This window comes from Oncorhynchus mykiss, chromosome 8 (assembly GCF_013265735.2).
Source record: "Oncorhynchus mykiss isolate Arlee chromosome 8, USDA_OmykA_1.1, whole genome shotgun sequence".
NCBI lineage: Eukaryota > Metazoa > Chordata > Actinopteri > Salmoniformes > Salmonidae > Oncorhynchus > Oncorhynchus mykiss.
The window spans coordinates 28850255-28922343 of NC_048572.1; the positions used below are offsets into that span (position 1 = coordinate 28850255).

The window sequence follows — 72089 nt, forward strand, 5'->3', positions numbered from 1 at the left end:
TATTTTTTAATCCCATCCACAGGAGGCCTTTTGGTAGGCCATTGTTTTGGTAGTCCAGTGTTTTCCACCACCATCGACAGAACATCAATTTATAAAATTTCTCATAGAAGAACGTTGTCGCATCCCTCCAATAGAGTTCCAGACACTTGTAGAATCTAGGCATTGAAGCTGTTCTGGCTCGTGGCGGCCCAACACCCTATTAAGACACTTTATGTTGGAGTTTCCTTTATTTTGTCAGTTACTTGTATAGCCAGTGGGATAATATATCCCCATCCATCCGTCTCGATCTTGTACGATCGTATTCAAAGGAGTCTTCTGGATGTGTTAGCTGAACTATATTATTGATGCCAAAACCTTTTGTAATTATATGTACATGTATCCCTTGCTGTCCATTTTTCATGTGTAATGCAAATTGTTTGACGTCTTAATTGTGTTAAAATATGCATGCTTTTTATTTATTCAGACTAATATCACTAAGATTCAGGCTTGAGCAACCGTGTTTCCATACAATTTTTTTCAGAGAAACATCACCGGACAGGGTAGCCATCGAGCAACAGTATTAACAAGCATTCTTTTAATCATTTGTCTTGCAGTTAGTAGTCATTAAACCCCCAAAACATAACTCAGTAAAAATGTAATTTATTTCAGCATGACACACTTCAAATGTGCAGAATTGGAGATTGCTAATAGTTAATTCCAAATATACTGTCGATCGAGTAATTGTTTCTACATCTCATTTTGCCTATAGACTCAGTAAAGTAAGCACAGACATCAAAGAAAGCCTTGAACCAATGACCCTTACACGGACTGCCAGTCTTCCAAGTGGAAAAGGCACCGTTTGTCTACGCACGATGTAGGGCTGGTGCTACAAGAGACTGCACTAAAGAGTATTCATCCACATTAAATAATCAGGTTCTTTTTTTTTTTTTTACATTATTCAGTAGAGTCGGGCCCCGAATCCAAAAGTCTGTTTGATGGCTTCAAAGTAGTGTCTCTTCCAACCCTCCTTTGTCCGATCCTCCTCTACCGTCGGGACTCCTTTAAATTCTACCTTCAGCTCAGTCTCATTGCCTCGATCCTTCATGTTCAGGGTAATAGTTGCATAGTGCTCTGGAAAAGGGAAATCAGAGCCAGTTTTAGAATCACTTGTTGCTAAAACAATAATATATCCGAGCCAGTTATGTTACTATCCAAGGTTTCTCAAGTCCAGTTGTGGGCACCCAACAGGGTATGCACGGTTTTGTTCCTGCCAAGTAGCAACACACTGGATCCAACTAATCATCATGCCTGTAATTAGTTGAGTCAGGTGTGTTCATTGTAGGATGGACCAAATCCTATATACCCTGAGGGTGCCCAGGAGCAGAGTGGAGAAAGCAGTTAAGAATTATAGAAATTACCCGTATAAAAAAAAAAAAATACGTAAGTAGAGAAATGTTGCCAAGGAACACACACAAATCAAGGGCCCCACTGGGCAAGGTGGGGAAACCTACCACATGGCCAGGTCTTGAACCTCCATTTCATAACTATCTTTTCATCTGGGACCTAAGAAGTAGAAACCAAAACCAGTTAGATTTGGTATTTCTCCACCAATGGGTCATGATCAACAGAACATGAGCTCAAGCAGATGCATGTCCTCACCAGCTCCAGAAACTCTCCATTGACGCTTCCCTCTAGCAGCTGAAACTTCCCTCCTTTGTCTCCGTCGACCACTGCTGCAGTATGGGTGAACGCCTGGACCATCTGCATTACGAGAGAGGAGACCATAGATTAGTCAAATAAGCACTGATTCTTATGCCCTCAGCCAATTGTAGTCATGATTCAAAAGAGTTAGGGGACAACAATTTAAAAAGTAGGTAGGCGTTATATTATAATAGGCAACATTTTTAAAGCGGAAGTAATCCACTGAGTTAAAGTCTAGTCTATTGAGGTTGGTCTTCAATCCCTATTAAAATCAACAGATGCAGTAAAATCCAACATAAGGGTATTGGAGTGAATAAAAAACATTTGCACTGAAATTATTTGCACTAGTGAAGTACAGGAGAAAAACGATAGCAAATCAATTATATCAAAACCTTGGTAGAATAATTTCCATTGAAGGCAAACAAACACATGCACTCAAATATATACTTACTGGTTTTCTGTGCAAATTGTATTTATGAAAATTGTGTCAATTCAGCTTTGTTGCTATTGATACTTTAATGTCAAATTTGTGAATTAAACCATTCTCTACTGACTAGGGAAAGTACTGGGGTGTATTCATTAGTGCACACCGTAGGAAAACTTTTCGCAACGGGAATGTTTTGCAATGAAAACCAAATTAAGAGTTTATTTCCAAAATGCTTTTAAACTTGTGTTTTTCAACAGAAATGATTGCCTATGGGTACCTTCATCTGTGTTAAATATTACACATCTCATTTATAGATTTTAGATATGAATTAAACAATTGTTTTTGCAAAACGCTGTATTATGGTTAGCTGGAATGGAATGTTTGTATCCTGTATATTTGACTCTGTGGTTGTCTCACCTAGCGATCGTTAGATGAATGGACTAAGCTAAGTCGCTCTGGATAAAAGCATCTGCTAAATGACAAATGTGAAATGTAAATGTTTTAAATACAGATCTCATATGACAGTTTTTCATTATGTTTTATGTCACAAATGTATCATTTGTACAGCTGTATTTGTTATGTTTGACTGTGTAAAACCTGAGGCGGATATACAGCGGCTTGCTAAAAATCCTGATTTGTCTCTCTGAAATGAAAACATTAAGTGGTAGATTTTAAACAAATAGATGTCTGTCATTACACAACCCAATGCCATGATTAGATTGTGAAAAAAAATCATACATTCTTGAAACAATGAATGTTAATTTACCAACATTTCTGAAAATGGATATAGCTTTTTGAATAAACTCTTCCAAGTGTTTATTGGACAAGTTCAGGTTAGTCCCTCCAGTTTCTGCCCTTACGCATTTGTTTGGTTCCAAGTGAATTCATCCCTGAATTGGTTTCCAAGCATATTACTTCAGCCTGTCATATCTGGCCCAATCAGTGATGTTGGAGGAAAGGACAAGGAAGGGAAGCTAGTATTTGACTACTTTACTACTCACGTCCTGGTTGATGAAGGTTCTGTACAGCTCGTCAGGTGAGGTGAGGAAGGTCTCCTGGAGACTAAACTTGCAGGTGGGGATCTTGACCCCTGTGCTAGGAGAGGGGGCTGATACGGAGGAGCCAATCTGGGGACATAGACAAGTGTGATCATCCTGTTATTCCTAAATTCTGATTATGAATACTTAAAATCCAGAACGTGGGAAGTTCAGTAGATGGATTACGTATTGGATTCATTATGTGGCGCTTTACATCAATAAGGGGGATGGGGAAATCACTTAATTCACTACCTATGTTGGAATTCTACTTGAATGGACACTGAATTCTTGTCAATAAAAAAAGCATTCTTCAACATACAACATGTATGGAACATTTCCTACACGGTTTGTTATTGCTAGTAGGGTTTTAACCATGCTCATTAGCCCCTTGATACAGGGGTTCTTTGATTGTCTCTCAATTCTTCCCCCTTCTCCTTGTGTGTATGGGATTGAAGTAAATATTAGCTGGAGAGTTTCCACCATTGTTAAAACCATGACAGATGTGAAATAGAAAGGAGAAAGGTAGATAATGGGGACGTAAGGTGAGAAGGCAACTGCCACCCACCTGGGTTTTGTCCACTTTGACCTTTGTCTGCGTTGGCTGTGGCTTGCTCGCCACTCCATTCGCCGTTGGGAGGATCATGCCCTGAGTGAACTCTGCAGTCATTGGAAAAGTTCAATTTCAATCAGTATCAAGCTGAACTATTAATTATCTGTATAAACAGGCACAAGGGTTAAATTGACTTTAATAAATAAAGGCCTCACCGGATTTGAGGTGGTCCACATAGCTCCCCAGGGCAGCACGCACTTTCTTCGCTCCCTCCTTCTTCATGAGTTCAGTGAGGGTTGTGTTGGGTTCATCTTTGCAAAGTGACACACTGATCTGTGCCCAGGGAGGGGGCAAAGATAATACCCAATGTCATGTTAGGTGTGGTTTAATTATTTTTACCATTACAAAAGTAACGCAAAGAAATAACATTACAACCAATAGCCATCAGCGGTCGATGTGCAAATTAGCATTCTGCCATAACCTACATCTAGGTCGTCCATGTCATTTTCATCAGAGAGGTTGGGAACTTCGATGTTCCCTTTGTACTTGATTCCGGTTTTTGATGTTCCTGGGACAGAGCGAGAGAGAAAGAGATGTCATGAAGCCTACATTGGAGACACTATGACAACCCACCCACTTCTCACTGAACCCCAAGGGCTTTGTGTGCAGGAGAATATAATTACAGTCTCATTGCCATGGAAACAAGGGCTATGCTGCTCTTTAGTAGGCAAAACCCTCTGCTTCAAGCAAAATGTAGGATACATTTGGTAGAAAATACGCTGGCAGAAAACCTATGTTCAACATGAGTTCCATATAGAGTGATGTGTATGTCTGCTAGTGGTCACGAGGCCAAGTATCATGATACCACGGTAGGAGAAAAATAGCCTAGCCGCCCCCTTTGCCCTGTCCCCCGGATGCTTGTTCCTGTTTTCTTAATCTTCTGAGCATGTGCTACGCAAAAACCTGTCAATTAAATTCACACTTCCACTCAATACAATTCACACTTCTACTTGTATAGAATCCAGCATGGATCGGCTGATTTGCTCATATTTGCAAAGGCCTACCTTTGGCTGCAGGAATATACGGGCGTGAGCTGCATGTCATTGTGGCAGGCTTCAGTTAACACACCTCCCTCGTTCACACGGTCTCCCTCAAACACACCTCTCTCTCCCACAAACACTGCTCCCAACTTTCAAAACACTAAGCACCAAACAGAACTTAAGGAGCACCAGAAAGAGATCAGTTTTTGATATATTTTAGGCTTCATTAGGCCTATATGAATCACATCTCATGAGTAGCAGACCCTTTTCCTTTCTTCCTGTGCCAATCAAATTTGCCTAAACCAACTTAAGGTTGTTAGCTAGCTAGGTTACATGACTGAACACTGTTATCAAACCAATAATTAGCGCCCCGGGATTAGTTTAAAACGGCCCGCGACATGGTTTGTGAAACGATATAAAATGCACGCGAATACCGATTGAAAGAATAAAAGGCATCTCTGGTAATAGGGTCTTATTTTAACCGTTTAGGCTAGAGACAAGGCGTTTTCTTTGCTGCAAAGCTGCATGCATGCTTGTCAATTTCCCCTCTCTGGCACTCACGAGGCTGCGTGATAGCGAACTTGCAGTCTACTCAGACTGGCCTGTGCTTATGGCTTGTAACAGCCGACTAAATGAAACAATGTATCAAATCTTGCACGCTGCTCCAATCTAACAAATCTACAACCATAACAGAAGACTCATCAGGGTCTGTGCACCCCCACCACGTCTGAATTATATATTTTTTTAACTGATGGAGGAATAGATGTGCATGAAGAGTGGACGGAGAGAAGCGGTGAGTGAGGGCTGGAAGAGGATGTGGTTGGCTGATTACAGCTACCACAAGTGATATGTGCATACAAGTGAAGTGGATATTATTGAACCGGAGCTTACTTGTGGCCGTTGCTTAAATTCCACTGAATTTATTAACAAACTAGGCGCCAGCAGGTTCATTTGATCGGTAAGGCCAAAATATTCAGTAGTATTATATGAAACGGTACTACGGTATTCTAAAAAGTTGGCATCAGTATCATGACGTTTTAGTGCCGTTATACCGTTCAACACTAGTATCTGCTGCACTCACCAGTCCATGTCGCCTTGACGTTCCACTCGTAGAAGTAGATGAGCTTCCCCTTGCGGTTGTTGATGGATGCCTCACCGTCCAGATTGGGGATGTCAGTGACCTCGCAGCTCCCCTCTGGGCCCTCCACGCGCAGTCCCAATAGAAGCTCCTTCAGCTTGTCTGTTGACCAGCCGGTCACATCTCGTTCGGTCCTGTAGGGACACACAATGAACATATTCAACTGGGTCGCGTTCATTGGGAAACCGTCACTGTAACAAAGCATTCTGTAACAGAATCAAGCATTTGTTATTGGAGGATTTCCCCGTTTCAAGGGCTTTTTCTAGAGGGACTCAAAAGTCAAGCTCCTTTAATAACATTCATACGCAAGTGAATTGTTTCCTGTAAAAATAGTTCAGTTGTAGTTAAGGGGATTCGTTGACAGCGTTTACTTAGCTCGCACCATGATCACAGTGAGGCAGACCATAATGTAATTTCCCCTGAATAAAAGTAATGATCAGGTAGAGAAAACATTTCACTCTCACACTCGTAGCTCTTTTCGGTTCAGAGGGTTGTGATCATTGCTACCGTTTGGTGTCAAGTGTTATAAATATCCCCCATCTGCACCACAGTTGTACCCTGTCCCCGGTGCTCCAGAAATAGCTTTTCTTAAAACCCTTCAGTCAGTGCCACCAACTAGAACATTCCAGAGGCTTCTCGACAGACCATAGGGGAAGAAAAACAAAAAACTTGGGAGCCTAACACTCAAAACGTTTTGATAACCGTGTGGATCTCTCCGACAAGTTGACTTATCAATATAGCGTGCTCTATTTACTCAGATTTGAAAATGACAATTACCGTCAAAGTAGCTTTCATGCAAGACTGCAAGTTCCTGCACATCATCTCTAGCTGACACCGTCGCTGTCAACTTGCTAGCTACCGTGATCCAAAATGAAAATAGATTTTTTTTAAAAGTGTATTTACTGTTCTATATCTTACTGAACTAATATTAGTTTATGCATTGGTTTTGTATAGAACACTATCCTAGTAGCAGTCTAGTATTTATAACATGCCCATGAATACTAAGATTCTCTGCAAAAAGAACTAGCTATCTAGTTGATATTAGCCTAATAACCTTACTTCAGCTAACCAGATCCTCTTCTCCTTCAGCCAGTGTCAGTCTTTCCTTAACTATAAGAAATCTATTTCAATTCATGGTGTAAGAATGCACTGCTGTATTAAAAGAAATTCAGAACTAACTTGACATGTTATGTTGCAGATTCAAACCCAGATTAACTCATTGCAGAATGTATTCATTATGAATAAGTGTATTTGACAATGCACCTAGTCACCCATCAAATACCCAAACTCCAACAATTACATTGTTTAAGAAATAAAAATAGGAAACAATGCATACATATGCATAACATATAAACCTCTGAATTTAAGCCAACATTAAAAGGATTTAGTCATCAATGTCACAAACCTGGAACGTCAAAGAGCACCATATGAACTATTATCATCATCATCATCATCCGAGAGCGCAGATTCTGCTTTTCCATTTTAGGAATTAGACCAGCACAAATAACAGTGTAAAACAGAATATTGTGATTTTGGTAAGCAAGTTACAAATTGAAATAGTATTTTTTTTATCAAACCTAGCCAACTCCAGGAGAATGAGAAGCACACACTCAAAACAAGGAAGCAATGCCTAATCGCAGCTATATCAACACACTTCTTGTCAATTTAACAGGTCCATGTTGCTGCTGTCAATTGTGAGCAGATTATTTACCACTGCATTCAGTCTGAACCCCAGAATAAACAGCAGGAGGACAACATTACACAGATGAAAAAAAGGTAGCAAGGTGGCAAGACTCAGGCACACCCACTGGTTCTGGAATAGAGAAGGTGCAAATAAGGTTTGCAATTTGGCATCAATAACATGACAGTAATTATACCTCAAATAAACATGCGAGTACCGATTACTTTAAAACCCACCATAGTAGGAAGGACTAAATAAGGTTACATAACATTGCATACTAGCTATACTAAATGATCTGTCCAGACGATAACAGCAAACAATGTTGTTTTCCCCACAGTAAATTAAGCACACTGTTGACTCAAGAGGATGCTAATCAGTCCATCTCTGAAACCTCCCAAAAAGCAAGACTAAAATAATACAGCTAGCCAGGGTAACTAAGTCAAGTAGGCTACCCACCCCTCACCCACAAACACACAAAGAATGCCTAGCCCTAGCTTCACCATCTAAGTTAAGTAGCAAGCTAGACTTGGTTTATAAAGCCAAAGACAACTAAACTTGTTTTAATTAATGTATCATGAATTTAAATGGCTAGAGAAACAAACGGTTAATATAGCCACCTAGCCAGGCTTATGTTGCTAACTAGATAACAGGCTATTTAAATTTAAAAACTTGCCCAAGACAGTTGTCAATTTCTGATTGACTAAATGAGGCTAACATTAGATAGCTAATCCAGAGATTCTTACCTTTGCCTCAATTTGGCAGTATCGTCCAGATCTTCAAGGCCCTGGTGAGTGTCGTTAAGCTTGAGACAGGCATTTGTAGTTCTAGATGATATCCGCATTGGCAGCTAATTAGCATAGTTATCAAAAACGTACCGGCAGGGTAAACCTACATGAAAACACAGCCCTTAATTGAAGCGTTTCTAAAATCCACAATGGCTCAAACGAACGGTGGAAAAACGATTGGAACCATTTCTGTGTTTGTCCGCTAAGTTTTATGTATTACGACTAATACTGACGTAGACTATAGGTAAATGGGTCGTCCACCAAATTCACACAGAAATATGAGTTACAGATCTTTCACTCTCATTGAAAGAAAGTCTAAGAAGCAGTAGATATGTTCTATGTGCAGTATTTCTATTGCTTCCATTCCTTAGATTTCGTTTTTGTATCTTTTACTTTTGGTAACGTTATTGTTCACCAGCTTCAAACAGCTGAAAATACAATATTTTTGGTCATGGGAAATATTTCATAGCGGTTTAGAAAGTACAATGATTCTCTACACTATACTTGCTTGTTTTGTCAGATTAACTGAAATGAGGTTAAATTTGAGAATTTTAGCAACCAAGAAATGGCGGAGCTGTTTCTGCATAGTGCATCTTTAAAACGCAGAAAGAGTCTAGGGTAGAGATAGCTACGGAACGCTCAACTCCGATCTCATAAAAAAAACGTAGTTGAACGTTTCGTTCTCATAAGAGAACGTAGGTGAGCGTTCCTCGGCTTAGGGACAGTGCAGCTCAGATGCTGCTGTAGCCTCTCTCAACCCCTCACTTGATAACGACCTGCCGATAAGCATCCTCACAAGAACAGAAACGGAGGTGCAGGTTATGCAATGTATACAACAGCATAATCGAATCCCACAAAACATGCGATATTTGAAAAAGGCCTTTTGCCGAGGTCTTCTCAACTGGATCTGAGTCAGCCTATCTAGCTTAAGAAAGCACACTAACGTTACTCACCAATGCCAGTTATTGACGTTTGTTGCATCGGCTCTCTCCTCCACGATCCAGCGTGGATCCCCTTCTCCCCATTTCGCCATGATGACAGCGGTGTCTAGTTAATGGGTTAGCTACAGTAGCTAATGTTATTTGCTAGCTACTACCAAACAAAAAACTGTTCAAAATGATTTCCTAAAGCTGGCTAACGTCAGCTAACTAGCTAGTTAAATGAATTACAAATGCCTATAACCAAAAAGGATGAAACGTGACGAAAAGCTACGTTAGCTACACAGCTAGCCACAGGCTAACGTTGGTAATATCAACCTAGATGGCAAAGTGTAGCTACTATGTATGTATTTTTAACTGACAAATTCAATTAATCGCTAACCAAAACATTAACTTCAGCTAAACCGACTGTAAATCCTTTGTATTTCATCTATCTAAAACTGCGTTATGGCCGTAGAAATGTACCTGAGCGCCGGTGTGCTTGGTTTTAGGACCCTGGTTTTTCTCGAAAACTCGTTTTGAAATGCAAGGAGCTTGCGCACTCGCCGTAGAAATTACTAGAAGCGGACTAGAAATGACTGGAAGGGGAAAGAAGCGGATGTAGCTACATGCGGAAGTTCCTGTCAAAAGGAAATGGTCGTCACTAGTTCCCAAAGCCACACACCTCGCCTATTTCTACCATTTCTCTTCTTTAACATTATGCCTTACCTTCAAGTAAGACAAAATAAATCATAACTTTTTTATTTTTATTCATTATTACGATATAACGTCTTTGTGGCAACTAGTGGAAACCAAATAAAAGCCCCGATATTTATTTTTACATTTAAAACAAATACAGCCTATGTTACAGTACTAACAGACACGTCTTAATACTAAACATATTGCTTTGTCTGGAAAATTTTGTGACAGGAAAGTGATTCCCGTCAGTCTCTCTCCGATCCATTGGTGCCACAATAGGATTTTATTAAGAAATCATAACAATAACATTGTCCCTATTTGGACGTTTTAATTAAACTTAGTTATTGTGAATTATTAAAATGACAATATCAGGTTGGCAGTAAAAACAATATTACTCGTGAATAAAAACAACCAATTTAGGGGACACGGAAGTAAAATAATTGAGGATACATGAAGATATTACGTTTGTAGTCTTTTTGTGGCTGTCCTTAATTCTTTGACGCATATGGTAAATCACAAGCGCACTACATTTCCCATCAAAGGGTAGGGCAGATTGACCAAGAGACGTATACTGCTACCGACCAGCTGTATAGCTACATTTCTGAAGGTAATTATTCGTTTATGATCTTTTAGATCCATAATTTACTAATTATCCTTCACTCTTCCACAGCCCTGAAATATGTCGATATTTCTAGAGATGGTGATGTCATGACAGAACATTTTCCTTTCACTCTCTGCCTCCCTCAAAAATACCTGCCATCAATTACCATAATCATAGCCTAGCTACAGGCTCACAAGAAGAATACTTACTTGTTGTCTAGCAATCGAAAACCCTACTCTCTAGGGTTTTTAGCGGTTAGCTTCAACACAGCTGGCCATGTGAACTACAATTCTAAACCGACGCTGTGTTACAAAAATCAATAATACTCGCTTGTGAAACTGTTTTTAGAAACATATGGCCTCTGTCTTCCATATTAGCGAGAAATAATCTCTTTTTTTTAAACGACACACTTACTATAACTAGTGTGCCTCCAGTTGACAAACTACATTTCATCCCCAGTTAAGTTTACAGGAAACATACACAGGTGTTCGACGCAAGCTAGATAGCTAATTAGAACAGGTCTTCCGTAAACAAACACTGAGACATGGCTGTGTGGGAACACTAACCCTAAAAAGGTGTGTAGTAATTTAGCTTTAGTTTTTGTTTTTATTATTTCTAGCTGAGATGAAAGATAAGTTCATTATTTCCAAAACCAAACCGCAAACAACGCGTTTTAACGTTTAGAACAAGCTTCGGGACTGGTAACAAATCCTCCTGGCCAGAATATACTATCATCAATAGACGCAGTCTATGATTGGGCTATCTGTTGTCAGAATTGCTTGCAATATATATATATATATATTTTACCATGTTTGTCATGTGTGCAAATCTAACAATAATGTCAGAAGCAAAAGTAGCAGGGGAAAATATATCCCAATATATTAGACCTCTGATTATTTAATGAATTGATAAGACAAGGTCTAAGGGAATTCCATAGCGACTGCGTTCGAGATAACTAATAGTCCAATGACTGTACCTGGTAGCAGCATGTGTCCAAAGCTACATACATAATCTATAGATGGTTATGATTGTTTTTAGATGTACCCCGATAAGATTAGCATTCCTGCAGCATTATTTTTTAGACATTTTAATTTGATCTCTGAGAAATTAAGCTAAATGTTTACTAATTTTATATATACATACTGTATTCTCAACATACAGTTGCTCATCCTATATAACTACTGCTGGGCATACCTTTTCCTACTTATACAGTGCATTTGGAAAGTATTCAGAACCCTTGACTTTTTCCATGTTTTGTTAAGTTACTGCCTTATTCTAAAATATAAAAAATCCTCAGCAATCTACACACTACCACATAATGACAATTGAAAACAGATTTTTAGAAATGTTTGTACTTATGGAAAAACCAAGCCATGAGCTTGAAGAAATTGTCCGTATAGCTCCGAGACAGGATTGTGTCGAGGCACAGATCTGAGGAAGGGTACCAAAACATTTCTGCAGCGTTGAAGGACCCCAAGAACACAGTAGCCGCCATAATTTTTTAAATGGAAGAAGTTTGGAACCACGAAGACTCTTCCTAGAGCTGGCTGCCCGGCCACACTGGGCAATCGGGGGAGAAGGGCCTTGGTCAGGGAGGTGACCAAGAACACGATGATCACTCTGACAGAGCTCCAGAGTTCCTCTGTGGATATGGGAGAACCGTCCTGAAGGACAACCATCTCTGCAGTACTCCACCAATTAGGCCTTTATGGTAGAGTGGGCAGACGGAAACCACTCCTCAGTAAAAGGCACATGACAGCCTGCTTGGAGTTTGCCAAAAGGCACCTAAAGACTCTCAGACCATGAGATACAAGATTCTCTTGTCTGATGAAACCAAGAGTGAACTCTTTGGCCTGAATGCCAAGAGTCACATCTGGAGGAAACCAGGCACCATCCCTACGGTGAAGCATGGTGGTGGCAGCATCATGCTGTGGAGATGCTTTTCAGTGGCAGGGACTGGGAGACTAGTCAGGATCGAGGCAAAGATGAACGGAGCAAAGTACAGCGAGATCCTTGATGAAAACCTGCTCCTTCCACCTCACCTTCCAATAGGACAACGACCTTAAGCACACAGCCAAGACAACACAGGAGTGACTTCGGGACAAGTCTCTGAATGTCCTTGAGTGGCCCAGCCAGAGCCTGGTCTTGAACCCTATCGAACATCTCTGGAGAGACTTAAAAATAGCTGTGCAGCGATGCTCCCTATCCAACCTGACAAAGTTTGAGAGGATCTGCAGAGAAGAATGGGAGAAACTCCTCAAATACAGGTGTGCCAAGCTTGTAACATCATACCCAAGAAGACTCAAGGCTGTAATTGCTGCCAAAGGTGCTTCAATAAAGTACTAAGTAAAGGGTCTGAATACTTATGTTAATGTGATATTTCAGTTTTTTTTTAATTAGACACCTATTGCACTGCTGAAGCTTGAAACATAAGCATTTCGCTGCACCTGCTTTAACGTCTGCTAATCTGTGTAATGCGACAAATGAACTTTGATTTGATAGCCATTAGGCTATGCCAAGAAGTCTCAACTTTCTGATAACATTCCTGGTGTTGTAAAAGCACGCCTCTATGTTTAACTACCTCATGGATCCAAAGGATGTTTCCACTGATGTCACTGTAGCACCATCCCACTTCTGAGACTAATGTAGCAAATTCTGGAGGACTCAAACCTGCAGCCTTATGTCTGAAACCGCTTGATGATGTTGCTGTTGTTGTACAAAGGACGCTGCCGCAATGGTTGTATAAACAATAGAGATATGATATATCCTTCTGTGGTATAAACCATGTGCAGTAAATTTAACTAACTCTGTTCCAGATGATGAGGGGTAAACCAGATGAGGATGACTACTGGAACAGTTCGAAGTTCAAAGCTTTCACATTTGATGATGAAGATGATGACTTTACCAGGGTAAATAACTTGAAAGTCTTAGGGGTGTCCCAAATGGCACCCTATTCCATATATAATGCCCTACAAGGTTTTTATAGTAAACTGAAACTAAAACCCATGAAATACAATAATTCACAAACCGGTTTGAACTTTTAAGGTAGCTGACTTGATTTTTTTTTACATACTAAAGTTAACAATCGACCACAGCGGGGCCAATGTGTACAGCTGTCCCGATGCTCTGTCTAACTCTTAATAATCACTGTGTGCAATACAGTTATGGAACCTCCGAAATTCTACTTTTATATCACCCCAAATAGATTTTACAACTACAAAAGATACATGTACTCTGTGGAAATCTCTGGTAAAACCGCTAACAGTAAGTGTATCTTTTGTATTTGTCAAGTCATTTTTGTATGATAATTAAGTTGTGTTCAGGGTTTCCAATGGCAATCAAAGATCAATTGTTTCTAGATAGTGTTTCACACTTTACCAAATCACCTCAGCTAATCAAAAGGGATGTGGAATTAGTCATGAGAAGGGCTTTCCTAACCTATGACCTGACCCACTGTTAAGGCACCATGAATTGATGAGGAATTGGAAAACTGTATGGTTGAAAGAGATGGGGCAAAAGGAGTGCCTAAAAAGTCTGACTGCACATCTGACTGGCTGACCTACTTCAAATTGAGAAGTGATGTGACTAAACTCAACAAAAATGAGAAACTATATTATGAATCCAAGATCTATGATATAAAGAACTTTGAAGTACTTTAAATGAAATTATGGGCAGAAAGACAAATTCAACTCCCATCTTTCATCGAATAAAATTGTATTTGTCACATGCGCCGAATACTACAGGTGAAATGCTTACTTACAAGCCCCTAACCAACAATGCAGTTGAAAATATACAAATAAAAGTAACAAGTAATTAAAGAGCAGCAGTAAAATAACAATAGCGAGATTATATACAAGGGGTACCGGTACAGAGTCAATGTGCGGGGGCACTGGTTAGTCGAGGTAATATGTACATGTAGGTAGAGTTATTAAAGTGACTATGCATAGATAATAACAGAGAGTAGTAGAGGCGTAAAAGGGGGGATGCAAATAGTCTGGGTAGCCATTTGATTAGATGTTCAGGAGTCTTATGGCTTGGGGGTAGAAGCTGTCTTGGTGTGCTTGGACCATGTTAGTTTGTTGGTGATGTGGACACCAAGGAACTTGAAGCTCTCAACCTGCTCCACTACAGCCCCGTCAATGAGAATTGGGGTGTGCTCGATGCTCCTTTTCCTGTAGTCTACAATCATATCCTTTGTTTTGATCACGTTGAAGGAGAGGTTGTTGTCCTGGCACCACGCAGCCAGGTCTTTAACCTCCTTCCTATAGGCTGTCTTGATGTTGTCGGTGATTAGGCCTACCACTGCTGTGTCATTGGCAAACTTAATGATGGTGTTGAAGTCGTGCCTGGCCGTGCAGTCATGAGTTAACAGGGAGTACAGGAGGGGACTGAGCATGCACCGCTGAGGGGCCCTGTGTTGAGAATCAGCGTGGCGGATGTGTTGTTACCTACCCTTACCTCCTGGGGGCGGCCCGTCAGGAAGTCCAGGATCCAGTCGCAGAGGGAGGTGTTTAGTCCCAGGGTCCTTCGCTTATTGATGAGCTTTGAGGGCACTATGGTGTTGAACACTGAGCTGTAGTCAATGAATAGCATTCTCACATAGGTGTTCCTTTTGTCCAGGTGGGAAAGGGCAGTGTGGAGTGCAATAGAGAGCGCATCATCTGTGGATCTGTTAGGGCGGTATGCAAATTGAAGTGGGCCTATGGTTTCTGGGATAATGGTGAGTCATGACCAGCCTTTCAAAGCACTTCATGGCTACAGACATGAGTGCTATGGGTCGGTAGTCATTTAGGCGGGTTACCTTCGCGTTCTTGGGCACAGGGACTGCTTGAAACATGTTGGTATTACAGACTCGGACAGGGAGAGGTTGAAATTGTCAGTGAAGACACTTTCCAGTTGGTCAGTGCCTGCTCTGAGTACACTTCCTGGTAATCCGTCTGGCCCTGAATGTTGATCTGTTTAAAGGTCTTACGCTCTCTGCAGCCGATGTGAGTGATCACATAGTCGTTCGGAACAGCTGGTGCTCTCATGCATGTTTCAGTGTTATTTGCTTCAAAGTGAGCATAGAAGTAGTTTAGCTCATCTGGTAGGCTTGTGTCACTGGGCAGCTCTCGGCTGTGCTTCCCTTTGTAGTCTGTAATAGTTTGCAAGCCCTGCCACATCCGATGAGTGTCAGAGCCGGTGTAGAACGATTCGATCTTAGTCCTGTATTGATGCTTTGCCTGTTTGATGGTTTGAAGGGCATAGCGGTATTTCTTATGAGCTTCTGGGTTAGACTCCCACTCCTTGAAAACGGGAGCTCCGCCTTGATCTCAGTGTGGATGTTGCCTGTAATCCATGGCTTCTGGTTGGGGTATGTACGTATGGTCACTGTGGGGACAACATCATTGATGCACTTGTTGATGAAGCCAATGACTGATGTGGTGTACTCTTTAATGCCATCGGAATAACCCCTGAACATATTTCAGTCTGTGATAGCAAAACAGTCCTGTAGCTTAGCATCTGCTTCATCTGACCACTTTTATATTGACCGAGTCACTGGTGCATTCTACTTACATTTTTTTGCTTGTAAGCAGGAATCAGGAGGATAGAATTATGGTCAGATTTGCCAAATGGAGGGCAAGGGAGAGCTTTGCACACATCTCTGTGTGGAGTAAAGGTGTTCTAGACTCCCCCCCCCCCCTCTGGTTGCACATTTAACATGCTTATAGAAATGTGGTAAAACGGATTAAAGCATTAAAGTCCCCGGCCACTAGGAGTGGCGCCTCTGGGTGAGCGTTTTCCTGTTTGCTTATGGCGGAATACAGCTCATTGAGTGCGGTCTTAGTGCCAGCCTCAGTCTGTGGTGTTTTGTAGACAGCTACGAAGAATATAGATGAGAACTTTCTAGGTAGATGGTGTGGTCCACAGCTTATCATGAGATACTCTACCTCAAGCGAGCAAAACATAGAGACTTCCTTAGACATCGTGCACCAGCTGTTGTTTGCAAATATAGATAGTCCACCACCCCTTGTCTTACCAGATGCCGCTGTTCTATCCTGCCGGTACAGTGTATAACCAGTGTATGTTGATGTTCAGCCACGACTCCGTGAAGCATGGGATATTACTGTTTTTAATGTCCCGTTGGTAGTTTAATCTTCCTCGTAGGTCATCGATTTTATTTTCCAATGATTGCAAGTTAGCTAGTAGATCGGAAGGCAGTGGGGGTTTATTCGATCGCCTACATATTCTCAGAAGGCAGCCCAGCATCCGCCCTATTTATCTCCATCTTTTTTTCACACGAATGACGGGGATTTGGGCCTGTTCCCGAGAAAGCAGTATGTCCTTCATGTCGGACTCATTAAAGGAAAATAAATCTTCTACCAGTTCGTGCTGAGTAATCGCTGTTCTGATGTCCAGAAGTTACAAACAACGCCAAAAAAAAAAAAACAGTTGGTTAGGAGCGTCTTCTCGGGCACCATGCTATATCATCACAAAACCATTTGATGTTACCAATTATTTTAATGATTACTTCATTGGCAAAGTGGGCAAACTTAGGCAGGAAATGCCAACAATGAACAGTGAGCCATCGTACTCTGCATGAAAAAAACAAATAATGAAAGAAAAGCATTGTCATAAGTTTGAATTTTGTCAAGTTAGGAGAGGTGAAAAAATAATTGTTATAGATCAATAATGACAAACCTCCAAGTATTGACAACTTAGATGGAAAGCTACTGAGGATGGTAGCTGACTATAACCACTCCTATCTGTCATATCTTTAATCTGAGCCTAGAGGAAAGTATTTGTCCTCAGGCCTGGAGGGAAGCCAAAGTCATTCCGCAACCCAAGATTAGCAAAGCAGCCTTTACTAGTTCTAACAGCAGACCTATCAGACCTATCAGCTCTTAGCAAACTGTTGGAAGAAATGTATTGACCAAATACAATGCTATTTCTCTGTAAACAAATGAATAACAGACTTTCAGTATGCTTCTAGAGAAGGGCACTCAGAGCTATCTATCAAATAGAACTCTGAGGGTTTTCTTTAATGGAAGCTTCTCTGATGTAAAGTGTGGTGTGCCGCAGGGCAGTTTTACATTTTTACCATGACTTGCCACTGGCATTAAACAAAGCATGTGTGTCCATGTATGCTGATGATTAAACCATATAGACATCAGCTAATGTAGTCACTGAAACCCTAACAAAGATTTGCAGTCAGTTTTGGAAGGGGTGACCTGTAATAAACTGATTCTGAACATCTCTAAATCGAAAAGCATTGTATTTGGTACAAGTTCTAGACCTCAGCTGAATCTGGTAATGAATGGTGTGGCTGTAGAACAAGTTGAGGAGACTAAATTACTTGGTGTTACCTTAGATTGTAAACTGTCATGGTCAAAACATATAGATTCAATGGTTGAAAAGATGGGGCTATATTAATACTATGCATGTCAGTCTCTCTTGGCGAATAGTTGAGAAAAGACTGACTGCGTCACTAGCTTTTATTATAAACATTGTGTTGACATTCCAAATGGTTTGCATAGTCAACTTACACACAGCACTGACACACACACACTTACCTCAACAGACATGCCACCAGGGGTCTTTTCACAGTCCCCAGGTCCAGGAAAAATGTATGGAAACGTACAGTATTACACAGAGACATGATTGCGATGGAACTCCCTTCCATGTTATATAGCGCAAGTGAACAGCAAATCAGGTTTTACAAAATCGAATAAAGCAACACCTCACGGCACAAGGCCTCTCCCCCATGTGACCTACTCCACCATGTGACATTTGTACTGACATGTATGTGTAACTCTCTCACACACACACTACATGTTAATGTTTCTAAATGTATGTCAATTGTGAAGTCTTTTGTCAGTAATGCCTTTTAGGTTTTGTGTCGGACCCCAGTAAGACTAGCTTTCTCCATTGGCATCGGCTAATGGGGATCCTAATAAATCAAAACCATTAACTTATGCATTACTGGCCCCCAGTTGCAAGAACTGACATCCCTAAAAACCAAACTATATAACCCAAATGGCTCCTTGCCTCCCACGCACGCTTTAATACTATAATAAAATATATAAATAATATAACTACATAAAAAAACAGGTTTGAAAACTAACTGAATTGCATATTGTTTGTGTGGAAAAACTCATAGAAATAAAAATATAGAAATAAAACACAAAACCATATAAACCTTGATGCACTACTTTTTACCAGGGCCCATAGGGGTGGTACTATGTAGGGCAGTGTTGCCCATCTCCGGTCCTCGAGTATCTCCAACAGTACATATTTATTTTAGTGGCCCCAGGCCGACAACAAAAATATGGGCTGTTGGGAGTACTCGAGGGCCTGATTTGGGAAACACTGATGTAGGGAAGGGCTCTCCAAACCTGTTTCTGGAGAGCTAACCTGTAGGATTTCGCTCCAACCCTAGTTGTAACTAACCTGATTCAGCTGATCAACCAGCTAATTATTAGAATCGGGTGCACTAGATTAGGGTTGGAGTGAACCTACAAGAACTTAGCTCTCCAGGAACAGGGTTGGAGGGCCCGATGTAGGGAATACGATGCCATTTGGGACGCAATACTTTTATGCCAGGCGGTTGGCCAATCCTCTTCCTGTTAAACTACTGAGTATGCAGGCTTTTGCTCCAGCACACTTGATTATATTAATATTAATCAGCTGCACATCAAACCGGTGTGTTTGAGCAGGGCTTGAGCAGAAGCTTCCATACCCTAAATATCTTCAAGAGGAGGGTTGGCCACCTCTTATGTATGTTACATTTGGATACTTTTAACTAGCTTACCCTATCACACAAGGGTAGGACACCAAAGAAAGACAATGGTGGAAACGTTTAGCAAATGTCAACATGGCCAGCGGCTGGGTATGTGGCATCTGAAGTTTGGAAACATACTTGCTCACATTGGACTGTCAAGGTACAGAAATGTAGCGTGAACATAAACATGTTTTTTTCCATTTCGAATGTATTTAAGCTAAAGGAATCCAAGCGGGCTGTGAACAGTATCCGCAGCCTGGTAGAGGAAGAGGATGAAGAAGATGATGTGGAGAAGGTCAGCTGGAGTGGAGAGCCTGTTGGAAGTAAGTGAACTGTCCATCATATGATGCAAAAAGCATCATCATCTGTTTTTCTCTGTACTGAAAGTGCACTATAATGAAAACTTGACTACTGAGTGACATACATTTTGGGGGATTGTATTAACCGTAGACTAATGAACAAAATATTAAAAGCTTTTTAAGTGAACTATTCTTTTAAAAAGGTGCAGTCTGTATGTTCTCTTTCCTGTAAAAAAAAAAAAAAAGTTGTGTGCTGACAATGAATGGGTCTTTGCAAGTGCCAAGATGAGAAGATGATGTTGGTGCAGTCATTGGTGTAAACCGAACAATGAAAAGTGCTACAATAGAAATATACATTGAGTGTATACAAAACATTATGAACACCTGCTCTTTCCATTATATAGACTGACCTGGTGAATCCAGGTGAAAGCTATGATCCATTATTAATGCACTTCAATCAGTGGCAATGAAGGGGAGGAGACACGTTAAATAAGGATGTTTAAGCCTTGAGACAATTGAGACATGGATTGTGTATGCAACTCAATGTTTTGAAGGCGTTCTTAATGTTTTGAACGTAATGTATTTTCCTAAATGAAGCCACAGACACTATGTGTGTTTATAATTTAGGTTGATTATTTATCATTTGGATCGTTGCCACAAGGGAAACAGAAAACGTATGGACTGTGCCTTTTTAAGTTTTGTGATAAGTTCACTTAGGACCAGTACGTTTGCTAGTAACTTGAATGGTTCTGGGCCTAAATGTTGTAAGTTGTGGCCCTAAATGTTGGTGTTCCCTCAGGCATCTCGTGGTCGGTCAAGGAGACAGAATCCAGCATTCGCTCCACAGGAGAGGTGCGGGACCAGAGCTTCCCCAAAATCCACACTGCCCCTTCGTTGCCCAAGAATAGTTCTGGCTACTCCTTAAGCTCCTTATTCAAAGGTACAACTCAGTCCACCTCTTGACAGGTTTTTAAGGCCATTTTCGTTGGGTGTATTTAGATTGGAAGTTTTGTGTTGTGGGCCGATTTGGGTATAACCGATCTTGTGACCTTTGCATTCGACCCAATCAAAATGGGTTCGCTTCATTCTGTCAAACAAATTTGCCCTCGGTACAGTTTTGAAGAAACACCAATGAGCTCTAGCTATACACTAACCAATGTCCGTAGTTTTTCACATTCTCAATGCGAATACTAATGTCAACACAAGTATTTCCTTATCAATTAACACACACTCTCTCATTTTTTTAGGAAAGGCCAAAACTGGGAGCTTCCAGTCCTTCTCTGAGTGTGGGTAACATTTTAGTTAGAGATGTTACTCCATTTTTGCCATATGTGTGTGAAAATTGCTATTTTGAAAAGTGCGGTTCTCAACTTCTCTACTATTTTATAGCTTTTGGTGATCCATCCATCCGAAATTATGCCCCGGAGCTTCGGAAACCGAAATCTGAATACAAGGTAAGATATGTTTTATGTTACACATAATCAGTATATTTCAGAGCACTCTGAAAAGTTATTAACATCACTAATAGTTTATTTACTGGACTGTCGTTGGTCTGTTCATGATGACGTCATCTTGTTGTGGCAGGACTACGTCAGTGACTGGACCCCTGAGGAGACTGTGAAGAGGATGCAGCAGGGAAAGGTAGGATCAATGGTGTAAAATCAACATTTTATTTGTCTTCAAACTGACTGTAAATTGCAAGCTGACTGTTGTTATGCCTACTGTTAGTCACTTTGGATAAAAGTGTCTGCTAAATGGCATACCGTTTATTAGGTGTTATTATCATCTGTTTTCTAATGCTCCAGCAAATACTCTGCTTTATGTATTTTACAATTCAATGGACTGTGATGTAATATTAATATTGTATTATTCTAACTCTGTCCATGATTGTATTTTCTCATAGGTCTACTCTTTGGAGAAGTTCCGCTCCTTACAGGACAAACTGCTGCTATTGGACGAGGCTGTGAATGCACATGATGGAAACGTCATCACTGCGGTACAATTTGATTTGACTCTAGTTGAAGGAAAACCATTTTTATCACAATGAACAAAAATATAAACGCAACATGCAACAATTTCAAAGATTTTACCGACTTACAGTTCATTTAAGGAAATCAGTCAATAGAAATACATTCATTAAGCCCTAATCTATGGATGTCACATGACTGGGAACACAGATATGCATCTGTTGGTCACAGATACTTTAAAAAAAAAAGTTATGGGTGTTGATCAGAAAACCAGTCCGTATCTGGAGTGACCACCTTTTGCCTCATGCAGCGCGACACATCTCCTTTGCATAGAGTTGATCAGGCTGTTGATTGTGGACTGTGAAATGTTGTCCCACTCCTCTTCAATGGCTGTGTGAAGTTGCTGGATATTGGCGGGAACTGGAACACACTGTTGTACACGTCGATCCAGAGCATCCCAAACATGCTCAATGGGTGACATGTCTGGTGAGTATGTAGGCCATGGAAGAACTGGGACATTTTCAGCTTCAAGGAATTGTGTACAAATCCTTTCGACATGGGGCAGTGCATTATCATGCTGAAACATGAGGTGATGGCGGCAGATGAATTGCACGACAATGGGCCTCAGGATCTTTTCACGTTATCTCCGTGCATTCAAATTGCCATTGATAAAATGCAATTGGGTTTGTTGTCCGTATGCCTGCCCATACCATAACCCCACCACCACCATGGGGCACTCTGATCACAACGTTGACATCAGCAAACTGCTCTCCCACGGACAGTTGTGAGGCCAGTTGGACGTACTGCCATATTCTCTAAAATGATGTTGGAAATGGCTTATGGTAGAGGAATGAATATTCAATTCTCTGGCAACAGTTCTGATTGACATTCCTGCAGTCAGCATGCCAATTGCAAGCCCCCTCAACTTGAGACATATGTGGCATTGTGTTGTGTGATAAAACTGCACATTTTAGAGTAGCCTTTTATTGTACCCAGCACAAGGTGCACCTGTGTAATGATCATGCTGTTTAATCAGCTTCTCGATATGCCACACCTGTCAGGTGGATTGATTATTTTGGCAAAAGAGAAATGTTCACTATCAGGGATGTAAATAAATTGGTGCACCACATTTTAGAGAAATAAGCTTTTTGTGCGCGTGGAACATTTCTGGGATCTTTTATTTCAGCTCATGAAACATGGGACCAACACTTTACATGTTGCGCTTATATTTTTGTTCAGTATACTTATACTGTTATGTAACCTCTCATTGCAGGTTTTAATATATTTAAAGAAGTCATTAAGTAAAGGTAAGGTTTTTAATCCGTTTTTTTTTTTGTCCATTAGATTGAAGTTTTTTTTTTAACCTTTATTCTATTCTGGTTGAGTTACCAGGAATTTACACCAGTGCAAATGTTGCACCTTTTATTTTTCTATTTTCTTCGTCTTCTACATTTAGTTCTACCCTTTTCATTTATTATTCCCAGGTGTTGAAAATGTATGTATGCATGCTGACAAAAGCATCTGCTAAATGGCATATATTATTCCTTTAGAACAATAACAGTTGCAAACTTTGGATGTTGCAAAAGTTAAGTGCACATGGCAAATATTCTGCAAATAATGACAGTTCACTGTGTTTCTGTGCAGAGATTCTCTTCCGGGAGTTGATAACAAGAGAAATAGCTCTCAGGCATTATATCCACTACCTGAAGGAAATAGGAGAACAGAAGCTTTTGGTGGAGCTTTTCAAGTGAGTAACAATTCACTAAAATACAGTGCATTCGGGAAGTCTTCAGACCCCTTGACTTTTTCCACATTTTGTTACGTTACAGCCTTATTCTAAAATGAATTCATTAATTTTTTCTCATCAATCTACACACAATACCCCACAATGAGAAAGTAATAATAATATACATTTTTGCAAATGTATTAAAAGCAAAAACAGATATATTGAGACAGGATTGTGTCGAGGCACAGATCTGGGGAAGAGTACCAAAAAATGTCTCCAACATTGAAGGTCCCCAAGAATACAGTGGCCACCGTCATTCTTAAATGGAAGAAGTTTGGAACCACCAAGACTCTTCCTAGAGCTGGCCACCCGGCCATAGTGAGCAATTGGGGGAGAAGGGCCTTGGTCAGGGAGGTGACCAAGAACCTGATGGTCAGTCTGACAGAGCTCTAGAGTCCTTTCTGGTAGAGTGGTCAGACGGAAGCCACTCCTCAGTAAAAGGCACATGACAGCCCGCTTGGTGTTTGCCAAAAGGCACCTAAAGACTTTCAGACCATGAGAAACAAGATTCTCTAGTCTGATGAAACCAAGATTGATCTCTTTGGCCTGAATGCCAAGCGTCACATCTAGAGGAAACCTGACACCATCCCTACGGTGAAGCATGGGGGTGGCAGCATCATGCTGTGGGGATGTATTTCAGCGGCAGGGACTGGGAGACTAGTCAGGATCAAGGCAAAGATGAACGTAGCAAAGTATAGAGAGATCCTTGATGAAAACCTCCTCCAGAGCGCCCCAAACTGTGGTAAAGGCCAAGACAACGCAGGAGTGGCTTCGGGACAAGTCTCTGAATGTCCTTGAGTGGCCCATTCAAAGCCCGGATTGGAACCCGATCGAACATCTTTGGAGAGAACTGAAAATAGCTGTGCAGTGACGCTCCTCATCCAACCTGACGGAGCTTGGGAGGATCTACAGAGAAAAATGGGAGAAACTCCCCAAATACAGTTGTGCCAAGTTTGTAGCGTCATACCCACGACTCAAGGCTGTAATCGCTGCCAAAGGTGCTTTAACAAAGTACTAAGTAAAGGGTCTGAATAGTTATGTAAATGTGTTATTGAAAATATATAAATTATATATACATTTGCAAACATTTCTAAAAACCAAAATGCAGTTTTTGCTTTGTTATTATGGGGTATTGTGTGTAGATTCATGAGTGGAAAAAAATCTATTTGAATCAATTTTAGAATAAGGCTGTAATGGTAACAAAATGTGGAAAAAGTCAATGGGTGTGAATACTTTCCGAATGCACTGTATCCTTTAAGCCATAAGATTGTATCAATGGAGTTGTCATGTAATCTTGTTGGACTGGTTTTCACCGCTCCTGTTCAAGTGTAGCATCTGAGTTGTGTTTATAAGGCACCAAAGGAAATAAAACAGACTGAAACAGGGAGGGACTGTCAGGATTTGTCCATTTTAAGAATTATTTTGTAAAAGATTTTAAATGTTTTCCATGGCGTACCCAAATGATGGTACTGTCTGGTCAACTTGCTACTTGTATGCAGGCATCCTGATCAGTCCTCTTTTCTCTCGTGTCATCAAGGTCCATGGACAGAACAGAAGACATGGCGGTATGTACTTCCTATGAACTGCCAAGCCATTCTGGGGGGGACAGTTACATCAAAAGTCTAATTCAGTTACATTTCAGTCCATCCTAAAATGTGTCAAACAAGTGCAGGGGCAGCACTTTTGAGTTGAAATAACCTAATGTAGCAGGTGTAAAATAAATGCATGAGCAGGGTCTCCACATCTGGTTTTCAGGGGAAAAGGAAGCTCGGTTGAAGATACTGTATCCCTGAAAACTGTCTGTGACACCGCTGACGGTGGAGTTGAAATGAACATTACAGATTGTGCCTTTAATGCTCTGCACTCATTGGTTGTTGATGGTTTTAAATATCAATGCACCTTCCTCTGTTTCCATGTCCATATTCAGCTCATGCAGTACAGAGATCACCTCAATGTCAGAGACGAGAACAAGAGGAGGGACTTTCTGAAGAACTGCCTCAGGTAAAGATCCACTCCACATTACCTCACGTCTCAGGGTCGTGTTCATTAGGCACAAAACGGAAGAAATCGTACAGACACAGGAAGGCACCACATGAACGCGTCCAAAAAGAAGTGCTGATTTCCGTTTTCTGTTGCAAAATGTTTTCCGTTGCGTACCCTAAGGAACAGAACCAAGGTAAAGAATCCTAAGTTTTCTCTCGTGAACAGCATCTTTTTATTTTCCCATTTTCCTGCCACATTTTGATATTGTTGACTGAGGTGTTTTTAAATCCTACAAGGTCGTACAAACCTTTTCCTGAAGTAAGGTCATTTAACACATTTGAATGTTACCTACTCCCGGAGTCAGAGATACTACACAGCACTATTAGCTTTGGAGAACAGCGTTACTAACTAGCACCATGGACTTTGTTGCAGTTTCCCCTTCTCACCAGACGATGCCACTCACGTTCAAGACCACTACACACTCCTGGAAAGGCAGATTATCATCGAGGTGAGAAACCGCTGCTATTTTTGAAACATTGGCTGAATCCAATGGCTGAATCTCGCTCATGGTACAGTAGTAACATTTTATTTTGCGCTTTAAATAAAATCTTGTTTGAAATCTGTTAAAAAGCATGGCGCACTAACATGGTCTCCATAAGGTTTCGATGTGTAATTTGGGAGAACAGTTTTGCCAAAGATACCTACGCTATGACATATTTTGTCATAAGCTCGATCATTGCATAATATGTCAAATCCTATGTCATGTTTGACATGTTCATGTAGGCTTTAAAACCAAACATTCCAAACCTTCCCTTCTCTGGTTCTTCAGGCTGACCCTATGTCATATCAAGCCATAAGTCATGCTTATGACAGCCTTAAGTAGGTTGTAAAACCATAAAATTCCATCCCCCGTTCAGGCGAACGACAAACAGGTGGAGAGTAGCGGCCAGGCGGACATCTTTAAGAAATACCCGCGGAAAGCCTCCATCCTCAACATGCCCATCATCACTACTCTCTACTACTCCTGCTTCTACCATTATGGGGAGTCTGATGTGAGTTCTGGAACTGAAGTGGCCCTCAAACCTGGTCCTGGAGAACCACAGGGTGCCCAGGCTTTTGTTCCAGTACGAGCAAGTGCTCCAGATTTGGCATGATGATAAGTTGATCAGGTGAAGGTGGTGTTAGTCCTGTTAAGGCTGGACTGGAGCCAGAGCCGGCACACCCTGTAGCTCTCAGGTTTGATGACCACTGTGCTACGGAGAGTTTTTTTTCTAACTGTAATTCACTATTGCAACCACAAGATGGAGACAGAGATTGTCAGTTACCTGGCTGTTGTAGGGAACCTAGTGTTAATCAGTGTGATGTAAAAATGCATTAATCTGTGCATTAATCTATCAATCTTTTATATTATAAATACTGCCATTATATCCAAACATTTAATAATTTGTCTTGTTGTTAATTGAAATAACATTATGGTTGGAGTTGATTACGGTCTGTTTGTGCGTGTTTGCCTGTATGTGTGTGTATCTGTATCTGTAACTGTGTGCACAACATCAACTAACTAGCCCAGTCTCTCCCACAGGGCACGTTCAGCAGTCCAGCCAACATACGGAAGACCTTCAGGGTAAGAGAGAGAAGCTTGGACTACACATGAGTATTTGTTTGTCCATTTTGTTATTGAATTAACTGGGCCTTGTCTTTATTACTAGGTAAATGTGTCTGGCTTGAGTCACTGTTGTGAATCTTTTCGTTCAACAATATTCTGGCTCCGTTTGCAATGAGACCATATGTATATTTTCGTTATTCATGCCAATCCATCTGTCCAACTATTTTAAAAGCTTGAGTTGAAGTTGTCAGAAAGACATCGATTTGCCTTCAACCCTATTTCCCAACAGAGTTAAGGAAAAATGTGTGTTTCCAGGTTAAACAACATTCAATGATTGTAATAACTCCCAAGTTTTGTCATCATCCAGATTTCAGATAAACAGTTTCTCCTCACATGTCTGGGTGCGAGGGCGAAGCTGAAAGCCTGGTTCGATGTGGATGCTCTGTTCACCACCAAGAACTGGCTGGGCTACACCAAGAAGAGGTCTCCCATTGGCTTTCATAGAATAGTGGACATCCTTCAGAAAAACAACGCACCAGTACAGGTAGGTAGGACAACTCCAGCTGCATTTCCCCAGTCTGAACACCAGGTGGTACTGTGTTTTTAAAATCACCTGAGTGCTGGTCTCTCTATTCCCATTGTTTTCAGGATTCTGCAGATGTATTGGGTGTGGCACATTACATGCAATGCAGTTGAATTGGACAATTCAAAATTCCATAAGCATAATAGCTCAAATTAAACCATAAAATGGCACTAAATAGAATTTTATTTCATAGTTAGATGCTGTGTGTTTTCATTTTTAGGGATTACACTGACTTGTTATGCCACATCATGCAGATGTTGCCACATTTATTTTAGTCGCTCATCCCTCTCTTTCTGTCCCTCTTCTCCTTTCTACTCCTAGGTGTTGCAGGATTACGTCAACCTGGTTGAAGACGTGGAGCAGAAGATCAGTTTGGCGCAGAAGTATAAGTGTCACGACGTCATCATCAATGTGAGACATCTGACAGACACACATGTTATAGCTCAATGTAGGAGTCACCCCTAACCACAGATCTTGGATTAGATTATGCAATCCCAAATCCTAACCTTAACCCTTAGAGGCATAGAAAAATGGTCTGACCCTGGATCAGTGGTTAGAGGTAACTTCTACCAACTTCCATGTTTTAAAGCACTATAATGAGTATTGATTATCTATTTAATTTTTATTTCAACCATTTTTTTAACCAGGCAAGTCAAATTCTTATGTAGAACTACATCTTATGTCTCTAGCACTACTGTTACAGTATTTTTACATAACTTACATTGGTAACAGTACTGCAGTTTAATACTATGCCTACAATGCCTAGTGCGCAAGAACTCGAACAATTGTGGCAAATGATATCATTGACAGTACAGATAACATTTAATCTCTTATCCTGGCATCACATGCGATTTATCATTATGTGGCATGACGATTGATTGGCGGTTCTTTTGCCCAATCAGACGTACAGGGACCTGAAGGACCGGCAGCAGTTGATTGTGTACCGGGGGAAGGTGGAGAAAGGCTCATCCGAGTACAGGAAGATCGAGGAAATCCTCAGCAACTCGGTAAGGCGAAGTTTCCCCTAGGTACAGATCTAGGATCTGCTTCCCCTCCTCCAATCTTAACCTTAACCACTAGTGTGGGAAATGCACCCTACACTGTAAGATAGTGTCACCACAAGTCGGCTTCAGTGTGTGTAGGCTTTTGCTCCAGCCCATCACTAACACACTTGAGTTTACAAATAGGTTACTCAAAAAAACTCAATCGGTGGTATAAGTATCCGAGTTGAAAGAAAAAGCCATACACCCTTTAGGTCTCCAGGGGTCAATGACCAATGAGTTAACCTGTACACTGGAGGACAGACGTGTGCCGGCTTTTGTTCCAGCCCTGCACTAACACCCCCGATTCGGCTAATTAAAGTCTTGATTAGCAGTTCGTATCAGGTGGTATAGGGCGAAGCTGGAAAGTACAGCCTTTACGTATAGTGACCCTCCCAGGTCCAGAAGTGAATAACACTTACAGGCGTTTTTACGAAACAAATACAACACAATTTGGCCCTAAGGAGACAGAAAATCAACAATTAAAGTTGCTTTGATTGTAAAGCGCGAGGACATTAAGCAAAATGACGCCTTTCAACACCCAACAGTACAAGACTCCTTTGTATCAAAGGGTTTCTTGAGAACAATATTGTGCAGTAGATTGCCTAAGTATGTGCAACAGACTGCGTTTCCCATGTGAACTGGGTCATTTTCATTGTGGCGCACAACGGAAACGTTTTTTAAACGTTTTGCAATACAAAAATGTCCAGGTAGCCCCTCCCTGTTTCAGTCTGTTTTTCTTCAATTTGGTGCCTAATGAAAACAAACCTGTCTGAAAGTGTCACGTTTCCTCTAGCAAGACGGGAAGTCTTGCTTGTGTAAGGAAGTGGTGAGGATCAGATAAGGTGAACATTTAGTCTCTCGCCTGTTCCTCTTGTAATGATAAATATGACAATCATAAGAGGATGGCTCATAATAAGATATTGTGATGATGTCTCTACTTCAACTGAAGTGGCTGGTCATTGTCAGTTTTAAGTGGAAGGCTAAAATTGACAGCCCTATTTCCTTATGGGGCATTCACTGTTGTGTTAACACAATCTGTTTTCTCAGTCTGGTTGTGTTTTTATGGAAAGACAGTAGTTCCTCTTCAACCTTGGTTCCTTTCTGTGTTGATACTCATGACCAGACAATGTATTTAACCTTCAAAAACACTTCCACTTCTCTTTTGTACATCTCAACAGAACTACACGTGTGCATTGTAAAATCAGAGTTACGTAATCAGATTAGTCAAGTTGAAGGGACATTTTCACACACCCATATTCTCCAGCCTATTCTAAACTGCATTATAGTCAAGACCAAACTTCAGACAGGCAGCCCAATTCTGATCTGTTTCCACTAATTGGTTTTTTGACCAATCATATCAGATCTTTTCACATCAGCTATTTTGCAGAGATGTATGTATTACGTAGTAATAAAGTAACTATATTCAAAGTGTTTTCATTTCTAAATGATAAAACCGATATGTATGAAATTACCTTCAAATGAAAGGTGACATTCTGTCGCCTCATATAAAAATGTTGATCTCAAATCCAAAATGTTGGAGTATAGAGCCAAAAAGTTTAAGCTTCACTGTCCAAATAAATACGTAGGGGAGTGTATATATTTCAAAAATAAGTTTGAGTCACAGAGTGACTTCCGGCGATGCAATGGAGGACTAGTTTGTCGCTCAGATGCACTCTGTGTGAACTTTTTGCATTCATTTGTCAAATTATCCTCTAAAACTGTGTTAACCCACTTCGAAAAGTGAACTAAACCCTTGGTCTGAACAAACTGGTCTGAGCGTGGCAGGCAAACTTCGAAGACAAAAGAAGTTCGAGTCACGGTATTTAGTCCCAGCTCTAGTCCAGAACAATTCATCCAAGGGTAATCACCTTTGAGGAAATCACATTTTTAGTTCTCCATTAAATAATTAGATCTGCCTCTGGATTTATTCAATCAGAATCTGTGGAACAATTAGATAGTTGTTTTATATCAAATCATAATTCAACATGGTTAAAGTCAGAGTTGAATCATCACTAACAGGACTTTGGCTCTTTTCTTGCAGCAACTCCGATGGAAAAACTGACATCCATTTCTAGAAGACTATGACAACACTGCTTCAAATGGACATTTGTTTCAGATGAGACATGATGTGTGGGACAAATTATTTTAAAGTAACGGCTGCTGGAGCGAAGATGCAGTTGACGGTTTGACTGCAAGACAAAGTTCACCTTCCATACTATGTTAGCTCTGGTCCATGGCATTAGTTTGCATTCCTCCACTAACCGTTAGTAGAGGAACACACACTAATGCCCTGGAACAGAGCAAACTTTAAGTGTGACAGCAGAGGAGAGAGCAAGTGGCCATACGAATGAATGAGCCAAAACCTTCAATTTTCATGACTTTTTTTGTTGTTGGTTTGCAGTCTTGTGTAATGCTTGCTCGACGTGCGTATCCATCTTTTCACCAACCCTGTTAGCTGTGCTCTTTACACAAGCCGAAGCAGAAGGTGCAACAGCGGTAGTAAAAGTCTGAACAACAGTATATAGACATGTATTCCTCTGACCCCCCTGATCTAATTTATGTTTTTATAAACATGAAAATAAAACTTTAATAAGAACGGCTGAAACACGTTCTTGACTTGCAACTGTGGTGGTACCTACAATTTAGAGCTCATTTACCTTTTTGGTGTACCATTTTTTTTTAATTAATTTTTTATCTAATTTGTTATTTTTCTTCAAAATTAGATATTTCAACAGATGGTTACCAAATTATTTACAAAATGGTGAGTTGCAGTCAGATTGTTGCAGTCAACATCAAATTCATCATCTCCAGCTCGACTGCTACAGTATGTCAACATATGTGAAAATGACAAGTTTCTAATATTGTAGTAAAAAAGCTAGAAGATAAGGGACAGTTGGAAATGTACTGGGGTGGGGGGGTTGTCCCCCCAAAAAATTGAGAGAGGGTAGTGTTTATTTTTTTACTGCTTTACTTTTCAGCCTTTTGCGGGTTTTACTATATCATTTATTCCATCCTAGCCGCATTTCCTCAGCTGCTTGCATGTGCACCCCTATATCAAGGTGTTTTGGTACTTCCCTTATGCACTACGCTTTGCCGCGCGCTAACATGCTGACCAGACCAGTGCGCGAGCGTTGCAAAATAAAATTAGAAACGCATGTTATTCAATTATTGCACTCACACTGCTCGCGCGCCAACGAGCGTCTGCGTTGCCAAAGGCTAAATAGTCATTCCTATTTCTGACGCAGATCGTGCTGCAACTCCTGCCTCTCCCATCTCCTCATTGGTTATATCCACGTGGGTGATTGAAAGACGAACTGTTTTGCCGGTCGTCGTGGTACTACTATGAAATTTTAGATGCCGTTCAAAGATGAAAAAGCCTGGAAGGAGGAGAGATGACTAGAAACGATTCGGTTGACCTTTTCATGTGTGGATTAATTGTCGGAGTAGAGGACTTTGTGCATTTCAGGTAAAATAACAACTCAATGTTTATATATATCAGGACAAATTAGCTAGCAACAGCAAGCTAGCTAAATAGGACAAATTAGCTAGCATGTGCAAGCTAGCTAGCTAAATTGTCATACATGTTTAATGCTTTTCGACCTGTCCCCAAATTAATGTAATTGGTTCAGAGTTTGTTTTGATATTTTAACCTGCGTGTCGTGATCGCGTTTGGTGTGGGGGTACAAAATAACCGTATGCACGATGGGGCACGCGCGCAGCCGGTTAGGGTTCCGTGTAACTATACCACAGGTCAATATAGTCTACCTGTCTGTCTATCCTGACCTCTATCCACCATTCATAGCGACAATAGTGATAGGTGGATCATTTGTCCACATCTGCAATAGGCTAACTAGCAATCATACCGCACATAAAATCATTCAAAGCTGCACATATTTTCTATATAAGCGAAGAGGCCAGGTGCATCATTGTGCATGAAAGAACAGTGAAGACATGAAACACACAGCTCAAAAGCTCCCCTATTGATCTTGTTCAGGGACAATACAATTATCCTACCTAGGCCTACAACACCAGCATGCAATCAATAATTAATTGACGACGCGACGGTGATAGGCCTCAACGGGGCTACAGTGGAGCGGGTCGAGAGCTTCCTTGGTGTCCAAATCACTAAGGACTTAAAATGGCCCACTCACGCCCACAGTCATGAAGAAGGCTGTTTCTCAAACTAGACACTAATATACTTGTCCTCTTGCTCAGTTGTGCACCGCGGCCTCCCACTCCTCTTTCTATTCTGGTTAGAGCCAGTTTGCTCTGTACTGTGAAGGGAGTAGTACACAGCGTTGTACAAGATCTTCAGTTTCTTGGTAACTTCTCGCATGGAAAAACATCAATTTCTCAGAACAAGAATAGAGTGACGAATTTCAGAAGAAAGTCATTCGTTTCTGGCCATTTTGAGCTTGTAATCGAACCCACAAATGCTGATGCTCCAGATACTCAACTAGTCTAAAGAAGGCCAGTTTTATTGCTTCTTTAATCAGGACAACAGGTTGCAGCTGTGCTAACATAATTGCAAAAGGGTTTTCTAATGATCAATTAGCCTTTTTAAAATTATAAACTTAGATTAGCTAACACAACGTGCCATTGAAACACAGGAGTGATTGTTGCTGATAATGGGCCTCTGTACGCCTATGTAGATATTCCATTAAAAAAATCAGCTGTTTCCAGCTACGATAGTCATTTACAACATCAACAATCTCTACACTGTATTTCTGATCAGTTTAATGTTATTTTAATGGATACATTTTATTTTATTTTTTTCAAAAACAAGGTCATTTCTGACCCCAAACTTTTGAACGGTAGTGTATGTTTTTCCAGCAACAGACAACTGGTAATAATGTCAAACGCCACACTGGAGTCTAACAAAACAGCACCCACAATCTTTTTATCATCAATTTCTCTCAGCCAATCATTAGTCATTTGTGTAAGTGCTATGCTTGTTGAATGTCCTTCCCTATAAGCGTGCTGAAAGTCTGTTGTCAATTTGTTTACTGTAAAAAAGCATTGTATCTGGTCAAACACAATTTTTTCAAAAAGTTAGTAACAGGGTTGGTAACAGGCTGATTGGTCCCCTATTTGAGCCAGTAAAGGGGGCTTTACTGTTCTTAGATAACGGAATAACTTTTGCTTCCCGCCAGGCCTGGGGGCACACACTTTCTAGCATATATTTTATTGAATTATAAATAATGCATAAAAATTATGAGAATCTGATTTCTACCTAGCTGAGCATTGTCTGCAGCCGGCTCTGATTGTAATGTAGCCTAATGAAGCAGGCAGGGAGCGTTATCCTGTCCATGGTGGTCGGCGAACCCTCAACCTTCTGGCCTGTAGCCCTGCTTGGCATCGACTGTGCCACAAAAGCATGCTGAAGTGGCAAAATCGAATTCTACGTTTATAAACACAGTGTCGCTACAGTTATTGTTATTTGTGGTTGTAAACATTCATTTTGAGTCAATTCTATGAGTATGGGGGTGGAGCCTTTTTTTTTTACCCCACACATACAGCTGAAGTTGGAAGTTTTCATACACCTTAACCAAATACATTTAAAAATTCCCTGTCTTAGGTCAGTTAGGATCACCACTTTATTTTAAGAATGTGAAATGTCAGAATAATAGTAGAGAGAATGATTCATTACAGCTTTTAGTTCTTTCATCACATTCCCAGTGGGTCAGAAGTTTACATACACTCAATTAGTATTTGGTAGCATTGCTGTTAAATTGTTTAACTTGGGTCAAAAGTTTTGGGTAGCCTTCCACAAGCTTCCCACAATAAGTTGGGTGAATTTTGGCCCATTCCTCCTGACAGAGCTGGTGTATCTGAGTCAGGTTTGTAGGCCTCCGCTCGCACACGCATTTTCAGTTCTGCCCACAAATGTTCTATAGGATTGAGGTCAGGGCTTTGTGATGGCCATTCCAATAACTTCACTTTGTTGTCCTTAAACCATTTTGCCACAACTTTGGAAGTATGCTTGGGGACATTGTCCATTTGGAAGACCCATTTGCGACCAAGCGTTAACTTCTTGACTGATGTCTTGAGATGTTGCGTCAATAAATCCACATAAATTTCCTTCCACATGATGCCATCTATTTTGTGAAGTGCACCAGTCCCTCCTGCAGCAACGCACCCCCACAACATGATGCTGCCACCCCCGTGCTTCACGGTTGGGATGGTGTTATTTTCCTTGCAAGCCTCCGCCTTTTTCCTCCAAACATAACAATTGTCATTATGGCCAAACAGTTCTATTTTTGTTTCATCAGCTCAGAGGACATTTCTCCAGAAAGTCTTTGTCCCCATGTACAGTTGCAAACCGTAGTCTGGCTTTTTTATTGTGGTTTTGGAGCAGTGGCTTCTTCCTTGCTGAACGGCCTTTCAGGTTATGTCGATATAAGACTTGTTTTTACTGTGGATATAGATACTTTTGTACCTGTTTCCTCCTGAATTGTGGAGGTCTACCATTTTTTTCTGAGGTCTTGGCTGAATCCTTTTGATTTTCCCATGATGTCAAGCAAAGAGGCATTGAGTTTGAAGGTAGGCCTTTAAATACATTCACATGTACACTTCCAATTGACTCAAATTAGCCTATCAGAAGCCTCTAAATCCATGACATAATTTTCTGGAATTTCCAGGCTGTTTAAAGGCACAGTCAACTCAGTGTATGTAAACTTCTGACCCACTGGAATTGTGATACAGTGAATTATAAGTGCAATTATCTGTCTAAACAATTGTTGGAGAAAATGACTTGTGTCATGCACAAAGTAGATGTCCTAACTGACTTGCCAAAACAAAACTTTGTTAACAATAAATTTGTGGTGTGGTTGAAAAAATATTTTTATTGACTCCAACCTAAGTGTATGTAAACTTCCGACTTCAACTGTACAATTATCTGTAAGATCCCTCAGTCGAGAAGTGAATTTCAAAAACAGATTCAACCACAAAGACCAGGGAGGTTACCCAATGCCTCGCAAAGAAGGGCACCTATTGGTAGATGGGTAAAATTTAATAAAACAGACATTGAATATCCCTTTGAGCATGGTGAAGTTATTAATTACACTTTGGAATGTGTATCAATACACCCAGTCACTACAAAGATAAAGTTGTCTTTCCTAACTCAGTTGCCGGAGAGGCAACTGAGAAACCACTCAGGGATTTCACCATGAGGCCAATGGTGACTTTAAAACAGTTAGAGTTTAATAGCTGTGATAGGAGAATACTGAGGTTTGATCAATAACATTGTAGTCACCCCACAATACTAACCCAATTGGCAGAGTGAAAAGAAGGGAGCCTGTACAGTAAAAATTAAAAATGATTCCAAAACATGCATCCTGTTTGCAATAAGGCACAAAAGTAATACTCCAAAGTAATTCACTTTTTGTCCTGAATACAAAGTGTTATGTTTGGGGCAAATCCAATACATTACTGAGTACTACTGTCTATATTTTCAAGCATATGGTGGCTGCATCATGTTATGGATATGCTTGTAATTGTTAAGGACAGGTTTTTTTTCAGGATAAAAACATAACTGAAGGGAGCTAAGCACAAGCAAAATCCTCAAGGAACACTTGGTTCAGTTTGCTTTCCACCAGACACTAGGATCTGAATTCACCTTTCAGCAGGACAATAACCTAAAACCCAAGGCCAAATCTACATTGGAGTTTCCTACCAAGAAGACAATGAATGGCAGATTTTTTTTTTTTTTTTACTTAAATCTGCTTGAAAATATATGGCAAGATTTAAATGGTTGTCTAGCAATGATCAACAACCAACTTTGACAGAGCTTGAATCATTTTGAGAAGAATAATGGGCAAATATTGTACAATCCAGATGTGCAAAGCTCTTAGAGGCTTACCCAGAAACACTCACAGCTGTAATATCTGCCATAGGTGATTCTAATATGTATTGACTCAGGGGTGTTAATACTTATGTAAATTAAATATCTGCATTTCAAAACTGTCTAAAAACATGTTTTCACTTTTTCATTATAGGGTATTGTGTGTAGATGGGTGAGAGAGATTTTTTTTAAATCCATTTTGAATTTGGGCCGTAGCAAAACAAAATGTGGAATAAGTTTAAGGGTATGAATCTGGTGCCCGATGACACTGTCAATGACATGGCATTGGTTGATGATGCAACGCAGGGGAACACAACCACTGATGACATCTCGTGTGCATCATGTGATTTTAAACAAAAAAGCTCATTTTAAACAAATCACATGATGCACACCAGATGATGTCATCAGAAACTTTTCTTCTTCCCTATAATGCTAGAGACGTGGTTTTGTTTATCTGATACTGTAGCTCAGGGTTTCCCAAACTCGATCCACAGCTGATTAAAATGTGAATGTTTTAAACATTAACCTTTTATTTAACTAGGCAAGTCAGTTAAGTTCTTATTTACAATGACAGCCTACCGGGGAACAGTGGATTAACTGCCTTGTTCAGGGGCAGAACAAAATATTTTTACCTTGTCAGCTCGGGGATTCAATCCTTTCGGTTACTGGCCCAATGCTCTAACCATTAGGATACCTGCCGCCCCATAATGAAAGCTTGATGATGAGTTGATTATTTGAATCATCTGTGTAGTGCTAGGGCAAAAAAATAAACGTGCACCCAGCGGGGGCCCCAATGCCGAGTTTGTGACACTGCTGTAGGTCACCAGAAAATTCTGAATTAACAACAGGTTTGAAACCACTGATGTACAGCCCTGTCAAGAACCCTTAGGCTCACCACTTCCCCCTAGGCAATTGTGTTCAACTGAAAGAATTTGATAGGTATAGATAGGCAATTGCAATTTAGTACTAGCTCCATCTTTCCCCCAAATTAGTTAGAATTTTGTCATAGTTCCTCACATCTATCCAGTTCTCTCAGATCTTCAAAATTTCCCAGGGAAGTTCCACACCCACAGTTTTGGGTCAACAAGGGCAAAGGGAAGCTGGGTCGTGTTCAGTAGGGCATGCAGCAAAAACCTTTTGTCAAACTTTTTGAAACGTAGAAAGTAAATAAGTGTTTAGAAGATTCCTGACATCCTGTCCCTGGGTCGTATTTATTAGTGATCACCGTAGCAAACATTTTGCAATGAAAATGAGCTTATTTTTGGACATGTTTAGGCAGGACAATGGCAGCTGTGAGGAGGAGGGTTTATTCTCCAGGTCTTTAACCGTTTTCCAGAACTTCTTGGGATTAGACCCACAAAGAGAGAACTGCTCCTTAAAGTAACTAACTTTGGCCTTCCGGATAGCCTGAGTGCACTTATTTCTCATTTGCCTGAACGATAGCCAGTCAGCCTGAGTATGCGTGTGCCCGGTTCATGAAGGAAGGCTTGCTCATTCAAGTTTTTTATCAAGCGTCTATGACAAATCAGGACAGGTCGTTTCACTGAACAGCCATTACAAACACAGGCTGTAAAACAGTGATCATTAAGGTCATTACAGAAAATACCAGACTGATACCTATCAGGATTATTTGTGAGGATAACATCAAGGAGAGTAACCTTTTCTGGGTGTTTGAAGTCATGCCTTGTGGAATTGGTAATAATCTGAGAAAGATTTAGGGAGTGCCATTGCTTTAGGACTTGGTCAGGTGGTTTAAGCATGTCCCAGTTTAGGTCACCTAGCAGGACAAATTCAGACTTAGTGTAAGGGGCCAGGAGAGTGGTTAAGGCAGGTAGGGTACAGGCCGGTGCTGATGGAGGACGATAGCATCGAGCAACAGTCAACAAAGACCTATTTGAAAGTTTAACGCTTACCAGAAAATCTAATTGTTTGGGGATAGACTTGGTGGAGACAACCGAGCACTGAAGGTGATCCTTGGTAAAGATTGCCTCCCCCAACTTTGGAAGGTCTGTCTTGCCGAAAAAGGTTATGACCAGGAAGGTTAACGTCAGTATTCAAAACACTCTTCCTTAACCACATCTCAGTAATGACCAACACAGAAGTCTTTCTTTCGCCTTTTATTCGTTCAGTTTCTCTAGAGTTTAGGTTTTGAAAACATGGCTCAGGGTGGTCTTGTTTTTGGCCACGTTTTGTGCCATTTTAGGTGGCTTTTGGCTCGGGAGTGGAGTAAATTCAGAACATCCCTAGCAGCTTTCCCACTAATCATTGCTATAGCATAAAGGCTTTGGAATTACTCAATGTCATGGCCTTGGCTAAATGTTAGCATTGTTGCCAATTATGACTGTGCTGGCTTACTCATTGTATTCCCTTCTGTTTTTACACAGAAGTCTTAGTAAATGAATCATCAACAGATAAAACATGTTTTAAGTATTTTTGTACATATATATATATATATATATGTGTGTATAAAAACAATATCGTGCTCATGTGTGTCTTTTTCAAGAAGTCAGTGCAATATATTTTTTAAGGTGGTAAGAGTACACTGGAGCAATACATCAATGATTTGTCACTTGTGGTATTACTATATTCAAACCACGTGACATTTCAGAGCGGGATCTTCCCCTGCGCACGTACTACTATCGTAGCGGATGTTTAAACAGCACTTTAACAGTATGCTTATTAATGTAGAATGAATGACAAAGGTGGAAGAAGCATGCTCTCTTTCAGGCAGTAATGAATGAAGACTGTTTACGGATTTCGAGAGATGTTACAGCAAAACGGTGAGTTTCTCTGACAAATGTTGAAATGTGTGATTGAGATAATTGTAACTTTGAAGAAATGATTGATTTAGCTAGCATTTAGCTCTGGTCCAGGTCCTCAGTGCGCCTTCCTCCGTAGTGAAAGGATACGCACTAACCGCCCTGATCCAGAGCTATCATGCAGCGTGCACTTACGTTCTGACTGATATTATTATTTGCAACTTAGTTATCAGTTCAGTTTTATGGTATATTGTGTCGTGATTGGAAGTGTCGTTTTATATTTTGGTGATCGACTAATGAGAAAAACTCTAAAAATGTTGTGATTTATTTTTTTTGTCTTCGAGGATCATGCGGGGAAATGTACCTACATTTATAGGTCACTTCAGTTACTGGTAGTTTGCTGTTATTGTAGCCTACATTTGCGTAAGGACATTAAATAAAATTGTGAGTTTATTGTTGGTTATTTGTTATTTATATTTTATTATAATAATATTTCAAAGCAACTGTGATTAATCATTCCAGACGGCTACGCATTATTAAGTGTTCAATAAGCAAAGCATAGCTGTTCGACTCGGTGGCTAGTTAAATGTTGTAAATAAATGTTTTTGTAAACAACGAGATGATCAATATTTAATGAATAGTTTAAATGGTGAAAATTGTAAAATATTTTAAATCCGTCAGGTTGTTGTAGGAACCATGCAGTGCATGTTGTTCATGTCAATTCATGTGATTAAATCTGTCGCATGAGCGCTCACGCACACTCAGCCGGTTATATCTCAACCTTATTCTCAGAATATTGTGTGTGCCATCAAGTAGGCTACGCTAGCCTAGACATAATAATAAGATAGTGTAGCACAACACGACCCACTTAGGTCTTCCATACAAACTGTCAAGTGAGTTGAAAGAGGCGCCTCCTCAAAAATCCCCTGAGCGCCGAGATTAACCGGGGTGAAATGAATGTGCGCTACCGTCACTAATGGCAGGCGACACATAGGGCAAATGTTTCATTTTCTCGTAAAGTCATCGTGTTCATCCTTAACATAAATGTGTGTCAGGAAAGAGGGCATGTGACACAATGAAGACAAAGCCTTACAGCAGGCGGAGGAGCCAGCCCCTCTTCCAATATCGATCAAAAGTGTCTAGTCGGGTGGTAGATTCCCTTTCAGCACACAAACTCAGTTTCAGAGAAAATGGTCCTATATATATATATATATATATATATATGTGTGTGTGTGTGTTTAGTCTATGCACTTACTGAACCAGTGTGCTGGTCCATGGTTCTGTAGAAGCTACAGCTTCTGGGCTATGATTTATACATTCTGAATTGTAAATGCCATGCTAAATGCGTATGTTACTTGCATTATGATTCAAATTTGCATTTGTTTTATATAGCCTATCTCCTAGTCTCGTTTGTTAGGCAGCAGTTCCCTGATGCCTATTTTCCCAACCTGGTTTCATAGACTAGACGAACATAGTAGACGTAACATGGTAAATGTAAATCTGAGATACTCAAATTAGGGAGTTTCGAGTTCCAATCTCATGACTGACAATTTTAGCATTTTAGCTAATAAGCAACTTTTCAACTGCTTACTGTTTTTGGGCTACTTTGCAACTACTTAGCATGTTAGCTAACCCTTCTCCTAACCCTAATTTGTTACACTATGATACAGCATTTAATTTGTAACATATCATACCAAATGGATGATGGACATCCAAAAAGTAATACATACCATACGAAACATAACATATCATATTAAATGGAGTGTCTTGGATTTACGTACAGAATAATACGGAATGCTCTGAGACCAGGTTGATTTTACCAGTGCTCTAGTGATCCATTCATTCACCCCTCTCATCATAAATGTGACCGACCAGCTTGATTCGGTCTTATGTAGCAAAATGTGAAATTTTGTTTTTACAATGGATAAAAGTAGAGACTCTGAGCTAGAAAATTGTATATCATACACTACAGTTAAGGAACAATGGGAAAGTAATTATGCTTTGAAAGTTGATTAATTTGTAACCCCACTTTTGAGAAAATGGTCCTTAAATATTTTGGTGCACCTACTGGAGTGCTCTTCTTTGTCTACACACATTCAAATCAAAATCAAATCAAACTGTATTGGTCACATGCACCGAATACAACAGGTGACCTTACAGTGAAATGCTTACTTACGAGCCCCTAACCAACAATGCAGTTTAAAAAAGTATGGATAAGAATAAGAAATAAAAGTAGCAAGTAATTAAAGAGCAGTAGTAAAATAACAATAGTGAGACTATATACATGGGGGGTGGGGGGGGGGGTAGAGTTATTAAAGTGACTATGCATAGATAATAACAACAGAGTAGCAGCGGTGTAAAAGAGGGGGAGAGTGTGGGGGCCCAATGCAAATAGTCTGGGTAGCCATTTGATTAGGTGTTCAGGAGTCTTATGGCTTGGGGGTAGAAGCTGTTTACAAGCCTCTTGGACCTTGACTTGGCACTCCGGTACTGCTTGCCGTGCGGTGACAGAGAGAACTTTGACAATTTTTAGGGCCTTCCTCTGACACCACCTGGTATAGAGGTCCTGGATGGCAGGAAGCTTGGCCCCAGTGGTGTACTGGGCCGTTCACACTACCCTCTAGTGCCTTGTGGTCGGAGGCCGAGCAGTTGCCATACCAGGCAGTGATGTAACCAGTCAGGATGCTCTCGATGGTGCAGCTGTAGAACCTTTTGAGGATCTGAGAACCAATGCCAAATATTTTCAGTCTCCTGAGGGGGAATAGATTTTGTTGTGCCCTCTTCACAACTGTCTTGATGTGCTTGGACCATGTTAGTTTGTTGGTGATGTGGACACCAAGGTACTTGAAGCTCTCAACCTGCTCCACTACAGCCCCGTCGATGAGAATGGGGGCGTGCTCAGTCCTCTTTTTCCTGTAGTCTACAATCATCTCCTTTGTTTTGATCACGTTGAGGGAGAGGTTGTTGTCCTGGCACCACACGACCAGGTCTCTGACATCCTCCCTATAGGCTGCCTCGTCGTTGTCAATGATCAGGCCTACCACTGTTGTGTCATCTGCAAACTTAATGATGGTGTTGCAGTCATGAGTGAACAGTACAAGAGGGGACTGAACACGCACACCTGAGGGGCCCCAGTGTTGAGGATCAGCGCGGCGGATGTGTTGTTACCGACACTTACTACCTGGGGGCGGCCCGTCAGGAAGTCCAGGATCCAGTCGCAGAGGGAGGTGTTTAGTCCCAGGGTCCTTAGCTTATTGATGAGCTTTGAGGGCACTATGGTGTTGAACGCTGAGCTGTAGTCAATCAACAGCATTCTCACATAGGTGTTCTTTTTGTCCAGGTGGGAAAGGGCAGTGTGGAGTGCAATTGCATCATCTGTGGATCTGTTGGGGCGGTATGCAAATTGAGGTGGGTCTAGGTTTTCTGGGATAATGGTTTTGAGGTGAGCCATGACCAGCCTTTCAAAGCACTTCATGAGTACAGACATGAGTAGTCATTTAGGCAGGTTAACTTTGTGTTCTTGGGCACAGGCACTATGGTGGTCTGCTTGAAACATGTTGGTATTACAGACTCGGACAGGGAGAGGTTGAAAATGTCAGTGAAGACACCTGCCAGTTGTTCAGCGCATGCTCGCAGTACTCGTCCTGGTAATCCGTCTGGCCCTGCGGCCTTGTGAATGTTGACCTGTTTAAAGGTCTTACTCACATCGGTTGCGGAGAGCGTGATCACACAGTCTGCCAGAACAGCTGGTGCTCTCATGCATGTTTCAGTGTTATTTGCATCGAAGCGAGCATAGAAGTAGTTTAGCTCGTCTGGTAGGCTCGTGTCACTGGGCAGCTCTCGGCAATGCTTCCCTTTGTAGTCTGTAATGGTTTGCAAGCCCTGCCACATCCGACGAGCGTCAGAGCCGGTGTAGTACGATTCGATAATGCAAGAATGGCGCTGACAGAGATGGTTGCCTCGCTTCACGTTCTTAGGAAACTATGCAGTATTTTGTTTTTTTAATGTATTATTTCTTACATTGCTACCCCAGGAAATCTTATATCTTATTACATACAGCCGGGAAGAACTATTGGATATAAGAGCAACGTCAACTTACCAACATTACGACCAGGAATACGGCTTTCCCAAAGTGGATCCTGTTTGGACCACCACCCAGGACAATGGATCGGATCCCAGTAGGCGACCCAAAACAACGACGCCGCAGAAGGGGCAGATGGAGCGGTCTTCTGGTCAGGCTCCATAGACGAGCTCATCACTCACCGCTCCCGAGTATACTACTTGCCAATATCCTGTCTCTTGACAACAAGGTAGACGAAATTCGAGCAAGGGTTGCCTTCCAGAGAGACATCAGAGATTGTAACATTCTCTGTTTCACAGAAATATGGCTCACTCCGGATATGTTATCAGAGTCGGTACAGCCACCCGGTTTCTTCATGCATCGCGCCGACAGAAACAAACATCTCTATGCTAAGAAGAAAGGCGAGGGAGTATGCCTTATGATTAACAAGTCGTGGTGTGATCATGACAACATACAGGAACTCAAGTCCTTTTGTTCACCTGACATATAATTATTTACAATCAAATGCTGACTGCATTATCTACCAAGAGAATTATCTTCGATTATAATCATAGCCGTATATATCCCCCCCAAGCAGACACCTTGACCGCCCTGAAATAACTTCATTGCACTCTATGTAAACTGGAAACCATATATCCTGAGGCTGCATATATTGTAGCTGGGGATTTTAACAAAGCTAATCTGAAAAAAAGGCTCCCTAAATTTTATCAGCATATCGAATGTGCGACACGGGCTGGCAATATTCTGGATCGTTGCTACTCTAACTTCAGCGACGCATACAAAGCCCTCCCTCACCCCCCTTTCGGCAAATCTGACCACGAATCCAATTTGTTGCTCCCAGCCTATAGACAGAAACTGTTCCGGATAGCCTCAGACAACAACATTGATGTATATGCTGATTCGATGAGCGAGTTTATTAGCGAGTGCATCGGTGATGTTGTACCCACAGTGACTATTAAAATGTTCCCCAACCAGAAACCGTGGATTGACGGCAGCATTCGAGCAAAACTGAAGCGCGAACCACTGATTTTAATCATGGCAAGGCAACCGGAAACATGACCAAATACAAACAGTGTAGCTATTCCCTTCGCAAGGCAATCAAACAAGCTAAGCATCAGTATGGAGACAAAGTAGAGTTGCAATTCAATGGCGCAGACATGAGACGTATGTGGCAGGGTCTACAGACAATCACGGATTACAGAAAGAAAACCAGCCCCATCGCAGACACCGACGTCTTGCTCCCAGACAAATTAAACAACTTCTTTGCTCAATTTGAGGACAATACAGTGCCACTGACACGGCCCGCTACCAAAACCTGAGGGCTCTCCTTCACCGCTGCCAACATGAGTAAAATATTTAAACGTGTTAACCCTCGGAAGGCTGCCGGCCCAGACGGCATCCCTAGCCGCGTCCTCAGAGCATGCACAGACCAGCTGGCTGGTGTGTTTACGGACATATTCAGTCAATCCCTATCCCAGTCTGCTGTTCCCACATGCTTCAAGAGGGCCAACAACATCTCCACCCCACTGATCCTCAACACTGGGGCCCCACAAGGGTGCGTTCCTGTTCACCCATGACTGTGTGGCTATGCACACCTCCAACTCAGTCATCAAGTTTGCAGACGACACTACAGTGGTAGGCTTGATTACCAACAACGGCGAGACGGCCTACAGGGAGGAGGTGAGGGCCCTCGGAGTGTGGTATCAGGAAAATAACCTCACACTCAATGTCAACAAAACAAATGAAATGATCGTGGACTTCAGGAAACAGCAGAGGGAGCACCCCCGTATCCACATTGACGGGACAGTAGTGGAGAAGGTGGAAAGTTTTAAGTTCCTCGGTGTAAACATCACGGACAAACTGAAATGGTCCACCCACACAGACAGCGTGGTGAAGAAGGCGCAACAGTGCCCCTTCAACCTCAGGAGGCTGAGGAAATTTGGCTTGTCACCGAAAACACTCACAAACTTTTACAGATGAACAATCGAGAGCATCCTGTCGGGCTGTATCACCGCCTGGTACAGGAACTGCTCCGGCCACAACCGTAAGGCTCTCCAGAGGGTAGTCAGGTCTGCACATCGCATTACCGGGGGCAAACTACCTGCCCTCCAGGACACCTACACCACCGATGTCACAGAAAGGCCAAAACGATAATCAAGGACAACAACCACCCAAGCAACTACCTGTTCACCCCGCTATCATCCAGAAGGCGAGGTCAGTACAGGTGCATCAAAACTGGAACCGGGACTGAAAAACAGCTTCTATCTCAAGGACATCAGACTGTTAGACAGCCTTCACTAACATTGAGTGGCTGCTCCCAACATACTGACTCAAATCTCTAGCCACTTTAATAATTAAAATTATTAAAATTATACATAAATAAATGTATCACTAGTCACTTCTAACAATGTCACTTTATATAATGTTTACATACCCTACATTACTCATCTCATATGTGTATATACTGTACTCTATACCATCTACTGCATCTTGCCTATGCCGTTCAGCCATCGCTCATCCATATATTTATATATACATATTATTTTTCATTCCTTTACACTTGTGTGTATAAGGTAGTTATTGTGAAATTGTTAGATTACTTGTTAGATATTACTGCACGGTTGGAACTAGAAGCACAGGCATTTCGCTCCACTCGCATTAACATCTGCTAATCATGTGTATGTGATCAATAAAATTTGATTTGATTTAGTACTGTATTGACGCTTTGTCTGTTTGATGGTTCGTCAAAGGGCATAGTGGGATTTCTTATAAGCTTCCGGGTTAGAGTCCCGCTCCTTGAAAGCTGCAGCTCTCGCCTTTAGCTCAGTGCGAATGTTTCCTGTAATCCATGGCTTCTGTTTGGGGTATGTACGTATGGTCACTGTGGGGATGACATCATCGATGCACTTATTGATGAAGCCAAAGACTGATGTGGTGTACTCCTCAATGCCATCCAAGGAATCCCGGAACATATCCCAGTCTGTGCTAGCAAAACAGTCCTGTAGCTTAGTATCTCTTTCATCTGACCACGTTTTTATTGATCTAGTAACTGGTGCTTCCTGCTTTAATTTTGACTTGTAAGCAGGAATCAGGAGAATAGAATTATGATCAGATTTGCCAAATGGAGGGCGAGGGAGAGCTTTGTGTGCGTCTTTGTGTGTGGAGTAAAGGTGGTCCAGAGTTTTTTTTCCCCCTCTGGTTGTACATGTAACATGCTGATAGAAATTTGGTGGAACAGATTTAACTTTCCCTGCATTAAAGTCCCAAGCTACTAGGAGCGCCGCCTCTGGGTGAGTGTTTTCTTGTTTGCTTATGGCGGAATACAGCTCATTCAATGCTGTCTTAGTGCCAGCCTCTGACTGTGGTGGTATTTAAACAGCTACAAAAAATACAGATGAAAACTCTCTAGGTAGATAGTGTGGTCTACTGCTTATCATGAAATACTCAGGCGAGCAAAACCTTGAGACTTCCCTAGATATTGTGCACTAGCTGTTATTTACAAAAATACATAGTCTGCCACCCCATGTCTTACCAGACACCGCTGTTCTATCCTGCCGGTGCAGCGTATAACCAGCCAGCTGTATGTTGATAGTGTCGTTGTTCAGCCACGGCTCTGTGAAGCATAAAATATTACAGTTTTGAATGTCCCGTTGGTAGTTTAATCTTCCGCGTAGATCGTCTATTTTATTGTCCAAAGATTGCACGTTTGCTAGCAGAATGGAAAGAAGTGGGGGTTTATTTGATCGCCTACAATTTCTCAGAAAGCAGCCCTCTAGCCCCTTTTTCTCCGCCTCCTCTTCACACAAATCACGGGGATCTGGGCCTGTTCCTAAGAAATCAGCATATCGTTTGCGTGCGTCAGGCTCGTCAAAGGAAAAAAAGGATTCTGACAGTCAGTGGTGAGTAATCGCGGTCCAGATATCCAGAAGTTATTTTCGGTCATTAGAGACGGTAGCGGCAACATTATGTACAAAATAAGTAAAAAAATAAGTTACAAACAAAAAAACAATCAGTTGGGGGCAGGTGAAACGTCTGCCTTCTTTTCTGGTGCCATTTTAGTGAAGGTAGCTATGATATGGTCATTCAGCATTGTTCACACCCTCTTAAACCTTAGCCCCAGCCATCTCTTTAAGGATTCACATGTGAGGCCATGTGCTAAACAGAGTGAGTACGGTAATGTACTAAACAACCAACGATGTCAAGACTAAAAGCTGGTTTATACTACGTCTATCGACATGTCTGTAGAGGGTTGTCGCAGTGACATCATGAACATTCTATTGTCATCTGACATCAAACTTGTTGTTATGAAAAAGTATTAACACAAAATGACAGGCAGTCTGTTGGTTCAAAACAGCATAATTGGTGTATTTTAACACCAATAAACCGAGCGTTTAAAATTGAGTTTAGTATATGTCAATCTAGCAAACCAGGCAACTAAAATAAACTTTCTAAACAAGGTTTTGGTTAGTTTCTAGTTTGTTAGCCAGTTCAAATAATGACCATATCATATCTGACAACGTCTTAACTATAACATATTTTTATTAATTATTACAGTAAAATAAACTCACAACAAGTTAATGGCGAGCTAATTATAGAAAATAACTTATGGCTGTGAGTGTGACGAAATAAAAGCAGGTCATTTTACTGGAGCATTTTAGAACTTGGACACTGTCTAGTTGTCCTAACATTATATCCCAATTTGACTTTGGTGCAGATCATGATTTTCTTCACATTACTGTCTCTGGTAAACACATACTATATCAAATAAAATACATGTTTATTTGTCACATGCACAGGATACAGAAGGTGTAAACGCTACAGTGAAATGGTTACTTGCATAGTGGAGCCTTTTGTTTAGACATGTAGGTAGGTAGGTAGCTAGCTAGCTATCCCAACTCATAACGTTACTTCCATGGATGAATCTGCAGGTAGCTAAAGCTAACCAACTATGTTCAATGTTAGCTAGCTGGCTAACATTGGGCTATAAACTAGTAATGTAAATGGCTTTCTGAGATACAAATAATATTACTAACATTAGCTAGCTAGCTAACAGTATTCTTTAACTTGCAATGTAAACATCTTTCTGAGAAAATTAGAAATGTATAATATCTGAAAATGTATGTAGCTAGACTCTCTTACCTGTGTGTATAGAAAGTGAACACCCCCTTTTAAAAAGGTTTTGTTGCCTTACAACCTGAAATGGAAACACATAAAATCAGACTTTATTTACACACGGATAACCTACAATGTCCAAGTGAAATTTTTTTCTTCAAAAAAATAAACAGTAAAATACCCTATTTGGATAGGTGAACACCCCCCAGAGTTAATACTTGGTGGAACCACCTTTTGCTTGAATTATAGCCACGGGTCTCTTTGAATACGTCTCTACTAACTTTGCAGACCTAGACTGTGCAATATTTGCCCATTCTTCTTTGCAGAATTGTTTAAGCTCAGTCAAATTGCATGGTGACCGCTCATGGACTGCACCCTTCAAGTCCTTCCACAGATTCTCAATAGGATTTAGGTCGGGGCTCTGACTAGGCCACTCAAGGACTTTCGCCTTATTTTCCTTCAGCCACTGTACAATTGCTTTGGCAGTGTGCTTTGTTTCATTGTCATGTTGAAACGTGAACCATCTTCCCATTTTTAACTTCCTGGCAGAGGGCTGCAGGTTCTCCTCAAGAATCTGTCGGTATTTTGCACTGTCCATTTTCCTTTCTATCCTGACAAGTGCTCCAGTCCCTGCTGAAGAGAACCACCCCCACAACAGGATGCTGCCACCGCCGTGCTGTACTGTTGGCATGGTGTTATTTGAGTGGGAAGATTTATTGGGTTTTTACCAGACATATCATTTTGCTTTCTGACCACAGCACCTTTTGCCACTTAGCCTCGGAATCTACAATGTGCATTTTGGCAAAGCTCAAACAAGACTTGATGTGGCTTTTTTTGAGGACTGTTTTTTTTCTTGCCACCCTACCATGGAGGCCAGATTTGTGGAGCGCTTGTGATATTGTGGTCACATACACACATTGACCAGTCGTTGCCATAAAGGCCTGAAGATCCTTCAAAGTCTCTATTGGGTTCTTGGTAGCCTCTGTGATCAGTCTCCTCCTTGCCGGTCATCCAGTTTGGAGGAACGGCCTGAACTATCCAGGGTCTGGGCGTCGCCATATGCCTTCCATTTCTTAATAATGGTCTTAACTGTGCTCCGAGGGATAGACAACGCCTTTTAAATCATTTTATTTCCATCCCCTGACTTGTGCCTTTCCACAACTTTATCTCGTAGATCTTTTGAAAGTACCTTTCCGCCCGTAGTGGATTCTTTGCTTTGAATTGCCCTACTAAGCAGTGGAGTCCTCTATGAACAACTGCTTTTATTCTGAACTAATCAAAGTCACTACAATTGATCACCGATGGAAGTAAATTAGCTTGATTTGTTATCTGGAAGGTTTTTGGTTATACCTCAGAAAATGTGAAATTGCAATTCTAATTCTTATTCAAGTAGGGTATTTTACTGTTTTACTTTTAATACATTTAAATATTTATTTTTCTCCGCTTGGATATTGTGGGTTACTGTGTGTAAATAAAGAAATGTCAAATGTTGTGTTTTCATTTCAGGCTCTAAGTTAACAAAACATTTTGAAAGGGGGTGGTGACTTTCTATACCCACTGTACATGGATGACCGCTTCTCCCTCTCTGTCACGGATGCCATGGTTGCCCTTCGTTTGAAGATGTAATCCGGAGACAGGTGTTTTATACAACAGCCTTCTGTGTGTTCTATTTTCAACTCCTTCCGCATATTTGCAATCAAACGGCAGAATTTTCTCCATCTCTTTAGCTGTCATGCTCTGCTTCCACTGGGCAGAGCTAGCAGGAAGGTTCTTGTCTTTTTCTGTGGTCAAACCAACAAGGCTCGTAATTTAACAATTTTATTCGTATTTACAGATGGCAATGAATGTTCACATGTTCCAGAAGGCATTTCTGCCAAAAAACACATTTTAATAAAAATAAAATTATGTTAAAGTGAAATGCCTGTCCTGTGAAGTAGTGACGTGCAACATACACCTAATTTCCTGAAACGAGTCACAAATGTAACTGGGAAATTAACCATTTTATAATTTAAGCATCCATCTTGAACAGCCATAGGGTAACAATTCTGCTCTGCCACACAGGAGAGTGTTGCTTTAGTGTTGCTCTTGTAATAATGTAATTGGTTTAACAAGGCTTCTTGACCCACACTCATTTCAGAATTATTTTTTGGTCAAGTAAAGACTGGGCTGTTCCAATTTGTTAATTTCTCCTCTGCACATCACAGGGACTGAGTCAACTCTGTAGCTGCAGGGTTAAATCTTTTTCAGTTAAAAAGACAAAGGCAAGATGTAACACACTCTTTGGCTGAGTCTTTGCCTTAAGAGTGCAGTTTAACTGCTTAGAGTGCAGTTTAATTATATAACTGCTTTGACACAATCACTCAACAATTCCACTGTATAGAATTACACAAGTCACTCTCTAATATTAAGGAAGTCTCGGTTCTGCTCACCTGAGTTAGAATATCTCATGATAAGCTGTAGGCCACACTATTTACCAAGATCATTTTTATGTATATGTTTTGTAGTATTTACCACCACAAACTGATGCTGGCACTAAGACCGCACTCAACGGGCTTTATAGGGCCATAAACAAAAAATAAAGAAATGCTCACCAAGAGGCAACGCTCCTAGTGGCCGGTGACTGATGAAGCGGATGCTAAACTACACGCCTGTTTCGCTAGACCAGACAGGAAAATGTTCTGAGATTCATCCGATGGCATTGAAGAGTTTAGCACATCAGTCACTGGTTTCATTAATAAGTGCATCAACGACGTTGTCCCCACATTGACCAAACATACATATCCCAACCAGTAGCCATGGATTACAGGCAACATCCGCACTGAGCTAAAGGCTAACGCTGCCGCTTTCAATGGGTGGGACACTAATCCAGACCCTTATAAGAAATCCTTCTACACCCTCCAACGAACCGTCAATACAGGACCAAGATCAAATCCTACTACACTGGCTCTGATGCTCGTCGGATGTGGCAGGGTTTGCAAACTATCACAGATTACAAAAGGAAAACTAGCCGCAAGCTATCCAATGGCACGAGCCTACCAGACAAGCAAAATATGTGTACCTTCTAAGCACGCTTCGAGGCTAGCAACACTGAACTATGCATGAGAGCACCAACTGTTCCGGATGACTGTGTGATCACGCTCTCCGTAGCCAATGTAAATAAGACCTTTAAACAGGTTAACATTCACAAGGCAGCAGGGCCAGACGGATTACCAGGACACATACTCAGAGCATACGCTGACCAGTTGGCAAGTGTCTTCACTGACATTTTCAACCTCTCCCTGACCCAGTCTGTAATACCTATATGTTTTAAGCAGACCACCATAATCCCTGTGCCCAAGAACGGCAAGGTAACTTATCTAAATGACTATCGCCCCGTAGCAATAATAGCCATGACATGTTTGAAAGTCTGGTCATGGCTCACATCAACACCATCATCCAAGACACCCTGGACCCACTCCAATTCGCATACCGCCCCAACAGATCCACAGATAACACAATCTATATTGCACTCCACACTGCCCTTTCCCACCTGGACAATAGGATCACCTATGTGAGAATGCTGTTAATTGACTACAGCTCAGCGTTCAACACCATTGTGCGCCACAAGCTCATCATTGAGCTAAGGACCCTGGGATTAAACACCTCCCTCTACATCTGGATCTTGGACTTCCTGAAGGGCCGACACCAGGTGCTGAAGGTAGGCATCCACACATCCGCCACGCTGAACCTCAACACGGAGGCCCCTCAGGGGTGCATGCTTAGTCCCCTCCTGTACTACCTGTTCACCCACGCATGACTCCAACACATTAAGTTTGAAGACGACAAAACGGTGGTAGGCCTGATCACCAACAACGATGAGACAGTCTATAGGGAGGTGGTCAGAGACCTGGCAGTGTGGTGCCAGGACAACAACCTCTCCCTCAAATTCAGCAAGACATAGGAGCTGATTGTAGACTACAGGTTTTCGGTTCTGTTCCCTGTACTGGTTTTAACCCCTAATCTAATCAAATTTATTTGATGAGATTTTAGGCAACAACACAACAGGCACAATCTTACAGTTCACAGAATAGCCTACTTTAACCTACCTCACATGCATGTGTAGCCTAGTTTAAATACAACCAATGAAGACATAGGAATACAACCTAGCAGTCTTACAGCATTTATCTCTCAATATCAAAACAAAAATAAAGAATGACACCCTGTGTTCATGGAGGGAGTCTGTACGAGGCCTGGCAGAGAATTATAAAAGTAGTTTGCGACGTCGTCACAGGAATCTTCTCCTTATTGTGGCTAATTAAATGTTCATTAACAGTATCAGTTCTTATCCTTGCCATATGTATTGTCAATCAACTAACTAGTTCACGACTTTAGATGTCCTCTTCTTTCAGGACATTAACAGAAGGTCCAATTACTTCCACAGGAAACTTTTGTAAGTCACTTCAACTCACAGCTCTCTTTTGATGTTGGTAACAACTGTTAGATCACTCCAGCGTGTAGCTAGCTAGCATCACTCTGGCTGGTAGCCAGCTTGTTCGATTGATCTTCACAGCAATCCAAATGGCGAAATGACAGTCAGTATGTGTGTGAGGTAGAACCTCCAGAATAAGAAAGCCTGTGGTTTTACTGACGCCTATCTCCCATTAGAAAGACAAGACAACCTCCAGAGTATTCCAAACAGGACTTTATTGCCATATTATATAGATGGGAATGGTCTAAAACAGAATGAAGGTATGAGAATACAATAAGTACAGTATAATGTAAGAAGACAATAGCAGTAGGCAGTAACAATAACAAGGAGAGCAAAGGGACTGAATAAATTCACTGCAACAGTGAATGGCAGGCTATTACATAGTAACAGGCAATAACAAAGGACAGTATGAAATGAATAACAAATAGATAATAGGAAATACTGGCTAATTGCTACTGACAATAATATAAGTAATAACACAATAGTAATAAGATGAAAAAACGAAGCAACACCGCTCTCTCACTTTTTCCTCCTGTTGCATTCACACCTGCGCACTCACTCGAGCCCTCTCTCTTTGGTCCTCGCACCAGAGCCGTGGCGTCACTGCTAATAGAATAAGTGAGTCACATCTCTCAACTCCACCACATTACCCTCTGCAAAACCCTGCCAAGTCTGAGTACCTAGGCAATGTACCCCTAGAGCTCCTCTGAGATCGCCAGGGACCCTCCCAATGCCGTCTCTTTATGCCTGCAGCCTTTCCCCTCTGGGCTAGTTGCCTTTTCCCCCCGACCTCAACAGATTTGTCTACTGCAGCTTGCAGCACTCTTGCTGGGCCATCCTGCTGACTGTCCGACTGCAAGACCCACACGGAATTGTGAGGGTCGACCAAATAAAAAATGTTGTGCACAATCTTCTCACTCTACAGAGGGACGGTGATTTTTGGTGTAGTGAGGCAAAAAAGTATTTAGTCAGCCACCAATTGTGCAAGTTCTCCCACTTAAAAAGATGACAGAGGCCTGTAATTTTCCTCATAGGTACACTTCAACTATGACAGACAAAATTAGAAAAGAAATCCAGAAAATCACATTGTAGGGTTTTTTATGAATTTATTTGCAAATTATGGTGGAAAATGAGTATTTGGTCAACTACAAACAAGCAAGATTTCTGGCTCTCACAGACCTGTAACTTCTTCTTTAAGAGGCTCCTCTGTCCTCCACTCGTTACCTGTATTAATGGCACCTGTTTGAACTTGTTATCAGTATAAAAGACACCTGTCCACAACCTCAAACAGTCACACTCTAAACTCCACTATGGCCAAGACCAAAGAGCTGTCAAAGGACACCAGAAACAAAATTGTAGACCTGCACCAGGCTGGGAAGACTGAATCTGCAATAGGTAAGCAGCTTGGTTTGAAGAAATCAACTATGGGAGCAATTATTAGGAAATGGAAGACATACAAGACCACTGATAATCTCCCTCGATCTGGGGCTCCACGCAAGATCTCACTCCGTGGGGTCAAAATGATCACAAGAACGTTGAGCAAAAATCCCAGAACCACACGGGGGGACCTAGTGAATGACCTGCAGAGAGCTGGGACCAAAGTAACAAAGCCTACCATCAGTAACACACTACGCCGCCAGGGACTCAAATCCTGCAGTGCCAGACGTGTCCCCCTGCTTAAGCCAGTACATATCCAGGCCCGTCTGAAGTTTGCTAGAGAGCATTTGGATGATCCAGAAGAAGATTGGGAGAATGTCATATGGTCAGATGAAACCAAAATATTACTTTTTGGTAAAAACTCAACTCGTCGTGTTTGGAGGACAAAGAATGCTGAGTTGCATCCAAAGAACACCATACCTACTGTGAAGCAGGGGGGTGGAAACATCATGCTTTGGGGCTGTTTTTCTGCAAAGGGACCAGGATGACTGATCCGTGTTAAGGAAAGAATGAATGGGGCCATGTATCGTGAGATTTTGAGTGAAAACCTCCTTCCATCAGCAAGGGCATTGAAGATGAAACGTGGCTGGGTCTTTCAGCATGACAATGATCCCAAACACACTGCCCGGGCAACGAAGGAGTGGCTTCGTAAGAAGCATTTCAAGGTCCTGGAGTGGCCTAGCCAGTCTCCAGATCTCAACCCCATAGAAAATCTTTGGAGGGAGTTGAAGGTCCGTGTTGCCCAGCAACAGCCCCAAAACATTACTGCTCTAGAGGAGATCTGCATTTTGCAATAAACTTTTGTTATCTCAATACTTTGTTATATACCCTTTGTTGGCAATGACAGAGGTCAAACGTTTTCTGTAGGTCTTCACAAGGTTTTCGCACACTGTTGCTGGTATTTTGGCCCATTCCTCCATGCAGATCTCCTCTAGAGCAGTGATGTTTTGGGGCTGTTGCTGGGCAACACGGACAGAGCTTTTGAAAGAATTTCAGTGTAGTGGTTTTCTGATGAAATAGGTCTGAAAAGGTCCTGATTCCTAGAGTATGCCAAAGATTAAAGTTGGCATCCCTCAGGGCATTTGGCAAGTCTGGGTTGCCTACTATAGGCGAGTGTGAACATATTTGGGAGGAAATGCCCAGGTATTTCTTACAGTCCCTCCACGCTAGTAGGGTGCTGTAAATCCCAAAGGTTTTGGCTATGTTGCCCACTTCACTAAAGTTATTAATGAATATAATTGAGCTTAAGGGCAATGAACCACAGGATTGGGCTTCTATCTGAATCCACGTTGACTCTTGTCTGTTTGTGATCCATGTTAGCATGTTGCGGATTTGGGCAGACCAGTAGTACAATTGAAGGGAGGGAAGGGCAAGACCACCCTTAGATTCAGGTTTCGATAAAGTGGAAAACTTGATCCTAGGTTTTTTATTGCCCCATATACATTTGTTGATGCTTTGGTTAGTTGTTTTGAAAAAGGAAACTGGGAGATAGCATGGGAGCATCTGAAATAAATAGTTCAGTCTAGGGAGGACGTTCATACGGATTAAATTAATTCTTCCTACTAAGCTAATTGGGAGGGAGATCCAGGTTTGGAGATCGTTCTTGATTCGATCCAGGAGTGGAAGATAATTTTCCTTGAAAAGGCTATTCAGATCTGGTGTTATGAAGATCTCGAGGTATTGAAACCCCTGTGTTTTCCATTGGAAAGGACATAGTGTCTTCATAGAGCTGGTGAGTGTAATATTGAGAGGGCAGACAGTGGATTTGTTAAAATTGATCTTATAACCTGAAAACTTGCCATACTGAGCAATTGTGTCTAAAATGAGAGGGAGGGATTTCTCAGGGTTGGATATGTAGAGCAAGACATCATCCGCGTAAAGCGAAATCTTGTGCTGCAGGCCGCCTGCAGAAACACCCATAATACTGCCAGAGGCTCCTCCCCCAACAAGTAGAGCAGGGGAGACAGCGAGCGCCCTTGTCTTGTGAAGGACGAGCAGGATAGGGGGTCCTTGTCCTTTTTGAGCAACACTGTAATGCGAGCTGTGTGCATTGAGTCTGGGAGAACTCCGTTTTTGCAAAAATCCTCCAGCATTGGCATGAAGATAGGGCTGAGCTGGGGCCAAAAAGCTTTGTAGAACTCTCTGGGGAATCCATCTGGGCCTGAGGACTTATTAGGTGGCATGGAGGTAATTGCCTCCAGGATCTCCTCAGGAGTGAAGGGGAGTTGAGATCTTCTTAGTCGGTCTCTGATAGTTTCGGTAGCGAGATTCCCTCTAGGAAAGAGTGGAGTTCTGCCTCTGTGTGTTTTCTCTCAGAGGTATATAGTTTGCAGTAAAAATCATGAAAAGTTCAATTGATATTTTTTCGGTCATATGCGACCTCGTCCTCTGCTGTTCGGATAGCCATGATTGTACGCTCTAACTGCTCCTTTTTTAATTGGTAAGCAAGCAATCTACTGGGCCTATTGCTATACTCATGGTATTTCTGTTTAGTAAAGAAAACGTTTTTTTTTTATCTCCCGAGTGTAGTCCAAATTCAGTTTGGCTTTGGCTGCTTTAAGATGACTCCAGTTGGTGCTGTCTGGGGATTGTTTATGTATTTTTTTCACAGCATTCCAGCTCCCTCTCAAGATCTAGCCTGTGTGCTTCCATTGCTTTTTTCTTAGAGGAAGCATATGTAATTAGATGACCTCTTAGTGTGGCTTTAGCAGCGTCCCACATTGTGGCCGGAGAAACAGGATACTCTTTGTTGTCTTGTGTGTAGTTGTCTATCCATGTAGTTACCAATGTATGGAACGCTTCGTTTGATAGCATGGAGGTGTTGAATATCCAGCTCTATGACCTCGGGATGGTTTTTGCAGAGATCAAAGCGGAGGTGGACAAAGGCGTGATCTGAAAGTGCTATGGGTCCGATTGTACACGTGGCTGAATTTATGAAACTCTTTGGGATACAAATGTAATCTATACGGGAGTAGGTGTTATGGACATTAGAGTAGTATGTATCGTCCATAGTTGAGCTATTAGTCTCTCTCCAGATATCTATCAGTACCATCTCTTTAGTAAGAGAGTTCAACATCTTCGCAGATCTAGGATTTGTGGTGGGGACTTGAGATGATTTGTCTAGGGTTGGGTTAAGGATACAATTAAAATCTCCAGCCACCACGCCAAAGGAAACACAATGCTCATTGAACAGAGTTATCATTTTTGACATGAAAGCAGGAGTATCTGTGTTAGGGGCGTATATGTTTAAGATAGTAATTGGTTGACCATATAGTGACCCAGTTATCAAAATAAATCTCCCCTCCGGATCAGATATGTTTTTGTCAATTATGAATGGAACATTGTTATGGATAAGTATGGCTGTGCCTCTACTGTTTGATTTGAAAAATGAGAAATACACCTGTCCCACCCAAGCTCTGCGGAGTTTGGCATGTTCGGCATCACAGATGTGTGTCTCTTGTAATAGAGCGATCTCTGCTTTTTTCTTTTTTAGAGCACATAGTATATTTTTCTGTTTTATTGCATGCCCTAGACCATGGCAGTTCCATGTCAATAGATTTAAGGTACTAGTCATCGTCATCGAACAGTAATCCAACTTTAGTGCAAGCCATCGCTGGGTAAAAGTGGATAGTAGTTACAGCTGCGTTCACATAAAAGGAAAATAAATGGTGTACATAAAATAATAATCTCTGAACACCCCAGCCGAGTTCCCAAACAACTCGACACATCCCGTTGGATCTATTACCCCCCCGCTCAGTCTCAATTCTGTGTTCTGAAAAAAACTAAAAACCGGGAACAGTTAGCAATGCACAACGTCTCCCCCTCCTCACCAAAGAAATGCCTCCTTCTCTCCTCTCCACCCCGCATTGAGTAAATGACACAGTTGCCCTTGTCCAGACTACACTAAAAGAGGGAGAAAATAAAATCAATAGCCCAGCCTACATATACAGTACCTCCCCCAAGGGACATAGGGAACCCCAAGTAATAATAGCAACAAAAAAAACAGGGAAATAAAAGTAGGTTGAAACATTAGTAGGCCTAGGTTAGGCTGTAGAGCCTATCCCTCTCAGCTAAAGGAAAATAAATATAAATTGGACGGCTATAATGACATTTAGCAGGGCGGGTGGGTCTTTGGATATCGGCTATATGTTGTCTTACCTCCTTTAGTAATAGCATTTAGGCATTGGTCCATTTCTCATTGACCAGGATTATCTTTCAAAAAACGTTTCTCAGGAAACGTATGGTGATTGGGCGCGGTGGTTGTCTGGCTGCTGGTGGGGGCCTCAGTGCTCGGTGAACTCTGTCGAGTTCTATGGGCCTGTCGGTGGACAGGTGGAGCCACTCGGGAAGTTTGTCTTGCAGGTAGCGGATCAGTGGCATGTTTTCCTCTTCTTTTTCGCCCAGATTTAATAGAACACAATTATTCCTTCGCCCCCTGTTTTCCAGGTCCTCTGTTTTCTCTTCCAGATGATCTATTTTCTTTTTAGCCCATGCTATTGTTTCCATGGCATCTGTCAATAAGTTTTCCATGGATAGGATTCACCCCTCTGCCTCGTCCAGGCGCCCCGCGTTTATGGTTATCTTGTTGTTGATGTCAGGCAAAGCGTTTTCCAGGATTGTCACCTTGCCCCCTATCGCACTGAGCTGAGAATTAATGGCATCTAATTTAGTGTTGAGTTCTTTTTTTTTTTTTATCATCATTAGTCACATCATGCAGCATGAGAATGAATGAAAAATCAAAACATATGGCCAAACGTTTGTATCACAACTAAAGTTACATAAACAAGTCTAAATTAAGCATGTAGGAGGACCTGTTTCTTTGTGAACCCCTCAACACAGAATAGAAACACGTGCGCAATCCGTCGGAAATCGTGTAGAGAAAATATCCTTTCTATTTTATTCAGCTATGTTCAATTGTATTTTTAATAATATAAAATAATTTAATATCTTACCTTTATTTACCTAGGCAAGTCAGTTAAGAACACATTCTTATTTACAATGAGGGCCTACCCTGGCCAATTGTGCACCGCCTTATGGGTCTCCCAATCCCAGCCAGATGTGATGCAGCCTGGATTAGAACCAGGGACTGCAGTGATGCCTCTTGCACTGAGATGCAATGCCTTAGACCACTGCACCACCTGGGGGCATCATCATCATCATCATAATAATAATGCCATGGAATTCTCCAAAAATCTTGTCTGCTAAATTAATTAGCATTACCCACAGCCATATGGAATAGCCAGATCAGGGCCTAACATAAGGACAACTCAGAGTGTGCTATTCTGTTCTTCTGAAATAGACTACATTTTCTTCATATCATGTTTCTTTAGACCTGTCTAAAATAAATCATGGATTAATTGTGATGGTGTAGGCTATATTACAGTGATTTATTATCATTTTTAAATGCAGATGTTCGAAAGGTCTACATCAGTGGCTTGTAGGCGATGCGTGGAAGCCAGGAGATGCTAAATGTGTTTCTGTTAATTAACAGTCATGAGACCGGCAGTTATTTGCTTGACAATCACCCACCGGCTGACAACATTTCATGACAGCCACATCATCCATCTCCATCTTAGACTGGGACCCCTTTTTAGTTTGGTTTATCTAAAATGGGTCACAGAATAGTTCACAAAATAGCATACTGTAACCCACCTCACGTGTAGCCTAGTTTAAAGCCAGCCAATGAAAACATACCAATACAACCTAGAAGTCTTAGAGCATTTATATCAGATAGCTCAATATCAAAACAAACAAGTAATAGGGAAAACCACATCTCTCAACTCCGCCACACATATCTATAGACACCTTTACAGGGTGGGTTCCAACGCGTTTTCCCATTGAGAGACTTCAGAGTTGTTGCAGGTAAATTATATTCATTACTCACAAAGAACTGTCTGGGTTGTCACACAGTTCCAGGCTGATAAATGGAAAAACAAAACAATATAGTCCGGTTGTTCTAACAGGATTCCAAAATGGTAATGATATCAAGAAAAGGTAAACCCATGAATGTCAGAAAATAATGCAAGATAAATTCAATGGTTTACACGGTTGAAAGCAGGTTTCTCTTTGACATCTTCCATACAGGCCTCCTACACTTCCAATTATACTGAGGCCATCTTTACCCATAATCCTTTTATGCTGTCCAACTAGGTGTCACAATAGTCATAAAGTTGGGTTTCTGTACATACAATTTTATATTCAATGACAAATCAACCAAAATATATTTTATACTGTACATTTTCTTTATGTACCAAAATGGGTCTAACAATGACCGTCAAGGTTGATGACTAGATGAGTCGTCAAGGTTAGTCAACAGAAAGTCGTTTTCAGTTGAGATGCACCAACTAGGAGTTGTGGTATTACTTGTCTATTGTGTGGCTTTTGGTTGCTTGCTAATTGATTCTCAGCAAAGAAGCACTTAAACCTGCAAATGACTCAACATGCTAAGGGCCTTGACAAATCAGATGTACATTTCCATAAAGCCGAGGGCTGACATTAAACCATGTTGCCGCTTTTGGACAGTCGCACATAGTCATGTATGTGTGACTCACTATGCACATAACTCAGCTTCTGTGTCCTTCCAGCAACTCACTCACTCATTCTTCCTTTAGTGGCCCCTAAGGGTTTTTCTGTGAATTATGTAATTATGTTTCTGTCTCTGTATGTGTGTGTCAGTAAGGTAAAGTCTATCACATTAGACTACAGTGGCTGTAGAGTAGACAAACCACGAGAAGGAATGGATTTGGCTTACATATTAGGGGACTACTGTAGGTCTAGAATTTTGTAAAACAGAAAACTGTGAAACAAGCCAGAAAAACACCTTTTGCGATCAAAATTAAAAAGCTATTGTTAGTTTGCTTACTAGGCCAAATAGGCCATCTTCAAGCTTGATTTGTTCCAGAGATATCCAACCAATATGAATGACATGGGGCGCAGGGTAGACCTGTGGTTAGAGTGTTCGACTAGTAACCGGAAGGTTGCAAGTTCAAACCCCCGCGCTGACAAGGTACAAATCTGTCGTTCTGCCCCTGAACAGGCAGTTAACCCACTGTTCGTTCCTAGGCCGTCATTGAAAATAAGAATTTGTTCTTAACTGACTTGCCTAGTTAAATAAAGGTTAAAAAAAACATTGCTCTGCAAATAGAGTGATTTAGAGTTAATCTTGTGATTTCCTCATTTGTGTTTGCATACCATCAAAGGTTTTATATATACAGTGCCTTGCGAAAGTATTCGGCCCCCTTGAACTTTGCGACCTTTTGCCACATTTCAGGCTTCAAACATAAAGATATAAAACTGTATTTTTTGTATTTTTGTGAAGAATCATCAACAAGTGGGACACAATCATGAAGTGGAACGACATTTATTGGATATTTCAAACTTTTTTAACAAATCAAAAACTGAAAAATTGGGCGTGCAAAATTATTCAGCCCCCTTAAGTTAATACGTTGTAGCGCCACCTTTTGCTGCGATTACAGCTGTAAGTCGCTTGGGGTATGTCTCTATCAGTTTTGCACATTGAGAGATTGAAATGTTTTCCCATTCCTCCTTGCAAAACAGCTCGAGCTCAGTGAGGTTGGATGGAGAGCATTTGTGAACAGCAGTTTTCAGTTCTTTCCACAGATTCTCGATTGGATTCAGGTCTGGACTTTGACTTGGCCATTCTAACACCTGGATATGTTTATTTTTGAACCATTCCATTGTAGATTTTGCTTTATGTTTTGGATCATTGTCTTGTTGGAAGACAAATCTCCGTCCCAGTCTCAGGTCTTTTGCAGACTCCATCAGGTTTTCTTCCAGAATGGTCCTGTATTTGGCTCCATCCATCTTCCCATCAATTTTAACCATCTTCACTGTCCCTGCTGAAGAAAAGCAGGCCCAAACCATGATGCTGCCACCACCATGTTTGACAGTGGGGATGGTGTGTTCAGGGTGATGAGCTGTGTTGCTTTTACGCCAAACATAACGTTTTGCATTGTTGCCAAAAAGTTAAATTTTGGTTTCATCTGACCAGAGCACCTTCTTCCACATGTTTGGTGTGTCTCCCAGGTGGCTTGTGGCAAACTTTAAACAACACTTTTTATGGATATCTTTAAGAAATGGCTTTCTTCTTGCCACTCTTCCATAAAGGCCAGATTTGTGCAATATACGACTGATTGTTGTCCTATGGACAGAGTCTCCCACCTCAGCTGTAGATCTCTGCAGTTCATCCAGAGTGATCATGGGCCTCTTGGCTGCATCTCTGATCAGTCTTCTCCTTGTATGAGCTGAAAGTTTAGAGGGACGGCCAGGTCTTGGTAGATTTGCAGTGGTCTGATACTCCTTCCATTTCAATATTATTGCTTGCACAGTGCTCCTTGGGATGTTTAAAGCTTGGGAAATCTTTTTGTATCCAAATCCGGCTTTAAACTTCTTCACAACAGTATCTCGGACCTGCCTGGTGTGTTCCTTGTTCTTCATGATGCTCTCTGCGCTTTTAACGGACCTCTGAGACTATCACAGTGCAGGTGCATTTATACGGAGACTTGATTACACACAGGTGGATTGTATTTATCATCATTAGTCATTTAGGTCAACATTGGATCATTCAGAGATCCTCACTGAACTTCTGGAGAGAGTTTGCTGCACTGAAAGTAAAGGGGCTGAATAATTTAGCACGCTCAATTTTTCAGTTTTTGATTTGTTAAAAAAGTTTGAAATATCCAATAAATGTCGTTCCACTTCATGATTGTGTCCCACTTGTTGTTGATTCTTCACAAAAAAATACAGTTTTATATCTTTATGTTTGAAGCCTGAAATGTGGCAAAAGGTTGCAAAGTTCAAGGGGGCCGAATACTTTCGCAAGGCACTGTACCTGCATACCAAAATAGGAAATGTGACCTCGCTTCATCTATCTTTCCTTCTCTCTCTCTACCCTCCAGATACTATGCATGAGACGACCATGATCAGCGTGGCGGCCACCAACTGCAACCTGACCTACTTTGATGACCGCGTGCCCCTGGTCGTGCTTTACAGTGTGGTACTGATTATCGGGCTGCCCGCCAATATCGTTACTGTCTACCTGACCTTCCTCCAGGTGCGCCGCAAAAACGTCCTGGGCATCTATCTGTTGAGCCTGTCCGTGTGCGACCTCATCTACCTCTGCACCCTGCCCATGTGGGCCGACTACGCGAACATGGGCCACCAGTGGCGCTGGAGCTCCATGGCCTGCAAGGTGACGGGCTACTTCTTCTTCAACAACATGTACATCAGCATCTTCCTGCTGTGCTGTGTCTCCAGCGACCGATATGTGGCCGTGGTCTATGCCGTGGAGTCGCGCGGCCTTCGCCAGCAGAGGTTGGCAGTTGCGGTTACCATGGTAATCGTCTTGGTGGTGTTCATGGGCCACGTGCCAGTTTTTACCATGATGGAGGGCAACGTGGTAGAGAAGAAATGCTTCGAGCCGGGCCAGAGCACGCTCACAGTGACGGGTTTCAACTACGCACGCTTCGTCCTTGGCTTCTTGGCCCCGCTGGTCGTGCTGGTGGTCACCAACCGTGCCATCCTGGCCAGCGTGCAGGCCAGCACGGGGCTGCAGCCGTGCCAGAAGGAGCGGGTGCGCTACTTGGCGATTGCCGTGGTTATCCTCTTCCTGGTGTGCTTTGCGCCGTACCACATCATCCTGCTGCTGCGCGCAGTCACCTTCCACATCCCCAAGCTGCAGAAGACATGTGACTTTGAGGAAAGAATCTACACCCCTTACACTATCTCTTTGGGCCTGTCCACCTTAAACAGCGCCATCAACCCCATCCTCTACGTGCTCTCCAGCGACAACATTCGCAAGGAGCTGCGTCGCGGCCTGAAATACCTCCGGGGGCGGGCCACCCTGCAGCCGCGTTCCACCGACAGTAGCCAGCACAAGATGCACAACTCCAAGAACTCGTCAGAAGTGGCGGCCGCCATACTGGATGTGGCGAAGCATGACAGAGGAAGGGTAGGGGTTTGATATGTGAGCCAGAGTGGAATGCAGATATGACTGCTGAAGGAACTCTGGGATGGTGACTTGCAGGTACTCTGGGATGGTGACTTGCAGGTACTCTGGAATATTAAACAAACTCAGCATAGAGCCAGGTGGAACCCCAAACATAGCAAGAGCAATGGGAGACAATGTATTCCAGCCATCCCAGAAACCGACTGGAATGTATATGATTGAAATGTGTCAAGTAGGACTTCAACCCCGCTTTAAGTTAATTTCTGCCTAATATTTTGCTGTTCGTCTCCGGTTGAAGAAATTGGGTCATTCCTGCTATGCGGTACCTTTTGGACCTCATAACTTTTGTATTCTATTTGTAGTATTCTATTACATTTTTTTTAGGTGCATAATCATAACAGGGTGGAACATAACAGGGTGGAACATAAGGTGGAAATGTGGAGCCTATATTAGTCATAGCGCTGGGAGTGAGCAAGATTGAGCTAGCATAATGGTGAACCATTGAACAGGATTTTAAATTCTCTTATTAAACATATTTTAACATTTGTAAATGTTTTGATTTGCTCTAATTTAGCCTAACCAGGTGGAAATGTATGAGTGGGACATGCAGACTATGAATATTTATTTAGCCGTGCACCATTGTTTTCCTACCAAAGAAATGATGACTCTTCCTAAATATGGTGTCATTGTAGGGAGGGGTTGTTTTCTTAATTGGAGAATTACGACAAACTAACAGGATGGAAAGTGATATCAGGGACACACAGAAATAAATAAAATGATAATAAATAAAGTAATCATGAAAAAAACGTTATTTTATGAGAGAATTTAACTAGGACTATAAAATAATGAAAACATTTTTTAAATAGTGTATTTTATGGCTAATATTTCTCATGGAAGTTGATGAATAACAACCGGGGACAAAAAATACCTACATCTACTGAAGAAAAGTGTTCAAAATGCATAGAATTCCCTTTCAATATCCTTATGTTTGTGTTTTTAAGGTAAAGGACACCTGACTTTATATTTAAAGCCTTTTAGAATCCACATTTTACACTGAATAAGAAGTAATATACTGAATCCTGGGGACAGAAAAGGCACCACATACGGATGTAGGAATTACCCAATTGTCAATGTTTGCCAAATTCAGCATTTATTTGTGTCCATGTGAAAGAAAAGTTTGAAACTTGACTGCTCTGGTGCTAATGTAGAAGTGAGAAACAGATTTTCTCTTAATGGAAAAATTGTGTTTTCCTTTGGACAAACAGTAGTTGTTAAAGAAATTGTGCAAAATGTGATACGCTGCGATACATATTATACATATATTGTGTTTGTCTCTAGAAACATAGGTGGTTTCACAGTAGATGAGACATAGATCAACAGCATGCTCTTACAGTTTATTTTATTTTGAAAACTAAAATGTTTAGTGTTCGTCGTGTTTTTGGTGTTGTGTTTTTGCAACATGAAGATATTACCTTTTATATACGTTGAGTGTTTTTCATCCTATGTGGCAGACCTTTTTAAAAGTTTGTGAAAAGCAAAGGCTTGTTCTTGTTATTGAAACATTTCATCTCGATGAGTATTATTTATACAGTTTTTACTGTACATTTTTAAATAAACATTTGAAGTAAAATGTGACGTTTCAGTTTCATTATTGAAGTGGAAGTCTGTCCAGATGTATCTGGCTCCTACAGGTGAGATGTGAGTTTCACACTATAACGGGAACAAACAAAGAGTGAGAATGCATAGGCACTTCGAAGTATTGACACAAAAAGAAAGCATAATAAAAGCTTTATTTCACTAAATACACTGTCAGCTTTTTTAGTTTGCACGCATAGCCTACATTACGTGTGGTTCCAGCGTTGTGACATAGAAAAAAAACAGCATTTGATGTTAAAAGAATCTGAACATGCAGATGAAGGTGTGCTCAGGAACGGTCTCAATAGAAAGAGCATCCGGTAAGCTTGTGGTTTGGAACATTGTTTTTTTTTTCGCCGCCAAAAACATGCATAAAAGTGTCACGTCTAGCTGTTCTTGGGCATTGGTTGACACGATCATGGGTGAAAAGTGCATGAGGTGGAGAGATTGCACAGAAACATGAGAGATGTGGGCCATATAAAGTTGCAGGAATTCTTACCATTCTTAACCCATTGAATGTTTTCTCTTGTGATGCTCTTGTGTGTATGAACTTGGTTGCTATTTGACATGCGGGGGTAGCGACACCTGCAAAAACATCTTCTAAATATGTGTATGTGACCAATTTGATTTGATTTAGTTCATCAAAGGCAAATGCACACAAAGTGGTGACTCACATTGAAGAAATTCCAGCATAGATGGTTCCACATGTAGTCTAAACCAGAGCAAGTTATTATCAATCAATCATATTTATTTATAAAGCCCTTTTAACATCAGTCGATGTCACAAAGTGCTGTACAGAAACCTAGCCTAAAACCCCAAACAGCAAGCAATGCAGATGTAGAAGCACAGTGGCTAGGAAAAACTCCCTAGAAAGGCCGGATCTTAGGAAGAAACCTAGAGAGGAACCAGGCTCTGAGGGGTGGCCAGTCCACTTCTGGCTGTGCCAGATGGAGATTATAACAGAACATGGCCAAGATCTTCAAATGTTCATAGATGACCAGCAGGGTCAGATAATAATAATCACAGTGTTTGTAGAGGATGCAACAGGTCAGCACCTCAGGAGTCAATATCAGTTGGCTTTTCATATCCGATCATTCAGAGTTAGAGACAGCAGGTACGGTAGAGAGAGAGTCCAAAACAGCAGGTCTGGGACAGGTAGCACGTCCAGTGAACAGGTCAGGGTTCCATAGCCACAGGCAGAACAGTTGAAACTGGAGCAGCAGCATGATCAGGTGGACTGGGGACAGCAAGGAGTCATCATGCCAGGTAGTCCTAATACAGCGTTGTATATCAATCAATTTCTTTTTTACCTTGATATATGTATAGGGACATGAAAGGTGTTATGAAAACAGACTGCTATATTCAAACAGACACAGGATGTAGGTGTCTGATGGTGCTGTATACTGTGGCTCTATATAGTCTGTTGCAAATAGAAAAAAGTCATTTGCTAATGTTTTTTTTATATAAAAACAATTTAATAGAGTAATATAACAGAGTAATATAATAGAACAGTTAACAACAGGGTCTGTTTCCTGTACATCTACGACATGCCAGGGTCAGATTTTATGTCACATGAGTTCACACTTTGCTGACGTGGAAGAGACAAGCTCGGTGAATACATGGTGTGTGTGTAACTAGAGCTTGTAGTCTCAGTTTTTTACGAGTAGCTATCTAGTCAGTATACAGGATGTAAGAAAGTACCTGATTTGCATTGAAGACACAACTTCCTGACATCTAAAGTTTTTTTTCTAAGGTCTTAAAATACATTTGTGAGGTACTTCAAATTAAATCATTTTAGGCTACTTTACATGAAATATCGAGAGAGAGAAAAAATACATCTACAGAGGAAATAGCAACAAACAAAAAAATCTATCTTTTCATTTTGTCAACCAAGATTTCACTGCAACTGCATTTCTCATGGGAAACATGTCTATATTAAATAATGGCGAAATTAACTTCCATTGTGAAAGAAAACTATGCAGCTCTGTGTACTATCCTCCAAAAAGGATAAGCACACGCATCAAAATGAATTAAATATATCTGTTTAAGAGACATCTTTCTCACTTGCATCCTTGTGCCCTGCTTGTGTTGTTGAGCATACATAACACAAGCGCAGTCACTCTGAGATTTCAGACCCTCGCCACATGCCTCACCTCTTTCACTAGCATAACACCCGTTTATACCAGTTATAGCTCAGCCCTTTTGATATAACAGCCAATCCATCCAGGCTAAAAATACATAATTTGTATATGATATGATTTTGACTGACGTTTTTTCTTCGGTTTGCTGATGTTGTTTTATGACCGGCAGTTTAGTTTATTTGTTAGACGGACTGCTTTTCTCTGTGGTTTAGTAGATGCACATTAGTGTGAACTTGTGAGCTGTGTTTTTCGGCGTTTTCTATTTGTGCCAATTTCCTCCCACAGAAACACAAACACTGTCCAAGCAGTATTAACATGACATTTTAAGTTATTTTGCTGCGAGGTTGATGGACTGACTACTCTCACCAAACAGCCTTTCCACCTCGTCAGGCTGATTCCAGTAATAAGCCCTGAATATCCCGTACAGTGCTCATAAATAATAGCTTTTAAAATGGAAACCTTGGGGATTCGTTTTTACTGTATCAAACACAATAGGACAAGGAGGCAAAAGGGCAACTCTTATGCATAGCATCTTGCCAACGGGTAAGATCACACAAATGGCTTCGGGTAATTAGAAAAGCAGTCGGTAATGCCATGACACACGTAGTCTGGAGAGAGTATTACATAAAAAGACGGATATGACAATAACGATATTCAGAGGGTTGATATCTTTATTTCATGAAGACACATAGTAATCACTGATAGAGCGTGGTCACATATCAGACGATAGAGAATGGCCAATGGGATACAAAAGACCATACCCACCATCACATGAGGGCATATTCAACCTCCCTGTCCTAGTCTGTAATCCCCTCATGCTTCCACCATTGTCCCTGTACCCAAGCAAGCAAAGGTAACCTGCCTAAATGACTATCGCCCTCCATGTCATCAAATCAAATGTAATTTGTCACATGCGCCGAATACAACAATGCTTACAATGCTTACTTACAAGCCCTTAATTAACCATCAATGCAGTTTTAAAAAAATAGAGTCAAGAAAATATATACTAAATAAAAAAGTAACAATTAAATAACAATAATGAGGCTATGTTCAGGGGGTACCGGTACCAAGTCAGTACGGGGGTACAGGTTAGAGGTCATTTGTACATGTAGGTAGGGGTGAAGTGACTATGCATATTTAATAACAGAGAGTAGCAGCAGTGTAAAAACAAAGGAGGGGGGGGGGGGGTCAATGTAAATAGTCCAGGTGGCCATTTGATGCATTGTTCAGCAGTCTTATAGCTTGAGGGTAGAAGCTGTTAAGGAGCCTTTTGGACCTAGACTTGGTGCTCCGGTACCGCTTGCCGTACGGTATCAGAGAGAACAGTCTATGACTTAGGTGACTGGAGTCATTTTTTGGGCCTTCCTCTGACACCGCCTAGTAAATACGCTACCGTTCAAAAGTTTGGGGTCACATAGAAATGTCTTGTTTTTGAAATAAAAGCACATTTTTTGTCCATTAAAATAAAATACAGTGTAGACATTGTTAATGTTGTAAATGACTATTGTAGCTGGAAACGGTTGAATTTTAATGGTATATCTACATAGGCATACAGAGGCCCATTATCAGCAACCATCACTCCTGTGTTCCAATGGCACGTTGTGTTAGCTAATCCAAGTTTATCATTTTAAAAGGCTAATTAATCATTAGAAAACCCTTTTGCAATTATGTTAGCACAGCTGAAAATTGTTGTCCTGATTAAAGAAGCAATAAAACTGGCCTTCTTTAGACCAGTTGAGTATCTGGAGCATCAGCATTTGTGTTTTCGATTACAGGCTCAAAATGGCCAGAAACAAAGAACTTTCTTCTAAAACTCATCAGTCCATTATTGTTCTGAGAAATGAAGGCTATTCCATGCGAGAAATTCCCAAGAAATTGAAAATCTCGTACAATGCTGTGTACTACTCCCTTCACAGAATAGCGCAAACTGGCTCTAACCAGAATAGAAAGAGGAGTGGGAGGCCCGGGTGCACAACTGAGCAAGAGGACAAGTACATTAGAGTGTCTAGTTTGAGAAACAGACGCCTCACAAGTCCTGAACTGGCAGCTTCATTAAAGAGTACCCGCAAAACACCAGTCTCAACGTCAACAGTAAAGAGGCAACTCCGGGATGCTGGCCTTCTAGGCAGAGTGCCTCTGTCCAGTGTCTGTGTTATTTTGCCCATCTTAATTGTTTATTTTTATTGGCCAGCGTGAGATATTTCTTTCTTCTCCTAGAAGGCCAGCATCCCGGAGTCGCCTCTTCACTGTTGACGTTGAGACTGGTGTTTTGTGGGTACTATTTAATGAAGTTGCGTGGCAGATGTGTTGTTGCCTACCCTTACCACCTAGGGGCGGCCCATCAGGAAATCCAGGATTCAGTTGCAGAGGGAGGTGTTTAGTCCCAGGTGTTCTTAGCTTAGTGCTGATTAAGCTCCACCTTACCTGACATCCTGGACCCATTACAATTTGCATACCAACCCAACAGATCCACAGACGACACAATCGCCATTGCTCTGCACACTGCCCTATCCCACCTGGACAAGAGATATACCTATATGAGAATGCTGTTCACTAACTACAGATAAGCTTTCAACACCATAGTCCATAGCTCATCATTAAGCTTTGAGGCCTGAGTATGAATATTTCCCTCTGCAACTGGATCCTGGACTTCCTGAAGGGCAGACCACAGGCAGTGGGGGTAGGCAACAACATCTCTGCCACGCTGACTGTCAACACGGGATCCCCCCAGGGGTGTGTGTTCAGCCCCCTCCTGTACTCCCTGTACAATCACGAATCTGTGGCCACTCATGACTTCAACACCATTATTAAGTTGGCCAAAGAAATGACGGTGGTGGGCCTTATCGCCGACAGTGACAAGACAGCCTACCGGGAGGAGGTTAGAGCCCTGGCAGAGTGATGCCAGGAAAACACAACGTCAGCAAAAACAAGGAGCTGATCGTGGACTACAGGAAACGGGGGTGAGCATGCCTCCATCTGCATCGACAGGGCTGTAGTGGAGAGGGTCAAAATCTTCATGTTCCTCAGCGTGCACGTACATGTAGGAGGATCTGACATGGACCAATCACACCAACACTGTAGTGAAGAATGAGCAACAGCGCATCTCCAACCACAGGCAACTGAAGAAATTGATCCTCAAGAAATTCTACAGCTGCACCATCGAGAGCATCTTGACCGGCTATATCAACGCCTGGTATGGCAACTGCACGGCCCTCAACTGCAAGACTCTACAGAGGGTGGTGTGGACTGCCTAATACATCACTGGGGTTGAGCTCCCTGCCCTCCAGGACATTTATGCCAGGCGGTGTCTGAGGAAGGCCCGGAAGATTGACAAGGACTCCAGTCACCTGAACTACGGACCAACAGGCCCCCGAGATGGCTTCTCCCAACAGGCCATCAGACTGCTGAACAGCAAAAGCACTCTACCTGCGCAGACCTACACCGTAAAAACTACTTGCACCTTAAAGACTATCTGCACCTAGAGACATATCCAAACCTTACACAAAAGCACACACATACATTACACAAACACACATACAAATATGCACACGCACACGCATACTCACACAAACACACGCACAGTCAACGCTGCTGTTCTATCATATACTATTTATTGAACTGTGCGGCCAAGTCACTATTTGCTTTACATTTGTAAATACAATCATACTTGACATAGCACATTCATAATCTATACTGCATATCCTACTGTTTACATATCCGTTTATTACTTTGCATACTTCCATGGCGTCTTCTAATTACTTCATATTTTTTATTTGACTTTTCATTATTGATATTGATTATTGTACTGCGATGTTGAGGGAGCTACCAGGCAAGCATTTCACTGCACCTTTCATACATGCTGTAAACTGTGTACGTTTTATTTAATGCTGTAAACAAATCATTTTATTTCATTTGACCACCACAGCACCCGAATAAATTGCAGCAAGATGGGATCCATTTTGGAATAACGACAGAGGTCATACGGCGTGACAGGGACAGTGAGACAGTCATCTGGTGCATCGGCCCTCTCCTTCCTCATTAATAATTAATCCACTCAATGACC

General features: G+C 41.5%; 3 protein-coding genes across 6 annotated transcripts; 2 read left to right on the forward strand and 1 right to left on the reverse strand.

Moving 5' to 3' along the window:
* Positions 1–619: 619 nt before the first annotated feature.
* Positions 620–9857, reverse strand: ahsa1a (AHA1, activator of heat shock protein ATPase homolog 1a). 2 transcript variants are annotated; one of them, XM_021612235.2, is made up of 9 exons: positions 9292–9857; positions 5816–6006; positions 4180–4262; positions 3910–4027; positions 3710–3801; positions 3109–3234; positions 1639–1740; positions 1491–1542; positions 620–1110 (listed from the first exon to the last, which is right to left on the reverse strand). In XM_021612235.2, exons 1-9 carry the CDS (start codon positions 9369–9371, stop codon positions 938–940), a joined length of 1017 nt encoding a protein of 338 aa, XP_021467910.1. In that variant the 5' UTR covers positions 9372–9857; the 3' UTR covers positions 620–937. The 2 variants fall into 2 exon arrangements, with proteins under 2 accessions (XP_021467910.1, XP_021467909.1); XM_021612234.2 differs by lacking the exon at positions 9292–9857 and adding an exon at positions 8297–9218.
* A 547-nt stretch (positions 9858–10404) lies between these two features.
* On the forward strand, positions 10405–31206 carry vipas39 (VPS33B interacting protein, apical-basolateral polarity regulator, spe-39 homolog). Of its 3 annotated transcripts, none has more exons than XM_021612231.2 (19): positions 10405–10561; positions 13372–13464; positions 19534–19639; positions 20415–20555; positions 20863–20901; positions 21005–21069; positions 21200–21256; positions 21519–21611; positions 22856–22889; positions 23227–23329; positions 24906–24933; positions 25296–25369; positions 25784–25859; positions 26269–26403; positions 26934–26975; positions 27325–27501; positions 27862–27951; positions 28443–28547; positions 30625–31206. In XM_021612231.2, the coding sequence occupies exons 2-19, from the start codon at positions 13372–13374 to the stop codon at positions 30643–30645; spliced, it is 1479 nt and encodes a 492-aa protein (XP_021467906.2). In that variant the 5' UTR covers positions 10405–10561; the 3' UTR covers positions 30646–31206. The 3 variants fall into 3 exon arrangements, with proteins under 3 accessions (XP_021467906.2, XP_021467908.2, XP_036841131.1); XM_021612233.2 differs by lacking the exon at positions 10405–10561 and adding an exon at positions 10988–11130; XM_036985236.1 differs by lacking the exon at positions 10405–10561 and adding an exon at positions 11176–11300 and having other exon boundaries at positions 13367–13464.
* A 7858-nt stretch (positions 31207–39064) lies between these two features.
* LOC110529754 (probable G-protein coupled receptor 132) lies at positions 39065–65880 on the forward strand. The gene is made up of 2 exons (XM_021612236.2): positions 39065–39206; positions 63202–65880. Exons 1-2 carry the CDS (start codon positions 39164–39166, stop codon positions 64263–64265), a joined length of 1107 nt encoding a protein of 368 aa, XP_021467911.1. The 5' UTR covers positions 39065–39163; the 3' UTR covers positions 64266–65880.
* Positions 65881–72089: the final 6209 nt, after the last annotated feature.

Coding starts and splice junctions, on each gene's coding strand:
- ahsa1a (XM_021612234.2), bottom strand. CDS start 8,394: ATGCGGATATCATCTAGAACTACAAATGCCTGTCTCAAGCTTAACGAC. Junction 3,235..3,709: donor TCAAAGTGGACAAAACCCAG/GTGGGTGGCAGT, acceptor CTATGTCCCCAG/ATTGGCTCCTCCGTATCAGC. Junction 1,741..3,108: donor GAACCTTCATCAACCAGGAC/GTGAGTAGTAAA, acceptor CTCGTAATGCAG/ATGGTCCAGGCGTTCACCCA.
- vipas39 (XM_021612231.2), top strand. CDS start 13,372: ATGATGAGGGGTAAACCAGATGAGGATGACTACTGGAACAGTTCGAAG. Junction 26,976..27,324: donor ACATACGGAAGACCTTCAGG/GTAAGAGAGAGA, acceptor GTCATCATCCAG/ATTTCAGATAAACAGTTTCT. Junction 27,502..27,861: donor AAAACAACGCACCAGTACAG/GTAGGTAGGACA, acceptor TTCTACTCCTAG/GTGTTGCAGGATTACGTCAA.
- LOC110529754 (XM_021612236.2), top strand. CDS start 39,164: ATGAAGACTGTTTACGGATTTCGAGAGATGTTACAGCAAAACG. Junction 39,207..63,201: donor AGAGATGTTACAGCAAAACG/GTGAGTTTCTCT, acceptor TCTACCCTCCAG/ATACTATGCATGAGACGACC.